The 71,075-nt window shown below is 41.2% G+C and overlaps 4 protein-coding genes and 1 non-coding gene across 9 annotated transcripts; 2 read left to right on the forward strand and 3 right to left on the reverse strand.

Annotated features, from left to right (window-relative positions):
- Positions 1–8,658: 8,658 nt before the first annotated feature.
- Positions 8,659–27,829, reverse strand: brd1a (bromodomain containing 1a). Of its 3 annotated transcripts, none has more exons than XM_038739083.1 (13): positions 27,533–27,829; positions 24,439–25,843; positions 23,883–24,051; positions 21,520–21,651; positions 21,266–21,394; positions 18,952–19,264; positions 18,490–18,810; positions 16,754–17,356; positions 16,160–16,301; positions 15,852–15,985; positions 12,190–12,299; positions 11,595–11,749; positions 8,659–10,345 (listed from the first exon to the last, which is right to left on the reverse strand). In XM_038739083.1, exons 2-13 carry the CDS (start codon positions 25,824–25,826, stop codon positions 10,162–10,164), a joined length of 3,780 nt encoding a protein of 1,259 aa, XP_038595011.1. In that variant the 5' UTR covers positions 25,827–25,843; positions 27,533–27,829; the 3' UTR covers positions 8,659–10,161. The 3 variants fall into 3 exon arrangements, with proteins under 3 accessions (XP_038595011.1, XP_038595010.1, XP_038595013.1); XM_038739082.1 differs by lacking the exon at positions 27,533–27,829 and adding an exon at positions 27,047–27,449; XM_038739085.1 differs by lacking the exon at positions 27,533–27,829 and adding an exon at positions 27,047–27,443 and having other exon boundaries at positions 23,895–24,051.
- On the reverse strand, positions 20,009–20,081 carry trnak-cuu. The gene has a single exon. It is a non-coding gene; the product is annotated as a tRNA-Lys (tRNA).
- Positions 27,830–27,965: 136 nt separating the features above from the next.
- Positions 27,966–35,696, forward strand: zbed4 (zinc finger, BED-type containing 4). Of its 3 annotated transcripts, XM_038739088.1 has the most exons (3): positions 27,966–28,463; positions 30,917–31,149; positions 31,348–35,696. In XM_038739088.1, the coding sequence occupies exons 2-3, from the start codon at positions 31,108–31,110 to the stop codon at positions 34,876–34,878; spliced, it is 3,573 nt and encodes a 1,190-aa protein (XP_038595016.1). In that variant the 5' UTR covers positions 27,966–28,463; positions 30,917–31,107; the 3' UTR covers positions 34,879–35,696. The 3 variants fall into 3 exon arrangements, with proteins under 3 accessions (XP_038595016.1, XP_038595014.1, XP_038595015.1); XM_038739086.1 differs by having other exon boundaries at positions 30,917–35,696; XM_038739087.1 differs by lacking the exon at positions 27,966–28,463 and adding an exon at positions 28,483–28,523 and having other exon boundaries at positions 30,917–35,696.
- Positions 35,697–35,821: 125 nt separating this feature from the next.
- On the reverse strand, positions 35,822–39,586 carry alg12 (ALG12 alpha-1,6-mannosyltransferase). The gene is made up of 9 exons (XM_038739089.1): positions 39,405–39,586; positions 38,399–38,531; positions 38,115–38,288; positions 37,798–37,992; positions 37,602–37,705; positions 37,244–37,467; positions 36,682–36,851; positions 36,335–36,410; positions 35,822–36,237 (listed from the first exon to the last, which is right to left on the reverse strand). The coding sequence occupies exons 1-9, from the start codon at positions 39,561–39,563 to the stop codon at positions 35,994–35,996; spliced, it is 1,479 nt and encodes a 492-aa protein (XP_038595017.1). The 5' UTR covers positions 39,564–39,586; the 3' UTR covers positions 35,822–35,993.
- A 283-nt stretch (positions 39,587–39,869) lies between these two features.
- Positions 39,870–44,506, forward strand: creld2 (cysteine-rich with EGF-like domains 2). The gene is made up of 10 exons (XM_038739090.1): positions 39,870–40,235; positions 40,412–40,494; positions 40,892–41,002; positions 41,227–41,318; positions 41,489–41,665; positions 41,805–41,903; positions 42,592–42,675; positions 42,838–42,933; positions 43,732–43,872; positions 44,125–44,506. Exons 1-10 carry the CDS (start codon positions 40,095–40,097, stop codon positions 44,196–44,198), a joined length of 1,098 nt encoding a protein of 365 aa, XP_038595018.1. The 5' UTR covers positions 39,870–40,094; the 3' UTR covers positions 44,199–44,506.
- Positions 44,507–71,075: the final 26,569 nt, after the last annotated feature.

The following is a 71,075-nucleotide window of genomic DNA, read 5'->3' on the forward strand; positions in this document are numbered from 1 at the left end:
TTGCAGTAATGTCAGTCTTCAGCCAAATGGATAAACCTGGATGGCAAGCTTTTCTCCGGCGATAAGCATGTTACTGCCACAGATCTGTGGGAGACAAGAGTCGGCTATCTAAAAGCCGGGGAGAATAAGGCCCTGCTTGTATGCCCACAGCTTCACAACATGGGGCATGGTGAGCTGAAGCTACAGTTTTCAAAAATCTGAATGGTATCACAGAAACAACAAGCTTGAGGTATCTTTATTCTGGGTATCTTTGCAACTGATGGTAGCTTGGTATAAAAGGCAGTTTCTTTATGGAGACACTGACAGTTAATGTCACTGTTCAAATGCCTCAGACTGAAGACCAGTTTTATTTCAGACACCATGCTGCCATTTATGGATTTGATTAGGCCTTGATGCATACGGGGTGGGAAAAGTTTTGGCTCTTATGCAACCAGGAGTTTCCACGCCACCTCACCCCAGAGAGAGCAGGGTGTGGCGTTTCTGACAAGCCCGCCACAAATCATTGTTTTGTTTCATCTCATCAGTGCTTTGAAGCGTGAGGCGCCAGCAGGGGAAGTGTGATTATTCAGCTAAATTCTGCAAGGGAAATTACAGCTCTGTGGCAGCAGGTGCATCTACAATCACCCCCCTCTCATCCTCAGGCATAAGCAGGCACGCTAACGTGGACACATATGCCGCAACACACACCTGTGTGCATAAAATACATACGCACGCATCAAAACAAGCTCGCACAGTCGCACCTGCTCTTTTTCCATCTGTGTTTCACATGCACAAATCCTCCCCTACGTCCCTGCCACCGCCTGGAAAAAACACAGGCAGCACAATCACCCAGCGACATAGATCCGCACATGATCTCGCCACAATGCAGCAAGCGGGCGGCAGGAGCTGCTCCAGAAGAGGTAATTCTGTTTCTGTTTGTTCAACAGAGAAAAGGGAGGGGAAGATAGGAGTAAGGAGGGTGAAATTGTAAATCTAACATAGGGGCCCCGTGGCAGAGCCCACAGGATCAAATCCAATTCTGGCAAGATACACATTAAGCCCCGTCAATCACAAGTGTCCTTGGAATGCGGCAGAATGGTGATGAGAACGGCGGGGGAGTCTCTTTTTCCACGAGAGCCGGGATAAAGCCACTTAAACACACATCTGTGCAGGCACATACAAAAGCTTACATCACCCCGAGGGGTCCCTTATACAGTACTTAAACCCATCCAGACACACACACACACATATGCAACAGTAGGACATGATCCACATTTCTAGATTTTAACTCATGTATGTTTACTCTCAATGTGTGTGTTATACCTTCAGGTCAAAAAATGAAGAAGTAAGTCAAGGATTTAGTATTTCCTAAGGGTGGGATGCATTGGAGGGACTTAGACCTCAGTATTCCTAAAATCCTGGCTACAGCCCTGTTGGTGGCTATTATAGCTGATGCTGACTGACTGATACTGATTTTTTAGGGCAATACTAATATTGATATTGGGAGTTTTAAAAATCTAACAAACACATGATATAAACAAACAATCTTGATATGGATCACATAGATTTTCTTAAAGGGGCCGTGTGTAATTTTCAGTGGCCTCTAGAGGGAAGGATTCAGATTGCAACCACTATTTTTCCAAGCGTGTGCTCCAGCGCATGCTTGAACTAATGAGCGACCAAAAAAACAGAGGCCACATCACACAGAATGCTGGAACAACTACACTAACTTTTTTTATCCTTCCGTGGAGTTTGTGTTGGAGTCTGTGTCGTTTTTTGGGGTTACCGGACTCCATTTTTTATTTTGTTGTGTAAAAATCGTATAAATCGTATTTTTTGAATGTTCTGCCTCAGATTGGTGAAATGATCCGCTGTTTGGCAAGTGTTTGTCAAGTTCTGACCATAAAGAAAAGCTTAAAACCACAATTAACCATATGGTTTCTTCAACTTTCATTCAGCAGCAAAACTCAGCCCTTAAACTTGAAAGAATGTGTGCTATGCAAGTAGCGGCTAATGTAGTCTCGAGCCGCTGGCCTCAAACACAGATGAGGGCTACAGAAGTCTGGTAAGCTCACTTCTTTCCAACTCCACAACCCTAGAAGATTTTTCATTTTCAAACTTGTAATCTTCAGGCCCCACCAACTACCAAATACTCTGCCTTAAGTGATGTCACTTGAGGCAACATATCAGATTTCATGCAGCTCGCTCTGGAGACACAAATGCAGTAGTACTCCCCAACACCTTCAAACAGACTTTTGATGTGCAAAATAGGTGGAGTTCTCCTTTAACTTTACCAAAACATGGAAAATATAACACTATGAAGAAACATATACTAAGGTAACTCTCGGCAAAGAGGAAAACCGCACGCTGTTTGGCTCACAGCTTGGGGTCATTCAGGCTACAGTGGAAGCGACAGTTAGCCTATTTACTTTTATTCTGGACTTTTGCTAATTATCTTAACCACACAAGTAATTATCTTTCACATCAAAAGGAACTCGTTCTGAGCCCTGCTGGTGCCCCCCAACCAACCAACCAACCCCATTCCCCCCCCCCGACACACACACACACACACACACCCCCATCACCACGCTTCCGGAGCCAGCCGAATCATGACATTAAGAGATAATTAGACGATCACCCTGGCTGTGTTTGATGGGGGTACATGTGACGAGCAGCCGTCTACGGGCCGAGTTACGGAGTCCAGAGAGATATTATGCACAGATTTAACTGTAGCTATTAGATCAGGTGTTAAGCTGCAGACTGGGTGGAGGCCTAAATAGTTTGTTACGGATTAGCAGTAAATAAATGACACCCCAGGGGACCATAGATTAATTATTATTTTTTGCATCATCAGTGCAGGGCAGCTCTTTCATCTATTAGCGGTATGTCTTTCTGATCACAGTCCACTCTGATCAATCAACGATGTAGCTGCTGGTTTGATTGCTGCCCAAAAGCTAAGGCTTGATGGCAGGACCTCACGACTGTGAATATACAGCACACATTTGTGTGTGCATGCTTTAATTCACCAGTGCCTCTGGGCTCCTGTTTCTGCAAACAGACAATAATCAGGTCATCTGGCATCAGGCGTGAATCCTTCATTAGCTATCTAACGATAATCTCTGCAGATACATGTGACTGTAGGAGAAAATTTACATGAAATGCATTTAAATTCCTTTGAAGTTGTTTGTTTTGCTCACCTTGGAAACACACTATTTCTACTTCTCCTCTGTGGTAAGAAGTAAACGCACCCCATAAATATGTATCTACCTAGGGCCTGTGCTATTCTGGCCCAGTGTTTTGAACATAGCCACTGGAGATTGGGCCTATCAGGGACCCGCAGACAGAGAGAGGGGGAGTGTGCGATTGGGGGGGAGCTGGAAGGGAGCGGTGGAGGATAATATTTTTGTGGTGTTCAAAAATGGAAAGTGGACGGTTTATGTTATGTTTAATGCAGGAGGATCAGGGCAGGGTTCAGAGTGTGTTTCCTTTACGAGTCACCTCACACACCTCCAAAGTTTCAGTCACAAATAAGGTGAGTCTCAGCTGCATTTTTAAGAGTTTTCGTGCTTGTTGAGAATTATTTTCCTGTCTTTATTTTCTACGTTTGACCTCTTCAACCCCACTGATTCACAGGTACAGGTCCCTCAAACAAACTCAGTCTTTGTTTAAAACCCACAGGACTTATTTTATATAATATATTCTAGTGGAGATCCCAAAGTCTCACAAGACACCAAACCTGCCAGGCTGAATTTAGAGCCAATGTGTCCAAAATAATACAGAATATAGAAAAAACATGGAGTCTTGGGTTTGAATATTTTACATGTAACATGTAGCATCAACAAAGAGATGGAAAAAGCTGATATTCGATACCTGTATGTGCCAGATAGACAAAATAAAATTATTTTTTCCAACCTTCAACCTAACTAATGATACAACTATATTCATTATCAAATAATCTTTCAGTTAATCGACGGTTAGTCTATAAAATGTACCCATTGCAGCTTCCCAAATCCCAAGGTGACATCTTCAAATCTCTAAAAAAAAAACACTCCTTTTCTAATGATGTATAACAAAGAAAAACAGCAAATTCTCCCATTTGAGGATTTGAAACTAGAGATTGTGTAGCCTTTTTTTCAACAGTCTTTCCATCTCTGCTTTGGGTTTGTTGTCAGAAAGCCAACAATGGCTCAGGTGCAAAATAAAAAATAAAAGAAGCCTCACAGCTTGAATTAATCTGATGAGAAAGGTCAAAAATGCCAAGAAAATCTAAGAAAAGGCCCAATTTCCACCCCCCCTTCTTATCGCCGAAATCTTAGAGGTGGAGGAAGCGTTATCAGGAATTAGTTGCCAGGTCTGACAGTAGTGTACAAGCCAGCCAATTCCTGCTGTCACCTCCTGACGTGGGAGCCAAAGAACTGCTGCTGGCGCAAGTTCATAATAATCAGATGCATGAATATGGTACGTGCGCGCGCACATTTACATTTATTTAGCTATGAACTTGTGCGGGTCTGTGTGCCTGCCTGCCTGCCTGCCTGCCTGCTCGTGAATACATGCAGAGGAGTGTATCTGTGTGGGAACCTGACATTTCCTCCCTGAACCCTGGTGACACATCCGTGCAAGGGGGTTGGATTATACATCCCTGTCGTGCACACACGCTCACCTGTTAACTGGTGAGCTCTGCAGGCTTCCATAACTTCAGAGCCCTCCACCTGGATGTTATTGCCGCCCCTGGCACTCTCAATCTAATGAGCCCGCCTCAACTCAGTCAAAGTCATCTGATGACACTGATGTGGGGAGATTGATATTCACGCTTGACTCGCCGTCCTCTCCACTTGACTGCTGTGTTTACCTCCCCACACAATTAGTATCTGGTGAAGACAGACAGACAAAGAGGAGAGAGAGGGTTGGAGTCAGACTCTGCTGTGTGTTTGCGTGCGACTACATTAGCTCCAATTGTTTATAAAGATGGGAGATGTCTTTCAACGTGGCTTGAAGGTGGCTTTCTATATCACAGCCCCATTACTAGCTCATTTAGTCCCCATACCTCTACTTTACCTGTCTGAATGTGAGTAGCTTGAAATAACAGACAGATGGATTGGCTTAAGTAAAATGCATATTTCTGCCATTTTCGTCCAAATTTGCATCTGAGACGTGCCTCGCTTTGGCACCTTGTGAATGAACCCAGGGAGATAACTCAAAACAAAGTGTGACAGCGCAGGTTCAACTAGTGCCCACACAGCTAACTTTCAGCATATAAACAAATAAAAACTCTTAAGAGGAGACTCCTTGTCCGATCACTCTCTCTGTGTGTGTGTGTGGGGGGCGGGGGGGGGGGATAGCGGGGGCCGCCAATGATTGGCATTAGCAGACTTTTAGCTGAGGGGGAGGAGAGGGGGAGAGAGAGGCACCAAAACCAGCAGCCATGCCTTCAAACTGATTTAGCATTAATTGACATTCTCTCTAATCGTCGCATTCTCCATTTGAAAACGGTTATATGCTGAATACTGATGCATACCTGAGCGGGAGAATGGGAGCTGAGCAGGTGGACGCTCAGGTACGGCCGGGTCTGTAAACGACTTCTTGGCAAAATGGAGGGAGGTTTTGTGTGGAGCCACAGCGCCTCTCCGTGGACGGACGGAGAATGACCGCCTCTGAGCTGAATACCAAACCAGTCACCAAGCAGGAGGGATTCTGGTTGTAAATTTCACTTTATACTTTTATACTTGCTAAGTTTAAGATTTTACACATTTCTGGTGCACTGTGTAACATTTCAGATGTGAGTTGTTAGCTGTTCCACCTGAGACATTTCCCATCAGTTTAACTTAAATAAAGATCAAAAGAGGTAAACATATCTACTATTTCACTAAAAGAAAAAAGACTAGAGAGCTGCTCAAAATTTCCTACTCCACTATTATCTCAGGACCACTCACATTTACCTTGTGAGATCAAGGGGGCCCACACTGGATTAATCAATCAATATGTATATAATATACGGTAGTTCAAAACTTGCTCCACTTTGACCAGCTAAAACCAGTGGTGGAAAAAGTATTCAGATCCTTTATTTAAGTAAAAAAAAATTGAAAATACTCCATTACAAGTAAAAGTACTGCATTGAAAATGTTACTTAAGGGATTATTTCCTGATTATATGTAAGTATAATCAGGAAAATATACTTAAAGGATTAAAAGTTAAAGTACTCAATGCAGAAAAATGTCCTCTGTGCTACATATTATATATTATATCATGAGATTATTACTCATGCTTTAATGTAAAGCAGGATTTTACTGCTGTAGTTGTCGAACTGGAGCTCATTTTGAAATATTTTGGATCAGACTGCAAGTAATAATTAATTTCATTACGAATTAATCTTCTTTTTCTCCAATAATCAACTGATCGACTGTAAAAGAGATCAAAGTAGTTGCAAATTAATTTTCTGTCAACTGGCTTATTGTTTCAGCTGTACTTGTAAAACCTGTTGGGTAGTATAAAAACATTTTATGAACTCTCCATATGTTCTGCATGTTAAATGAAGAAGTAACTACTGAAGCTGTTAGATAAATGTAGTGTAGTAAACAGTACAATATTTCCCTCAGAGACATAGTGGAGTAGAAGTAGAAAGTGGCATGAAAAGAAAATACTCAAGTAAAATACACCTCAAATTTGTACTGAAGTATAGTACTTGAATAAATGTACTTAGTTACTGTCCACCACTGGCTAAAATAGTAAAATGCTGCTACATGTTGCTGCATCAGTAGCCTAAAAGTCACTGAATTTATGGGCCAAATGGTCTTGAGAAAGCAGGAAATTGAGTGAAATCAACCAACTTCAATTACCAGAACGCAGTTGTAAGGCTTATCTGTGTCAACTAAGTTTAAGTTGCCTGCAGTGGGGCTCAAACTCAGAACCTAAGACAACACTGCTAAACACTGAGCTAATGTGGCTCCCACGGGACATCTTTGTCAAGATCAAATATTAATATAGAGGCTTTTAAGTGCACAAAAACTAAGGCTTGTAGTTCTCATGTTTTAACAATACCAAAGGCAGCAGAAGTAGCTGAGCATGATGATATACAATAAGTAAACACGGCGTATACAAGAATGGAGAATCTGTAAGTTTAAGAAAAAGGGGAAGATAAAGAAGGAGTCTGTCTGCCTGCAGCTTATACAGGAGCGAATCAATGCCTGACAGTGCTTTACCTATTAATTAGGGTTTAGATCTCAAAAACTCTTGTGGGAATTTTGTCTAATCAACCAACCTAAATGATCAGAACAGTGTTGTAAGGAGCACTGCCCTCTCCAAACCTCATGACCTGGCACAGAGCCCCGATGGGGAGAACCACTGAGCCGACAGGTATCCCAAGAAAAAACCCGCACAAGTTCACGTTTTCTTGAGATGTTTGTTTACAAAAAAACTAACGCTTGTGGCTCTAAGATTTAGAATATGGAAACCTTTTGCAAACCTACTGCATGCTTACACATTATTAAAATTAAGGGAGCGGATTTCATTTTAAGAAAGGGGAAGGTGAGGAAGTAATCCTCCTGCAATATGTGAATGAGAGCTTGACAGTGTTCTGCATTACCTATCAATTAAGGTATAGAGCTCAACAACTAAAACTCCCACGGATTAGATGTTTTTGGCTACACATTAAGGAATCATGTGTGCGTGTACAGTTAAAACTCTGGGACTGAGAGCAGTTTAGAATTTCTTTTCTGGTCTAGAAAAAACACTGCTACCACACTCACGACATGCAGGAGTCTCCAAACTTTTTGGGTCCAGTCATCAAAACACAGATCACAATTTACAAACCTCAAAAGTCTCAGGAGCATTTTAAAGTTTGAACGGATTCTGTAGCTGCACTTATGTCACAGCAGTTTACCGTCAAAGTGGAGTAGGTCTGAATCAAGTCGAATCATTCCTCTCATAGACTTCCATTATAAAATCATGATCTTCAAAAATTCATATAAAAATCGCTGTAATACGCTTGACATACCAAAAGCCCACATCCGCTCAATGAGCTGCACAATTTGATACTGATTTTATTTATTTATTTGCACAAATAGTCTAGGAGCAATTTGATTCCAAAAAAGTGAGGGAATAAAAATAATAATGAGCGAAAATGGCGGGTAAGGTTAACGGCCTTCTGCCAGCACTCGTTTGGAAATGTTATGCTAGACTTTTGCTGTACTGCCCTCACCGTTAACTAGCTGATGCAAAGTGCACAACAGCCCAGCAAGATCTTGTCTGGTGCATGCAATATAGCAACATGTTCTGTCACAGGTCATAAGCCGACCCTTCGTTGCATCGCTGGCAAATTATAGGACACAGTTTGCAATTTAAGTGAGTAGGGTAGAGGGCCATATGGCAAGTAGGAGGTTGAAAAACGGTCTGCCCTCTGCCAGCCACGAAGGAAGTCCAGTACTTTAAGTGACATTGAGGAGAATGTGAGTCCCTCTTGTGCATCAGATATGGCTCAAAATGTTTTAACTAATTATATATGATGTTTTTGGTCATTTACACCTCAATTTTTACATGCCTGAAACATTATTTGAACAATAAAGAGGAACGTGACAAATTAATCACATTTTGAATACTGCACTATGCCACTGAAAGACATTTAAAAAACCCAACTTCATAAAAAACAAAATTACTAAAAAAAAAAAAAAGAAAAAGAGGCTCATGTTCATATTTGTATCTTTTATTTTTTGCTTTGCTACAAGCAATATTTTAAATGATCTGATTAAAAAAACTACTACAGTTAAGTACAAAATGAAAAAACCAAAAACTACCCTATGCTACCCAGAAATAAAATAGGCAATAGTATAAAATGAAATGTCTTGAAGTCTACAACTACAAAAAAAAGTTAGAAAAGGTTACTTAAAAAAAGAGGGAAGTATCCAGCACAAAATGTGCCACTTTGCCACAATCAGTTTGCACGTCTTTCCTTGACTATAAAGTAATGCAAATACTTTACAATAAGTTAATGCAGGCACATCTCTCTACATCTACAGCAAAACCAAGTAACAGTCAAATGTATCATGTAAAAAATACAATTTACTTTTTTGTCTTTTTTTTTGGCAACACTTTCACACATCACACAGAAAAATTAATCAGTAACACACTTCTGGGTAGCAACATTTTTGGTTTCTTGAGAACAATATATACGTTCTGTGTCCGCGACATCAGACTGCTCATATGAGCTTCAGAGACTTACAGACTGTGTATTCAAATCATATAAATATATATGAACAAAAATATACGAAAACTTTGTTTAATACAAAAGGGATTAATGCCAAATGGAAGCTTACGATTATAAACTTCAATAACTTATAAATGAAAAAAGGGAATTATTTCATACATGACATCTTAGCCCTAATCTCCTCAATACTAAGGCTTTTGCACTTTTTTTTTTTATTCTTCTTTATCACACAGCACTGTCAAAATAGCACTCACTCTTAAGTGGCAAGAATGCATCAAGTATAAATACTAAGAAAACTCCTGTAGAGTACTCATTTATGTCAAAACTACAAAATAAGTTAGTGTCAGGCAACTGTACAGATTATTTACAGTTTAAATACAAAGGAAGGTATTTGTAAATGGAGATGACCAGTACTTAAATGTGATCTTGACATAAACGTAGGCTTTGGCTACAATTGCAAAGCCCTCATGTAGGCAAAAAAGATGAATGGCTACCTGCCAAAATAAAGGACCGAGTTGAAAAATGTATCAGCTGCAGCCAAGATTTAACGGTGGGCGTAAAGTTCTTTTGTCTTACCACAAAGTCCTGACACCACAGACAAATTTGGTAAGGCCAATCGCTAAAGTTTGGGGTTTTTTGCCTTCAAATAATGACCGAAAATGATATGTCTTGACTGGCGCAGTTGAGGGAAGCGGGTGGACCAAAAGAGCAGACTCTAAGCACAGTTACAAGCCTGGGAGGTGGAGAGGACACATTCAGACACATTCATATCAGCAGCAGCCGTATCCCATCGGCACATGGGAGGTGTGTGTGCGAGTAGGAATGGATGAGGAAGAGACACCACCTGTTACAGCAGGTGCCCAGTAAACATTTGAGTCTCCTGCAGAGACCGAGAGGGGGGTGGGGGGGGATTTGGTACAGGCGAGGTACAAGTTTGTGTTTGTGTGTGTGTGTGTGTGTGTGGGGGGGGGAGTCAGCGAATGGCATCAGTCCACGTCACTGAGGTCGCTGACTGGCTCGTCCTGCACTATGCTCAGGTGGTTCATGGCGCGGCTGAAGGCGATCTGGACAGCCTTGCGGATGCTGGATGTGCGTCCTTCCATCATTTTGATTTTGTCTATGGTCTTATCCATTCCCAGAGGAACCATCTTGGATCTAGGAAGCCACTGCCTGAGGGAGGAGGAAAAAACACCATCTGTATTACAACACCTGAACAGTAAGCTAGGGTTGAATGTTTGTTTTTTCCACGATTTCTTGGAATAAATTAGGTTTCATTTTAAACAAAGAACTACAGATAATCTGTCATAAAATGGTAATTATTCTCATATTTGAGGTGAAAAAACAATGAAAAATAATCTATCTTGGTGACAGAGGTTTTGTTTTTGCCACACAACAACCATTTGAGCATGAAACTTAACTGGAAAAAAACACTGCAGCTGCAAAACTTGATCCAATTATAATACAATAATAACAGTATTGTAAGGTCTGACTTTTGTTTCCACAGTTGTGTGGAAGTGTTGACATCTGAAGATGAACAATTATCTTCATTATAGATTAATCTGTAAAAAATTTTCAAATAACAATTTTCTCCACAAAATATTAAAAAAGGCATCACATGTTTTGAAATGGTCTTCCAATAGTTTTTTCACTTGTTTTGTTCAACCAACAGTCCAAATATTGTGAATGTACAATAATATACAACAAATCCTCACGTTTGAAAAGCTGGGATCAGCAAACAATGTCATTACTCAATTTTCTTTCAGTTCCTCGGGTTAATTGTTCCAGCACTCATTTGGAGTTGTTGTACCGGTTTTCCTCAGGTATGTTTCCAGGGAAAAGGGAGCAAATTGTGGCAAAACACAGAGTAAATGCCGCAACCTCAGTTCCTGGTATTCAACTACAATAGTAGCAGGAACAGCAAACGTAACAACAGTCCTAAAATACTACTAATGCTCCTGTGACACTGCAGATGACTCAAATGTCTACAATAGCACTAAGGAGTATGTAATCAACTAATTGGTGGTAAAGGATAAAAAAAAAATGGATTGGAAGATAAAGAAAAATGAAAAGGCCTTTTTACACTTCACTTTTTTATTTAACAACACTATTATTTACTGGTGTATTCTGTTATATTTTTACTTTCCTTCTAGTAAATTTTGTTAGTTTCAGTTCCACAGTGGTCACTCCAAGATGTGGAATACTCTTTGCTAGCAGCAGATAAAAAGCCAGTTTCCCGTGGGACACAAGGGCAGTACCATCATCACCAGTAAAGACTGAGGCAGGGGCCATTTGTTTTCTCTTGACAATTAATGTCACGCAGCCGCAAGAGAATAATGATCAGCTGACGGACAGGTTGACAGGTTTACCCTTGCAGGAACCCGCCTCAGCTTAAATCATCCCTCCACATAGCGGCACTCACCAGCTGCGCTTGTTGTCGAAGAAGAGGACGAGGTAGAGTTTCTCTTCGGCCTTGTACTGCATCTGTTCTCCGATGCGGAGCACGTCCATGGGGGGCATGGGGATGGACACCCCGTTGTGCTGGCAGCCCACACGCGGCATGTGGGGGTCGATGATCTACACACAGAGGCAAGAGGGGAGGGAGTTATACACACACGCAAACGTATGGCAAACCCACAGAGGTACAGAGGTCTATACTGTACAAACACTATCTAACACACACATATGCATGCACACTACCAACTTGTGGCAGTAAGATTCCTTTCATCATTTGTCCTTTCATGCTAAGGTCAAATTAAACTGGTTAACAGTGAAAGGCTGCCACCTAGAGGAAAACAGAGGAAATGTTGAGTGGGCAATCTGTCTACCCCTCCAACAGTCCACTGGACACCTAAAAACACAGCTGTGGTAAAACTATTGCTTCATCCTGTGGGACAAGAGTGTCATAATCAGGTTACAATATGTCCCAACGTGAAGAGAGGACAAGGAAACTTCAGAGTATAAAAAAAAAGACTTAAGTCAGTGATTGTCATGCTTTCTCTCCCACAAACACTCACCAAGGCAGGGTAGGAAGGGTATCCACTACATTTGGCCCAAACTAGCTTTAGGGGTTCCAAGGCAACTGTTGCAGCACTAGCGGGCATCCAAATATTGCTGTTGCCAACCTCTATGGAAGCAGGAACAACACCAAACAAGTTACGTGTGGGTTTAAACACAGGCAGAAACACATTTCCAAAGCCATGCTGTAAGTGCAGGAGCACACAGCAAATCAGGGTGGGAAATGAACTTTTTTTCCCCCCTTTAACAGCCACAGTGAACTGAAAATGCACCAGCTATCAGGCATTTTATTCACCAAATGTGAGTCTCCAGATGCTGACTGGTGACATGCCATGATGGCAGGTAGAGTAGAAAGACCACTATAAGTGAAAAGAAGTTGGCGGGTAGTTGCTTTTAATTTCCAACCCTGCTTTTTATGTGTGCACGAATAACAGGTGTCTGCAAGTTCAATCAAGTTAAACTTTAAAGACCTAACTGATGCTAAGGCTAATAGGCCAATTCAACAGGAAAAGTAAAAGAACTCTGCACTTTTTACAGTACCTGTAACATCCTGGATTATACTCAACTACATACTATACTCTATTACTTTCCACACTGATAACTGTACAAGACTAAGTGCAACAGGCTACAATAAATGTTGAATTCATTGTAGCAGCAAGCCATTATCACCTACTGACGCTGGCTTAACACACACACACCAGTGTCTTAGTATATTTTGGCTGATGTACATTAAGAAATTGCAGCACATAACTGTTCTTTAGGCTGTGCTTTAATGTATATATGTATATAACTGCATATAAGTGTATGTATATAAGTCCAAAGAGGTTTTACTGTTCTAAGTAGGGATGCACAATGTTGGATTTTGGCCGATATTCGATATGTTAAAACTCATTTTGGCCGATGCCGATATTTACACATCTATTTTTTATTTCACTGAAAAGAAAACAAAGTCTCTCGTGTACTATTTTTCAGAGGTGTGGACTCAAGTCACAAAAATGATGACTTTAGACTCGACATGACAAAATTAAAGAAGACTTGCGACTTTGATTTTAACACCAATGACTCGTGACTTCACTTGGACTTGAGCCTTTTGACTTGAGATGACTTGACACTCCCCGTGCCTGAATATAAATTAGGATATAAAAAACTGTGCAGCGCATCAACATAGCGCGGTGCTCAATTAGATGTGGCTTCCTCCAGCAAGAGGGAACAATCACCGACCATCCGAAGTGCGGCCGGCCGTACCGTGATCTCTTGTCTCTGGCCCTGTACGCCCCAGCGACCCACTCTCTCTCCGGTACCTTCAATGGGTTGTGTAGTAGGCCTACTACCAGCGCGCTGTGAGCCGTTTGTGATCGGACCCTCTGGCGGGATGAACTTTACGCATAAATCATGCACAACAGCTGGGGCCCTGACGCAGCACCACACAACTTTCTAAATTCCTCCATCTCACGGAGAACAGAAAGGTCAGGTCGAAACAGTGTAGAGAGACTGTTGCAGCTGTTGCGTGAAGCTGCTTCCACCAATTATAAAACGATAATAGCGCCGGGTGCTGTTTCAAAGCGACACTCGTTTTGTTTTATAAATCGAGCGCACCTCTTTCCTTTACAACTGAGTCCCTCCCTGACAGGTGTGTTCAGTGTTGCTTTACCTGATCGGTTCTTGTAAAATATCCACTGTGTCTGCGTCTTCTAACGTCATAGCGATTTATAGTTTTCTCACCGCTGGTTTCTGTCACTGCATCTCCTGACAAAGCACCACGGTTTTATTTCAGCGTTCTGTAAGTAACTGCGTCAACTCGAGTAATTCACCTGTCACCTGCTCTTCTCCCCTCCGTACACACACACACACACACACACACACACACAGCCCCCTCAGTGACCCATCCGTCACCCAAAGCTGAAACTGTGCTGCCTCCTTTTGCACTGTAGATGCTGCAAAGTTAATAATGTTGGATTATTGTTTCTTATTTCATGGGCCATATGAGATTTTGGAGTTATGCATATAATATTTTTTTAAAAGAAAGTATTACATTTTAGAAGTTCAATAGTTTAATGTTTAAATAATTGTGATCTCAATATTGACCTAAATAATTAGCAGCCCTACATGAACATTTAATTTAATTCATAAAATTATAGAACATCTGTTGTGTGAAACTACACCTCTACCTCCTTTCTGTACAGGCTAACGCTTCATTCAATAAATATTTTTTATTTTTAAGTTATAAAAACTTTTGAAATGGTTTTTAAATTTGGTGAAGAGTGCATTATGACTTGTTTAGGACTCGAAACTCAAAGTTTAAGACTTGGACTTGACTCGGACTTGTAAAACGATGACTAGGTCCCACCTCTGCTATTTATACCCTACTCATTTGTTGTATATATTAAACAAGAGAAATAACATTTGATTCTACAAAAAATATAATTTTACAAATGTAGACACAGACATTCACCCCTGAAAAAAAAATGAATTATTTGACTTGGGAGAGGATTATATGCCAGTGCCACATTTAATTTTTTTTTATAAAACCGTAACAAACAAGCTCCATTTATATTTGCTGAGCTGTAAACAGCACTGCAACAGTGAGCTGTCTATGGTACAAAATAAAAGCAGGTGTTGTGTCTTGACCTAAAACCTCAGCCCTTAGGATATGCTTTAAAGCACAACAAACAAGGTAAAAAAAATTTGCTGGTGAAGGGGATCACGTCTGCTGCAGTAGCTGAGCTAATATCTACGGTCAGCTGTTCACACTGCTCCAGCAAACTCTTCACCATGTAAAATGTATTCTTTTAGACGAGAGATGGCAAGTTGAGAGTGCTTAAAATGTCCTACAATCCTCCTCCTGACTGAAATGCAATGAATTAAAATAACTAATTTTATTTAGTGATGGGCAACGAAACGCAGTATTAGATGGGCCCGGGGATGTACTGTTACCAGGCTGCAGCCTCTGCTGCTGACATGCTGGTGCACACAGACATACCGTGGCCGGCAGAGATCACGGCCGCGGCGGAGACGTTGAAGTGTAGGTAATGTTGGCTCCAAACTACTCGAGTTCACGACAAGTATGTGCAATAAAACCATCGCGAGTGGCAATTGTACAACCCATCTAAATTGAAAGCTGTCTGTAGTTTAACTGTTCAGTTTAGTTTGTCATGTAGCTTAAAACTTGGCACATTGTTACCTGCAGTGGATCACTGAGAGAGGGGGAAGGAGGACGGACTGGTGCCATATTGCAATACAGCTGTCTTTTCTATCTGTTCTTAAACAGTGAAAAACATCCGAACCATCAATAGCATGTTTGTTTTATTTGGCTCTAGCTGCCGACAACAGCATCGGCGCACATTACAGCATTGTTTGAATCTCATCGGCTAAATCATCGGCCAAAATTTCATTTTCTGATAGGATTCTGATAATGAAAATATGCCCAATATCTACCGATATTATATCGGATCGATAATTATTGTGCATCCCTAGTTCTAAATGTACTGTTTTCTCATACTCTTGTTTTCTTTGATGAAATCTCGGGCCTAGGTACATATCTTTGTCACAATTCTTTTATCTATTTGATATCTACTTGAAAGGGTGAATAAAACAGGTAGTCTGTATATATGATGTCCAGACCTAACCCCACACGTGCATGCAGATTCTTTTTGACATTTACCGGCAGCGATTCGTGCAGCTTTAGCAAAGTTCCCAGTTTCAATGCAGGCGATTAATTCATTCTTATCGTCCACAGTGTTTCTCCGGACCAAGGCGGGTTTCCCCTTCCCACATTTTGGAAGACTGAGAATTGTCCTAAAACAACAACAACAACAACTTTAGAAACAACACATCAGGTGCTGTTGATGGCTTGGAAGTGTTGAATGTGCAGCTAATGGAAGAACAGACAGACCAGCTGAAACTGCTTTCGCTTCTAAGTCAAATCTAAATCAAACCACAAGATGAAACATATTATATCTGGTGTATTACCTGGTGCTTCCAGGCAGACTGCTACATGAGGAGATGGAGGACTCGGAGGCACAGCGTCTTCGTGGCTCCACAGGTCTGCTGGCTCTACTCGAGTCTTGTAGCTCTTTCTCCTCTTCCACCTCCAGTAAACCTCTCGACAGGCCTGAGGGGAGACACAACACGCTAGTTGTACAAAATACATATTTTACAAATCCAGAATCTGAACCCAGGCCACTCATGTCAAATGTTAATGCGTCTGCATTTGCTACAGGCTGCAGCAACCTCTGGTCTAATTTCAGTAAAGTGATGCAAAGGAGTAAACAAGTGTCTGTTGTTACTTACTGCTGTGCTGTTTGGAAATTGACTTGTAGGCAGTGTAACAGCTCATTGCAATGTTTGCACTGCCAGTTTCGGGGGTTGGCAGCAGAGCTAAATACTGCTGTGCTAATTTAATCAGAGCCTTGAGGAACTGTCATTCATATTCTAACATATGATAACTCAGAGAAATGTTTAGCCATGCAGAAAAATGTGAAAATGCTTGCAAAAAAAGGTTACTCTACAACAGAAAATATTGATGGCATTGAATGTCATTTTTTTTTTCTGTGCACTTCTTACCAGTGTCAAGTCGTTTCACAGGAGCCTCTCCCTCCTCTTCATGCTCTCCCTCTCCTCCCTCCTCCTCGCTGTCTCTGCTGCCGCTGTGCTTCCTCTTCTTGCTGTGAAGTAACGTCTCCAGCCTGGGTATGACCACTGATAGGAAGGATTTGGAGCCCAGCTGCGCACCGTCTTCATCCTCCTCCCCCTCCTCCTCCCCCTCCTCCTCCTCCCCCTCGCCCTCTTTAACTTCGTCAGCCCCCTGGTCCCCGACCCTCGGGGGCTTGTAGGAACTGGCTGTCTTCGATTTGCGGAAGAGCACGGCGGTCCGGCGGTTCACCATGCCCGTGGGCTCAGCGAGTGTCGACGTGGCCACCACGCTCACATCTCCGTCCAACAGAGAGCTCTGGAGGCTGTCGTGGGAGTAGCCGTTGAGGCGCGGCATAGAGGACAGCAGGTCTGGTATTTCCCCGTCAAACTTGACACGCTTGCTGTGTGTCTCGTCTTGGCAGTCCGGGGCGTCATCGATTGGTTTGAGGGTGGGGGGCCCGGGGTCTGCGTCTGAGTGGATGAGGGGAGGGATGGAGTCTGAAAGCTCCAGTTTAGGAGGAAGAGACTTGTCTCCTGTAGGGGAGAAGAAGAGACAAAGCACACAAACTGTTTACAGCTGTACTTTTGTACATTTTTACAGTTAGATTTTTATTATTTATAGTACTGTATTTTTATTTTTTCATTAGTGAAATCTTTGGCATACTCTTGTGGAAGAAAAACAACAAAAAAAGCCTTACAGAAAAGGGAGAAAATAAACAATATAACATCCCGTCACAACAAAGACAGAGAAATATGACCTACCGTGTAACACGATTACCAACAGTAATGTAATGCAACAACCACACTTTGTCCTTGTGTGTGCAGAAATGCTGACACTGCACATTATAATATGGCTTTTGGGTTTATCATAAAAGAAAAACAAGGCACTATTTAGAATAACACTGAGGCACTTTAATAAATAACACAGACCTCTTTATGACTATTCAGGGATCAGTTCCAGAGAGAGACATAAGAATGCTGTTAGGATTTACCAGTGACATTTTTTCAACCATCACATCCGTGTAATCCTCAAGTCGTTACTGTCTGGTTCTATGATTGAACAATTTTAAGTTTAATAATCAGTTACACGGAGGCTGGGCAAATTTTTATTGTTGAAATATAGTGGAACAATTCTCTCTCTGTCAAAAAGACATTATTGGTGCAATAAATATTCTTGTGCCAATGTCACTTATTAGACATTAAGAAATAATATTACCAGTGACACAATAAAGATGATTTCTCTCACTTGTTTCTAGTTTTGGGAAATAAGGGTTCACTAGATGGCAGAACGCTACTTTACAACAGCTTGATTTTCCTGCAAAAAGCCACCAGCCCTTTAAGGAAGGTGGCATTCAGGGTAACCTGAACCCTAACATGTGACATAGCAGATTTCTTGTGGAAGTGAGTTTCTTCCAGTGCCAGCACGATAACTGTAGCGACAGTGGACAGCGAGCGAAGGTCGAAATCAAAAGCTCATTTCAATCAATTTCAACACCCCAATGGGACCCAGCATGTGACTTTGCTTTGTGAGGTTGGTGTTTTGGGCTAATCTCTGACCTCTGACCTGCGCTTCAGGATATAAAGGACATGTGATTCTCTTTAAAATCACAAAGGCTGTCAACCAGAAAATTCACTTTCTTACAAAGCCAAAGAAAACCCACACATACCCTCATCGTCTGGAAAAAGTCCATTGGGCTTCTCTGTCTCTTCTTTATGTTTACCCAGCTCAGGGAGGAAGGCAGCTGATGAAGATGATGCTGATGTGGAGGGAGTTGTGGAGGAAGAACAGTTATGGTGGGAGGGCAGGACTCTCTTTAGGCTTATTTCATTGCGCACATCGTTGATGGTCTTTTTGAGCAGCTTTAGGCGCTTGCTGCGGGAGGGACTGGACTTCATGGCACAGGTCAGGTCAAACTTCTCCAGTAGCTGCTGCAGCTGCTTGTCCTGAGACAGATGTTCCCGATTGGCTGGCACTAGAAGGCGGTCCACTAAGGAGAGAATTAATTAATCAGCAGGAGACTGAAACACAGTTTTGCTCAACACATTTTGTGAATATTTCTCATTCGATTGCCCTGACTCTAATGATGCGGACACGTCACAGATGCACGTTTCAATGCTACTGCCCTTACCGTCCTCCCAAGAAAAGGATGGAGGTGCTTTAATTTCAGGAGCTTCTGGCAGATGCATGCCGCTTTCTGTATCGAAGCCGATTTTCTCCACATCTCGCTGGGCCTTTCGGAGCAGGGCCCCGCCCTGGTCTCGGAGGCGAACAGCAGCCCGGTGGAAATAGGTGTCCTTTGAGTTGTATTTCATGCAGTTATCAATAATGAGGTTGAAGTCATTCTCAAACTGCTCCAAGTTGTTGTAGCCCTGCGCATCTATGCGTTGCCGCATGGTGGAGAAGTCCATTTGGTGTTTAATGTGGTCAAGGTAGTCAGGCACCTACAGGACACAGCAAATATAATGAATTAATTTAAAATTTCTTAGACCATTTGACAATATAGCAGTATGCAAATATGAAGTAAATTTCACTTATGCTGCACAGTTACTCACATAATTACTTCCTCTTAAGTGAGTGTGCCTCCAAAATAAAAGCATGAGAACGTTTTTTGCAGCAATGCTTTATGTTGTGTTTATTGAGAGCTTTTACTTTTATAAGTTCAGAAGGACATTCAAAAGTGTCTCTGGCTGGCTTGACACGCCTCTGAAAAAGCTATCAGTAAACAAGTGATTGGATTCCCCGGAATTTCCTCAGGGAAATTAAAATAAGCGTCCGTAGATTTATGAATGCAGAACAAAGGCAGCATATGCTTTATTGTGAGAATGTACAAAAGTTTCCTTACAACCAATTTGTTTAACAAGGGAGAAAAAATATATTCGCAGTATGTGGGGATTGATCATAAAACAACGTTTTGCACACTACTGACTGAGCTAAACGTCCACACGCATAGCCAAGGATTTGAAATCATTTGACTTTGATCTGGCCCGCTATGTAACAGCTTGAAAAAAACTTTGGCACGATGCCAGACTTATTTGCCGCCCCCTGTTATACATGATGACAGCAGTATCTAAAAAGACTGTATTCAAAATCAAGACTATCCATAGTTGTACAGATTATTAGCCACACATGCTCAGCTAACCAAGAAAATGAATAATCTACTAGTTAAGTAAACAAATCAAAAGCTACGCCCAACGTGGGGCTCGAACCCACGACCCTGAGATTAAGAGTCTCATGCTCTACCGACTGAGCTAGCCGGGCTAATGTGTCAAGACACCCTTCACCTTTTCCAGACGGCAGTCAGTGGACCTTCATTTCAAGTTACACATTCCACTTACAAAGAAGTCACATTGCTCAACACTGTCTTACACAGGGAGGGGGTGGGGGGTTGATTTGTAACCTGAGTCACTATGATCAGAACATGTGACACAGAGGGAGCAGTTGTCTGCTGGCTGTTGTCTTTGTAGTGTGTTCGAGTACAACTTTTAAAAGATGTGTGGTGGTACAAGGAAAAGCAAATTATGTGATTATTCTCCCTTTACAAGGGGTAATTTCTTTCAGGTCTGTTTTGTGTGTCTGGGTTTTTAGGGATTAGGGAAACTCATATCAATTATTTGATGTCTAACAAGATCACACACTCTGTGTTGTCTTCCCCTTGATTCCCATGTACAATTAGCTTTGGTAAAACACAAAAAGATTTGATGTAGGGTGTAAATTTGTATGTTTGTATGACTACTATAGAAATGCACATCATAATTCCTGCTATTATTTCAACATTTCTGGAGCAGTTATCTGGCAATAAGGCAGAAGAACTGGTAAAACAGGCCAGCTGTGCAGTCATTAGTGGGCTTTCATCCTGACATTAGCACAATGGCAAAATGCAAAGTGCTGTGTTGACAAATGAACCAGCAAGTCCGGTTTGAAGTCTTATCAAACAGGACGTCTTCAGGATGGCTACGTAAGTCTTTGTATTTATTTAACGTCAGATTGTAAAAAGTTCATTATAGCTGCAGTTATTTTATTCTCCAACTCATTGCCAGAGAGCCAAACAACAAATCTGCACAACACTACAAGGTAGATACAGTAGTATGAGATATTAACTATGTAAACTTACACATGGTGCACAAGGTAGAAACAGAATCAGAACTATCCATGTTCCTTGGTGGAGTACCTTTCAATGAGCCCCTTGCTACAATTTCAACTTTTGAACACAATAAATAACCATACCACAGACTGACAACAAAACAAAATCATGCCGCAAGAAATGCAACACCTGTGCACAAAAAATAAAATTGTTTTGCAGCATGTTGTACTCATAGTATTCAAATTCTTCCAAAGGTTACTGGTTAGGATGGATTTATAGCATCCACAGAAAAAACAATGCAAGATTCTGTGTGGACAAACGCAACAAGAGAACTTAAAAAAAAGTGTCTCCTAAAGTTCACCTCATTGACATCAACTGGCTGGGTGAAGATCCTGGCCTGGTCTTTTGCCTGGAGCTGGTCCAATAGGGCTCTGAGCAAAATACTGAAGGGTGTCAGCTGCATCTCTAGGAGGGTTTCCTGCTGTTTAATCTATAACACAAAGCAGAAAGGAAATCATTAGATGATCAGGTTGTCTCATTTATTTAGCAGAATGTCTCTGACCACAGGTTAAATCAGATGTCTGTCCATCTACTCGCTGATTCCTCCACTCCTACCTCTTCTCTCTTGAGTTTCTCCCTCTTGCGGATTAGCTCCAGCAGCAGGCGGGCTCTCTCCAGGTCGTGTCGGAGGCGATGCCATTCTTTCAACTGCTCCTTCAGTGCCCTGCTCTCCTCCTCGTTCTGTCTCTGAAGAAGAAATTGAAAAATACTTTCATGAAAGAACAGAATGCAATCAAATTATCAACTTGCATAGCAGGTACATGTTTCGCAAGAATCAAATCTTCTATTACTTGAGGCACGCAGACTAGAGGCTGACATTTTTTGGGGAATCCTATGGGTCATGGGATTCCTGTGGGGTTCCCATGGGATGGGAATCAATTTCACTATTCATCACGGGACTGGGACGGGACAGAAAAAAAAAAATGGGAGCAGGCAGGACGAGAATCATAGATCAGTTTTTATATATAAATGTGCAGTTCTAAGTTCTCAGATTTTTATTTTATTAGGAATGGGATGGAACAGAAGTCATTCTTCCGGGTTTGGTACAGGACAGGATTATTTTTGATAGCACTGAAGTGAAAATGCGCTCCCATGTCACCCTTTAACAGAGATCCAGATTTTAAACTAGCATGTACAGTCCCCTCCAAAAGTATTGGAACGATAAGTCAAATTCCGTTATTTTTGTTGTTCACTGAAGACATTTGGGTTTAAGATCAAAAGATGAGTCTGAGACAAGAGTTCAGAATTTCAGCTCTCATTTCCTGGTATTCACATCTACATGTGTTAAACAACTCAAAACATTTCACCGTTTGTATTAGACCACAGCATTCCTAGGTGAGCAAAAGTAAAAGGAACAAATAATCTTAAAGTAAATAACATTTAATATTTGGTGGTATAACCCTTGCTTGCAATAACTGCCTCAAGCCTACGATCCATCAACATCACCAGACTGTTGCATTCTTCATTTGTGATGCTATTCCAGGCTTTTACCGCAGCTTCTTTCAGTTCTTGTTTGTTTCGGGGTGTTTCTCCCTTCAGTCTCCTCTTAAGGAGGTGAAATACATGCTCTATTGGGTTATGGTCAGGTGATTGACTTGGCCAGTCTAAAACCTTCCTCTTTTTTCCCCTGATGAAGTCCTTTGTTTTGTTGGCAGTGTGCTTTGGGTCATTGTCCTGCTACATGAGAAACTTCCTCCCTATTAGTTTCAATGCATTTCTCCGTAAATTGGCAGACAAAATGTTTCTGTACACTTCTGAATTCATTCTGCTGCTACCATCATCAGTTACATCATCAATAAATATTAATGAGCCTGTTCCAGAAGCAGCCATGCACGCCCGAGCCATGACATCACCTCCACCATGCTTCACAGATGAGCTTGTATGCTTCGGATCATAAGCAGTTCCTTTCTTTCTTTCTCCACACTTTGGCCTTTCCATCACTTTGGTAGAGATTAATCTTGGTCTCATCAGTCCATAAGACTGTGATCCAGAACTTTTCAATCTGGCCTTCTGATTCTTCCTGCTGATGAGTGGTTTGCATCTTGTGGCGTGGCCTCTATATTTCTGCTCTCTGAGTCTTCTTCTAACAGTGGATTGTGATGCCTTCACCCCTGCACTGTGGAGGTCGTTGGTGATGCCACTTACTGATGTTTTGGGGGTTTTCTTCACAGCTCTCACGATATTTCTGTCATCAACTACTGCTGTTTTCCTTGGCCGACCTGTTCGAAGTCTGTTGCTCAGTACACCAGTAGTTTTTTTTCTTTTTCAGGACTTTCCAATATTTGTCCAATGGCTCTGGTCGATTTTCCTTCTTTTCTCAGCTTGACAGTGGTTTGCTTTTCTCCCATAGACAGCTCTCTGGTCTTCATGTTGGTTTATCCTCTTTAACAGGAAATGCAGTCTTTATAGGTTTCGAACCAAGGATGAAAACTTAGACTAGTCGTGCAGAGCTATTTAATGTTTGGACTATCAACCTAAAAGGCAACACCTGGGCAACAAGAAACATCTGTCAGTCACATGTTCCAATAGTTTTGCTCACTTGAAAAATGGGTGGGTTCAAACAAAGAATGATATGTCCTGAGTTGTTTAACACATCTAGATGTGAATACCAGGAAATGAGAGCTGAAATTCTGAACTCTTCTCATCTTTTGATCTTAAACCCAAATGTCTTCAGTGAACAACCAAAAAAAGTAATTTTCCTTACCGTTCCAATACTTTTGGAAGGGACTGTATACACACAGTATTGTCAAACACCTTGTTAACAGCAGTAATTAAGTGTTGAAAAGCATATTAGGCAAAACATTTAGATGTAAAAGGCTTGTTTGTGAAATGGCTGCATGGAAAATTAAATCAAAAATCTACTGGTACTTTGGTACAAGGCAGAATGAAGACATGAAAGTCTCCTGTGGTTGACTGACAGATGAACAAACCGGCTGTGCATTCTTCTGAGACTGCAGGCTTGTCTGAAGGCGTCTGATGAGGGGAAGCCCATTCCTGGATTGCCTCTTTAGTGTCCAGTAATTTAGGACCAGCTCCACAAATGTTTTCTTCTTCTGTACTGACACCTGGTTCAAAATGGTTTGTAACCTAGGAGGAGCCAGGAAGACAGGTATTAGAAGGATGCAATCAGGTAGTAATATCGAAAACTAGCAAAAGTCTTTAGCTGCTTGCAGGATTATCCATGACTATGGGCATGAGTAACATTAACAGCCACAGACAAACGTTAACCAGCATTTACTAGCACTCAATACAGACCAAATACATGCAAGCAGATCGCTGAATCTTCAATTTGTGAAGGCAAACATTGACATCACATGCTCAAATCTTGCAGCTAATATTCTTATCTCAAACAAAAAAGCTCTCCCTATATCACCACTCACTCACCAAGCATTAATGTCATAAATGTAACTGAACATGCCATCCCAACTAACCAAATACAACATCTCCCATCATTAATACATCTCTTAAGTATACCTGTGAGCAGGAAAAGTAGGCACAGTAGCTGGGGTTGCAGCTTCACTTTCAGAATCAGGCTCAGGCTTCTTACTCTTACTCTTCTTCTTTCCTTTTGACTGTCCTTTACCAGCGCCTCGGCCTTTCTTACATAGTCCATTTTTGGGTTTGGCATCATCATAGATTGTAAGAGGCCTCCTTACACACCCGTTGGGTGTGTGTGCTCCACAGTAGGCTGTCTTTTTCACAGAGAATGTGGGCTCTCCTGTTTCTGTTACCTCTTTGATTGGCTCCATCTTCATAAAGAGGCCAGCCTTTTGGGCACAGCTGACATGGAAGGCGGTGTAACAGTTTGCTTTGTGACACTGGATACACGCCCCAACACCTTTCTCCTTGCAGATGTAGCAGGTGAGCTTCCAGCGGGCTGGAGGGATGTTGCTGACACCATCGATGGGTTCGATGAAGGTGGTGTTGGAGAAGCCGACCTCAGGAATCCAGAGGGCGCACACCACATGGCCCCAGCGGTCATCATCTGTCTTTTTCACTGCTCCACCCTTGTTCGGACAAAGTATGCAGTCTGCGGGCCGGGTGGGTAACAGGAGGCAGAGTCTGCAAAGCCACTGGCCCTCAGGAATGTAGGGCACACCGTAACATTCCTGGTGCACAGCCACGTTGCACATATCACAAAACAGGATAGCGTTGCTGTTGTGACACTCTCCATCCATGCAGATGCAGCAGACGGCATCCTCATCAACAGGAGCTTGCTTTTCACTGTCTTTATCCAGACTCTCCAGGTACAACTCTTTCTCGAAGCGGTCAACAAGGAACTCAAAGACGTTGTGAGAGACCTGACCGACCCCTTCACTTCTTCGTTTTTCATTGACCAAATCCAGCCAGGCATAATCTTCCTCATCCATGTCATACTCTGTTTCCTCATCCAGCTCTTCCTCCGTCTTCTCCGTGTATTTATAAAAGGCAGCTTGACGCTTAGGAACTGCTGGGAGATTATATTCCACTGTACGGAATTTAGGTTCTGGAAGCTTTGGACCGGCATTAACGCCGGCATGACGTCCACCTGCCTCTCCGTGACCTGTGATGCCCAGTGCAGCGTTTCTCTTTTCCTGGTTGTTTTTTAGTCTCACTGACCTCAAGAGGACCTGTTGCTGTGGTTTCTCTGCGTTCTCCTTGTTGCTAGTACACTCCATCATCTCCTGCACCATGGGGTCATCATCCGAGATCACGTCCAGCGTGTCATATATGCTTATCCGATGGATGCGGCCATCGATATCGAATTCCACCAAGCGCTGCGCCTGGGCATAAGTCAAGATCTGCTTGTTGGGGGAAGGCTTGATGGGAGATGGTGGCCTCTGCGGCACCGCAACCCGGTGCTGCCGAGCTTTCTTCTTCATCTTGACGCTCCGTGTTGCTGTGATGACACAGAGAGAACAAAATATTAGTTCTTTAATTAACTTCAATTAAAAGCCAAGTCCCAAATAGACCCCTGTCCCTTTTACTAGCCTGGTGTGGCTACACATTTTGACAAATAAAGTTCTTTGGACATATAAAACATCTTAAAGCCCACCGGGCCACCTGCTTGAGCTTGTTCTAAGATTCTTAAATTGGGCATTCAATAATAAATGTTTAAACTTTTACTAATATGGACATGCTAAACATTGTAAGATTGGTAAGATTTTCCACAGTTCAATTGTTCAGTTAATTTTTACAACAAAAAAAGTCAAAAAAAAAATTCATCCTGGTTGAAATGTACATTGATAGTAGCCTATTCCCCATTCTGTATGAAAGGAATTAAAGGCCTATCCCATATAGACACCTGTCCCCAATATAGGCAGGGTGAGTTCAGGGACTGAAGCAAATTAAAGCCTGGGCTATTAACTCAAGTATTAGGATATGCATGATTTCATTGTAATACATTCTAAGAGCGATATGATTGACAAAGCTTAAATTGTGTTCAAAAGGTAAGCACAGGAAAAGGCTATCAAAATAGCGTGTCGACATTTTCCCAAGTAATAACATCTATTATAACTGACTGTTATGATGATGTATCACACTGAAAAACAAGGTTTTCTAATTCAAATGTCCTCTGGACAAAAACACAACACATCAACATTATGATTTGATTGCATTACACTTTAATTACGTTATAGTTAGCCAAATGATTAAGAGAGCAATAAAAACGTGCAGTTTTCATTGACGTTAACGTTACAGCTTCAAACTACAGTGACAGTCGATGTTGTGAAGTGTAGACAGCTGTACGTTACAGCTTTGTCAATGAGCTGGGGCATTTAAATGCGGTGGGAGGCGGCAACACAGGGCACTTTCAAAACGACTGCGCAAGAGTTATCGCTTGCCCATTTGGTGCAGATATGCAAATGCCATTCCATTAACGACTCATAAAGTGGCCAAGTTGCTAACAATAACATTAGCTGGTCAGCTAACTAGCCACCCCAAAACGGCGCAAATGGCGTCAAACAAGAGCTCTAAAACGTGTGTTAATTCATATCCAATGTGTAACATTAAACACAAATTTTGCAGATGCACCGTATGCCTTCTCGTCGTCGCCGCATAAAGCACAGAAAAGCAAAGAAACCTGAGCACCTCAGATACGTACCTCGGATTCACCAACAGTTTTGCTAGTTGAAGACGGTAGCTAGCCAGCAGCCTTACAAAGCAATGGCGATACGGCCTGCTAAGTGGCTCTAATTCCGAACACAGTGTTCTCATCCAACGGGCGGTACTGGGGTCTTTTCAGATACTGATAAAAAGAGAAAGATGCCTGCTTGGTGTCTGTGGAGTTTCGATATTAAATGCTACGGAGAACACACAATTATTTGCTTTGTGGGCCATTCATAGGCTAGCTAGAGTTACTGGTTAGCCACAGTCGACCAGATAGCAAATAGCACTAACAGCAGCAGCACTACGAACGGCTCATCCCCCAACACAACAATGCGTTTCACCAGACAACTCCCACCCGTAACGTTACGCACCAACGTTACTCTACGTGTGACGCTGGAGGTCATGTTGGTGGTGAGTCGTAGATTTCACACAAAAGCCCATCTGTCACAAACTCAATGTACTGCGTTTTGTCAGTCCTTACCAGCCGTACAAAAAGCCCCAACAAAGCGCGAATCAGGGCAGTCGCACTGTCTCGGTAGAGCTGAGACCTCTCTCTGTTTTGGCTGCACTCATCGTGTTAGATTTGTACGTCTGTCATGGTCTGGGCTATTGATTCAGCATTTCTCCTCTACCGTTAGTCACAGAGGACAGTCAGGACACGGACATAATAACAACAACAGCAAACCGTGTAACGTTACTATATGCCAGGTCGCCCCAGACGAGATCCTCGAGGTCGAGAAACCCCGTCGGGTTTAAAGCAGTAATAACGTAAACGTGTTGTGGTGCTGAAACCACATATTATGTTTCATCCTGCTTGACATCCAAGCTGTTGCCCCAGGCCGTGAATGCAACACACAGCAGAAGTCCTAGAATTGAGCGCAAATTATGTCGCAGTAACAAGCTCGTTAATTACATGAACATTATTCTTCAGTTCTCATGAAGCCAAAGACAATTTTGTTTGGCTATTATGCGAACAGAATCCATCACTACAACTTTGCAACTGTTAATATTACGAATTACTTAAATGCTTCCATAACTGTCACAGTTAAAATATATTTTCGCTTTTTATGTGCACCGCAACAAAGCCAATCAGACCCTCAATCTGTCATTTTATTAATTAGTCAAGCATATCTGATTTAAAAGTATGGAAAGTCAAAGTAAAGCCGGGTGTAAAGTGACTTATTGCTTAAACATATTATCCCCTTCGCCACACTGAAGACCCTGCGCCCGGTGACATCATTAAAACATGTTCCTTCCGTCCGTCGCTGTGTGGAGCTGCTTCGGCCGAACGTGAACTGCTAGCAAACCAGGAGACAAAAGCAACAAAGTGAACCCCCCTCCGGATCAATCAAATGTGTCATATTTAACTGTTTAGGAGCCGAAACCCAGTGATCAAACCGTCACACCTCACAGTAAGTATCCTGAGCACATGTACACGTCTGGGGAGGCTTTAATGTGGCCAGGACGTCGTGGTGAGTGTCGGTCTGATTCCGATCCCGTGTGGTTCGTGTGTTGCCACGGCTGGGTTCTGCCTCGCCAGGTTAGCTAGTATGTCCTGTGTGTGGCCTAGCTGGCAGCTAACCAGCTAGCAGTCGTGGTGTGGTCCGAAATTTACTAAACGGCTTTCCCAGGCCATTACAATGTTAATGGGACAGTCTTTGAAGTTACATTGTCTTGAATATTTTTGCTAAAAATCCACGTGACACAAGTGTTGTGCTTAGGTTGTTTTTGTGTGTTTATTAGCCTTGCGGCTAACCAAGTTAGCACCAGGATAGCAACCGTGGTGTTTATTGATGATGTAGCCTAACTGCCAGCAGTGTTTCATTGTAATGTTAAATATTCATTGGTGTGAGGGTCACAGAAGTTTCAGGATTTGAGTTGGCTGTTGTTCGACGAGTGTAAGCCGAAAGCCGGGTATGTAGAGCCCATTTACAAGTTGGTGTGTTGTGTGAAGATGAAAGCTAGTCAGCGTTGGCAATTTTCTGCTGCCCTCTCGCATCTTCCTGACTAGCACTTAAACCAAACCCGGAAAAACTGGCTGTCACTGTTCATTTAGGAAATGGCTTGACGCTTCTTGTTTTTTTGGATGCGTACTTACACGAAATCATGTATTAATAATAATTAATGATATAATTGAGTATGTTGACCACATTCACGAGGTTACATTAAGATGCAAGCACGATTATTTTTTATGACTATTTATTAGATTGCTAAAACTGCCCAACCGCATTTGTGTGATACTTGTTTACTTAGGCTAATGCTCTCAGAGCAACACTTACTGTATCTTGTGCTACGTTAACCCTCTAAAAGGTCTTGTCTGTTTTGTTTGCTCATGCATTGTAAAGGTAAAATGACAATTTTAATCATTTTATTACAACATTTTCTCTTACTACTTTTATGCTGTTTGCACAACATCGTTGATTGATCTTGATTGCATTGGTCCATAGTAACATAATACTTAACTGATATTAGGAAGATAAATGGTACATAAACTTAATTTTCAGTGCAGATAGAGGTACTGGAGGGAGTTCCATCGGGGTTCAGAATCAGAGACATTTGTTAACAAAATACACACCATCTTCGCCCAGTTATGTACACCTAGATAAAACTAATGCAATCTAATAGAACATCCCTGCAATAGAGACTGCTTTCATGAAGATTATAATGTTAATTTTGTGTTTGAACTGTTGATTCAACTCACTGGTCATTTTGGAGGCTGTAGATTGTGGTGCTGTTTAACTGTCTTGCATTATATTGAGAGGTGTCTGTAATATTGTGACCACCCCATTTATACCAGTGAGCCTAAATTAAATATGAGAAACGCCTCTGAAACAGTTTCAACAAAAAAGTGAATCTTATAATGCTCATCCAAGTAGAGTGTATCGCAAGGCTGTAGTAGACTGCATTAGTATTAGCTAGGTCGAGCAAAATTTTCATGTTTTTGGGGTGGTGATGGGGCAGCGGATAAGACGCATGCCTTTGGTGTGAGAGACCCGGGTTCGAATCCACTGTGAGACATCAGTGTGTCCCTAGGTGCTCCAGAGGCGTGCGACCTCTGACATATATAGCAATTGTAATTCGCTTTGGATAAAATGAAGAAATGTAATGAAATGTATTGATACATGACATACTTATGGCAAAAATGGACTGTAAAATGTGAGTCACTAGGTTGGTTCTTTTTCAGCCATTACCCCCTAGTTGATTTCTGTCATTTAGTTCCTCAAAATGTACTAATAGGTGCTATCAGCTGCTTAAGTGTGAACAATAATGAAATAACTTTATACAAGATCCACATTGAGTATATTAAAGATTTAAGCGCCATGTGTGTAGAGTTTTAGCACATTTCAGTTGTTCATAGATCTACTGTACCATTACACAACAAAAAAGTTACCGGAGTTACAGAGCATACAGATAAAGTCTGAAAACTGATCATTCTAAATTACCATAAATGGTACCAATAAATGTGCGCAGGCATTTATTCAGAAAGCTGACTAAATTGAGCAACAGTTCCTTGGAAGAAGTTTGGAGAGGTATTCCTGCTCTTGATGGATAATTACCATTTCCCAGGTGGCTGCTTGCATACGTAAGTGGTGGGCCATGAATATGGGTCCTCTAAGGGCTGAAACTGGACATGTAAATGAGACTGTGTAGCCTCACAGAAGCTAAAATTAATACTGCGTTAAGTTAATCAGAACTTGATTTTACAGCAGGAGTTGTAACTTTGACACACAACTTGTTGCTGCCAAACCTTGTTTCAAGAACCTGTCAATGAAATTAAAAAGTAATACCTGTATTACCCATTTGTCTTATTATTTCTTAAGAATAGGCTTTTGATCCATTTCTCTCTTTCTCTTTCTCTCTCTAGGTTGTGTGGAGAGGTGGAACTGCTTCAGTCATAAATGGAGAGAGACAAGCAGGAACCCTGTGTCCCAGACAGCCACACACTCATTAGAACACCTGCTTGAGAGCTGTAGTATCGATGACTACATCTGAAAACATTGATTACATCTGACAAAGCAGACCTGACTATTCTACAGAAACCTTTGGGCTGTTGCCATGGATGGGGAGGAAGAGGTCTCTCACATGAGTGAAGATATGGTTAGTGAACCTCATGGCTCCATAGAAAGTAAAAAAAGAGAGGCAAAAGGGACTTGCTTGAAAATTGAGGGCCAGGATGGCTACGTGTTCAAATCATACAGCATTACCCCTCATGACACTGTGGATGCAAAGTCACCTGCTTGCTCCTCAATAACACTGGATAAAGACTCTCCCCCTTCTTTTGATTTATCTTCTCAGGGCGACAAACAGTTGGAGTCAGACCAAGCAAGTGAGACTGATCCAGCCTCTCCTGCTCCTTCAAACAAATGCCTAAACAATGACACTGAGGCGAATATGGAGAATGAACAGTATGAAAATGGCAATGAAGAAAGTCAACATATCAAAGAGGAGACTGGGGATGCAAATGGAATGGAGGAGGAAACCCAGGATGACGAAAGGCTAGCATTTGGTAGCTCAATTGGCCCTTTTGTAACTAGAGATGGTGATGAGTATAGTAACTTGCTAAGTGGCTACACAAGCACCCTTTATGATGTTGCCATGGATGCTGTCACTCAGAGCCTTTTGTCATCTATGAGGAGTAACACCAACCCAAGGAAAAAATCCCCTGCATGGAATCATTTCTGCATATCTCCACGAGACAGTACCAAAGCAATCTGTTTATATTGCATGAAAGAGTTCAGTCGGGGTAAGAATGAGAAAGACCTCAGTACAAGTTGTTTAATGAGGCACGTGAGAAGGGCTCACCCCACTGTGCTTTTACAAGACGGAGCAGATGCATCCTCAAATAATCTGACTAGCTCTCCTGCCTCATCTTTGATACCTCCCTCCCCAAACTCACCAAAAAACGGAGACATGACAAATAGCGTTATTTCTTCTGCCTCAAAGAACACTTCACCGTCCACCTCCTCAGCTGACAACTCTGAATTGTCATCCAAAGAAGTGTTACCCAAAGTCGAACCAAAACTAGAACCGTATGCTGACACTGTTTGCAGCGTGCTCTCATCCTCACATTCCATTGAAAACAACCATGAAGACATGTCAGACGGAGGGCCCGAGCGCCTTCCTGGGACCCCTAAAAGCTCGAGTTCCCGTCGGAGATCAGCTGTATGGAAACACTTCTACCTGTCGCCTGCTGACAATTCCAAAGCAGTATGTATCCACTGCATGAATGAATTCAGTAGAGGTAAAAATGGGAAGGATCTAGGGACAAGCTGTCTTATTCGTCATATGTGGAGGGCCCACAAAGAGGTTGTCATTGAGGAAAATGGGCAGGGCAATCACATTCCCCCTCCCTATACAAACCCGCCCTCACTATTGTCCCGCACACAACTACAGGAACCACTGGAAGTAAAAAAAGAATCACCCCTTCTGCCATCCTCACCAGAAACCATATCAGAAGAATTACCCCAAAGCATGGAGGACAGCATGGATATAAAAGAGGAATCTGATGAGGTGATGCATCTCTCAGGGCAGGAGTCCTCTCTCAATCTCTCCTTCAAAACTCAGGGGGAGGATACACCCCTAACTTCCTCACCATGCGATGTCTCAGAGGGCCCCAGCCTCAATCAGGATCATTCAGTTTTCCAGCAAAACAAGATGATCATGAAACGGGTGAAATCTGAAGTGTGGCACCATTTCATAGTGTCGCCAGTTGACCAGTTAAAAGCACTGTGCCGTTACTGTCCATGTGTCATCAGTCGGGGGAAACGGGGCGACTTTGGTACAAGCTGCCTGATGAGGCACCTCATGAGACGCCACCCAGACGTCCTCAAAAACCAAAAAAGCACAGATGAGAAGGAATCTTCCCCTCATCCCTACACCAGTCTCGCTGCAACGGACGCAGTTTCAACCAAAGAAACTGAGAGCCCTGCCAGTGAGAAAAAGCCGCAAACCCTGCCTGTTTTCAGCAAAAAGACGTCAAAACTGTGGAACCATTTCTCCATTTCACCTGCTGACCCCACAAAAGTGATTTGTTTGCACTGTAGCCGCACAATTAGCAGAGGCAAAAAGACTACAAACCTTGGCACAAGCTGCCTCTTCAGGCACATGCAGAGGTTTCATGGACATGTTCTTGAAAGTAACAAAGCTATCTCAGGTGATGTGCCGTCTGCTGAAATTCACGTGAAACAAGAGCTCATGGACACTTCTGTTTACGAAACGGAACAGAGCCGTGAGAGGTTTGATGAACACCACCCGGTTGCCAAAAAAATCACCAAACTTATCGCAGAAATGCTCGCACTGGATCTTCAGCCATCAGCCATGGTGGAGAATGCTGGACTGAACAGGCTACTAGAGTACCTCCAGCCTCAGTATTCTTTACCAACTTCTTCTTACTTTACCAGCACTGCCATACCAGATATGTACGAAAGGGTGAAGGATGTTGTGCTGACCCACCTGAAAGAGGCTGAAGGTGGTGTTGTCCACTTCACAACTAGTATTTGGGTCAGTAGCCAGACAAGGGAATACCTAACCCTTACTGCCCACTGGGCGTCGTACGAGTCAAGTGTCCGACCCCAGGGTCAGGACTTTCACTGCTCCGCTCTCCTAAGTGTCTCACAAATAGACTGTGATCAAGATATGCATGACATCCCAAAGCAGCTCGAGTATCTGTGGGATTCCTGGATCACCTCATCAGGGCTGAAAATGGGGTTCACTGTAACCGATAACAACACCATCAGAAACACCTTGGAAGACCATGGCCATGTCACCATGCAGTGTTTTGGACACACTATAGACCTCATTGTTAGCGAAGCCATAAAGAGCCAGAGAATGGTTCAGAACCTTCTGAGTATTGCACGAAAGATCTGTGAACGTGTACACCGCTCAGCAAAGGCCAAGGAGAAGCTGGCTGAGCTCCAGAGGGCCCATCAGCTGCCAGAGAACCAACTGATTCAGGATGTTCCTTCCAAATGGAGGACCTCCTTTTTCATGCTGGAGCGGCTGGTGGAACAGAAGACAGCCATTGACGAGATGTCGATCGAGTGCAATTTCAGGGAAATGATCAGCTGCGATCAGTGGGAGGTGATGCTGTCGGTCTGCAATGCACTGAAACCTTTCGAAGTCGCCTATAGAGAGATGAGCAACCGCACTGCCACTCTGGGACAAGTGATACCGCTCATTCACATCCTCAATAGAAAGATAGACCTGCTGTTTGATGAAACTGTGGGCATAGACAATATGCTCAAATCTCTAAAGGAAGCCATGGTGAGCAGAATGTCCGCAACTCTGCACGACCCACGATACACCTGGGCGACCATGCTGGACCCCCGATACAAGACTTCGTTGTTCACAGAGGAAGAAGCTGAGCAATGCAAACAAGAACTAATCCGGGAGCTGGACTCTTCTACCTCAGCAGCAGTTAAGCCTCCGCTAGCCAACGGCTGCAGCGAGGCCCCCGTTTCATCCAACACCTCCCACTCAAACAAGGACAACCTCTGGTCCCTAATGGCTGATATCCGACAAAAGATAAAACACGAGGAGAAGCCAAAGTCCTCAGAGCTGGCAGTGCTGGAGTACCTTGAGGAAGACATACTCGATCAAAGCTGTGACCCCCTCGACTATTGGAACCTTAAAAAGTTCCTGTGGCCCGATCTTGCCAAAGTAGCTGCCCGTTACGTGGGCTGCCCTCCCAGCATCGTCCCAGCAGAGACACTGTTCAGCACAGCTAGTGTCAACTGTGCCCTAAATCAGCCCAGGCCTTTATTGGAAAACATGGAGGGTCTGCTGTTCCTCAAGGTCAACCTCCCTTTGATTTATTTTCAGTACTGATTATTGATGAGCATTAACTTGTAAACCCTTTATCAAGGACCAAGTTGCATAGCTGTGAAATGGGGGGTTTTCTGTTGGGCAAAATGTAAAATATCAATTCATATACTGATTGATTCTCAATGCAAAGGCCAGATTTGGAGGTTTTATCGTATTCTGTGTACTACTGTTAAACACTTTGGAGCTGTTGTGACGAGTCTCAGTCAAAAGTGTATCAGGGAGGGAGGGTTTTTCTAGCTGTAGGGGTTGGTGATAACGTGTTTGCTTGTAAATCAATGTTTTTGTTTTGTGTCTACTCTCTCCTTGTGCCTTATCCAAAACTACTTCAGGTCAAAATGCTGTAAATATTTTTGTTAAATTGCGCAGATCATGTCCGGATGCTTTTTGATTATTATGTATTAAAGATAGATGCAGAGTTGTTTTCTGAATCAAAACATGGCCCAAAAATAAATGCTGTGACTGAAAGATGTTTTAAGTTATTTAATTGTCATTGTGAATTTGTGGTTCATGGTACTGTCATTTAGAAATAGGCCTTTTTTTTTGTTTTTGTTTTTTTTAACTTACTGAAATGTTTTTAATAAGATCATGTATAATATTGCTGTATTTTCAATATAAGCAGTTTGTTTGGAATATACAATTTGTCTCTTAAGCACAATTTAAGTTTATGTCCAGGGGTTTAAATTATGGGTTTAAGTAAAACAATGTACTGTACATTTTTATATTAAATTACTTCTGAACCTAATTTGATAAATGTTTTAGCAATGAGACTGGAACCATGCAAATTTTGCGGTCATTTGTAAATAAAGGTTTTCCTTATGCAATATTGCCCAGGGTTTTTTTTTTGGTTATCAATTAGAAATTTGTTTTATATATTAAGACCGTGGAGTTTACAGGGTTGTCAGTCACCAGGCTTGAAACATAAAAGTCCAATATAGGAAACAGCTTCTTCCACTCAGTTTCAGCTTTATTTATATATAAATCTATCAAAAAATGCACAAATCACAACCTGAGGTAAATGATGGCAAATTGTTTGTAGAATGTGAGAGTTTTCAAGAAGACATTTAATTGTTTCCTTGCTATTCATGGGAAACGCAGCCAACACATCATTCCTGTTAAAGTCACTCTTTTTGCTGCCCAGTTGCAGTCTTTCTCTCCATCAGCACAGTTTTCCTCTCCAATCGAACACTGACAGGAGGGAAGTGAGACATGTTCAGGGCAATGTTGCTGTAACCTTCTATGAAGGCCAGAGGCTGATGAGTGTCCTGGAGTAGCTGTATCTTAGTGACGCTAGCTTCCATAAGTAGGTGAGAGTACATTTTGACGTCAGGGTTTGTGAGGCTCAGGTTCTCACGTTTGTCATATCTGTTGAAAAAATGTAAGTGATAGCGTTACAAAAGTGATAATCTGTGCACAGTTTATGGCAAATTAGAGTTCAGAACAATAAAAAAAATACACTAGCCTCCATTTTCTGTTCTGTTCCAAGAAGCGAGAAACTCCAGTTTCAGCAGCATAGGTGTCAATATGAACAAAGACATCTGAGGGAACAAAGGCACTGTGTAACAATTTCTGAAAGTTTCCAGTGGTTGATTGTTACTATACAGTATTTTGTATTGATCACAAGATTATTTTGTACAATTAGTTAATAAAATGATTTGCAAATAAATACATTTAGTTTAGTTGAGATACTTGATGATTAAATCTTATTAGCTCTTTTTAAAAGGTGGCAAGAATTAATTGTGTTCATGATTTCTTGTATGAGACTATTTCTTAAACTGCAAATACAAATGTGCTGAAAGTGATTTCAACCTGCTGTGACTGGCAACAGCCTGTGTAGTTCCTGTAGTCCTCGGCCGCCTGGGTAGTTGTAGTGAGAAACATAGAGACAAATACTGGTGTACGCTGCATTGGTCAACAGCTGGCCAACCACCACTGCAGAGCCGAGTTTATACATCCAGGATTTCTGGTAGTTGCACAAGCTAAAGCACAAAGGAAAAAGAAAGTGAGCTTTTGCTGTGTCTCGTATAAAAGAACAGCTAATATCGCACACTGTTGACACAAGTCATCTTTCTTATGATGGCCCCGATGTCTGGGAAATAGCGGCTTCGTATTTATTTTAAGAGAAATAATCAACATCCATCAGCCAAGTCCAAAATATGCAGTATGTTGCTGCTGGATATGTACTCCAAACTGCCGCTTTGGAAAATCATCTTTCTTACCTTCCAAATGATTTCAGTACTCTATAGGTCTCTATTGGCTTATAAAGCAGTGCGAGTATCTGGTATGTGTTGGTATCCATCAGACACTAGTGTTGGTTCATCTGCCTTGTATTTCTGAATGTAAGCATTTGGGGTAATATGAATTGACTTACATGAAAGAACAACCTCGGGCAGCCACCAAGCTGAGCACAGGGAACGTGTATATGATGAAGCGCATCTCCTTATGGGGCAGCAGCGAGTAGATGAGGATGAAGCCCACTGTGGGTAGCAGCAGCAGCCTCATCCGCCTGTCAAGCAGGCCGAGGGGGATGAAGAGCAGCGTGCAGCCCAGGGCACGGGGCACAGCAGAGTAGAAGTACCACAGAAAGGGAGAGGTTTAATGGGGAGAAGAGAGTCAAGGAGAACTGGGGGGGGTGGAGCTCATCCATCATGATTTTCAGTGATAGTTAATGAGCAAAACGTTCAAGTGAATGCACAAGTGACAGTGTACTTGAGTAAATGCAAGGATATTCCCCAGTTCGAACTTTTGTTGAGAATGGTGTTGTACCACAAAACCTGACCTTCAGGCCACAACAACTTCCCCCAAAAGAAGGTGTCAATGGCCACCGTCAGAGCTGTCAAAGGAAATCGAAACCAGTTGGACAGCAGGGGCAATGAATTGTTTATTGAGTGTGTACTATTCATATACTGTACATTCAGTGCTTACCCAGTGACAAGATCCCAGCAGGAACAGCATAGTAAAGCAGCTGCAGCAGTCCCAGCTTTCTGCTCAGCAGTGATATCAGCAACATGAGACCCAGGAAGATGCAGAGCTCCGACCGGAAAACAATGATGACCAAAGCAGAGAGGCTGATGAACCGGCCGTATTTCTGAGCTATCCAAGATGTAAATGCCACCAGAACTGGGAAGAAAAATGTACTGTCATCATATCACTTGTATTTTTACTCACTAATTCAGGAAAACAGAAAAGCTTAATCCAGAGTCTCTGGATTATGATGATTATTACCAATGTATCATACATACCTAGTGGCAGTGCAAATACATTAGGGAGTGTTCTGGTGCTGTAGAACATTAGGTGAAACTGAGAGGCACACGTCAGACAAAAGAGTCCCGCGACTGTGGAGCCAAACTGCCTCCTCACCTCCCTCTGCATGTGCCACAGTGCAGCGATAACACACACTCCCAGGGAAGCTCGGACTGTACAGAACACATCAACATAGCGCACTTGTTCAAACCAATGAGGCAACATTGTTTTTAACATCTAAGTGGATTGGAAAGAATCAGTTAGTGCGATATTAGTGATCTACCTGTCAGCTGTGTGTAGAATTTCGGTGCATCCAGCAGTGAGGACAGAAACACAACGGGGGAGCACAGCATGGAGAGAAACAGGGGGCCGAGGAAAGTCCGTGGCACCACACCAGGGAACTCATGATGGTCATACTGAAAGACAGGACAGGCTCTGATCTCAGCAACACTAATACAGCCCAATCTTAAATGCTTTTTTTAAATTTGACTTTCAAAGTTCATTGTTGACTTTGGAAACAGCAGTTGACAAAACATTCTCATCTCAGTCAGGTCTATTTGGTCACCAATCTGGAGCTCTTTATCATATCGCATGGTCTTCATAAGCAGATGAGGTTGCCCATTTGTCATTGAACTTATGTCCTGATGAAGATCATCATGATCGAAAGCTCTAAACCAGCTACCAAATGGATCTTGAGCTGAGATTGTTTTGCCAACTGTTTTCTCATTTCATTTGGTAATGTATGAATTTCAATAAATGCCTCCATGTATTAGAAAACATATACAACATGTAACGTTATATGATGGTTCTGTAAAACCACTGGTGTATGATTTGGGGCCATACAAATAAAAGCATCATATATAATATTTTTAGCTAATATAGTAGTGATTTAGAATACTTTTTTGATCAGTAAGAATACATTTTTCAAGTTCAGCAGGAATAAGTCAGCTGACTACACAATTCTCTCTCATATTGTTTTAATCTCACAATGTTTTTGTCTTGCATTCAGTATGAATTAACCAAAAAGCCATTCAATGTAACCTTTCTGGGACTGAATTTTACAATTAAACACATTCCCCCTTCTACAAATGACAAAGCTAAAACGATGAACCTCTAAAAAAAACCGTACCGACTGTCTTAAAGTAAATGTTGTCTGTATGGTTTATGTGACGTATTCACAAATGTTTGATTTAAAAATGTCAATGACTTCATTCACTGATGCTGTGGATAGTTAGCATAGCTTGTTAGCACATCTAGTTCCAGTACCTGCATCTATAACACCTGCTTACCTTGTCAAAGTTAAGTCTGTGATACAGAATGTCGTGCGCCGCTTGTAAATTAAAGCTTTCCTCAACTTTAGTAAATGGACAAATGAATAAATGCAGGACAGCCACAGCTATTAATAAAAACAGCAGTGGCAGCCCCAAAACAATCCCCTTTTCAGCCATGACAGCTGAAATGTGTGTATCACTTCCGGTCAAGACAGGAAGCGAATCGACGCTACATGTTTTCAAATTGCTAAAAATGTTAATATGCTATTTCTAGCAATGGGATTAAGATGGCGTTTAGACATTTTATCGAAGATTTCATCCAAAATGAAAAACACATTTTGTTTTAATATACTACAACTAGAATTCTTGAATTTTCCACGTGGGGAAGGCGCTTTTTGTCCCGCGCGTGGCGGCTTGTGATTGGTTTTACATTTGATTGACAGGTGACCCGAGCAAATCAGCGTAAGCCACAATTCGAACAAGAGGCTGACGCGGAAATCTAAAACCGCATCGTTTTTTCTACACCGGCATGTAAATAATACTTTGCTGCTTTGAGTAGATAACGCTAACTTAGATTTAATGTTAAGAACAGCTCATTTACGTGTGTCCGAACCGTGTGGTGAAGGACTTTAATATTAGTTGAAAGCTTGCTTGCGAGTGGCTTAAGTGTGTGTCCTGATATGAAAGTGTCTGAATTGGTCGGCTGAGATGCTGTCCACCGGTCCAGAGCTGCGGCTACTGCGGCTATTGTCTTGTGTAACTCTTGTTTTACTTTTTCAAGTCACTGACACCAAGAGAGATTTAAATGCCTGTTCCACCTGTCGGCAAATTACTGATAACTTCAACAAGGTAGGAGAACATTTCTAAACCTCTCTTTTCTGTTGTTTTTAATTGTATTCATATCATGCTCTAATATTGTGAATGTTTTCATGCTGTAACGTTACTTTAAATGTTGCCAAATGCCTGAAATGTCCTAAAGTCATTCTTTCTGCGCAAGCAATGACACTATTTGTTTTGTATTTTAGGGCTTTGACAGAACAGCAAAGCAGAATTTCGGCGGTGGCAACACAGCATGGGAGGAGAGAAAACTGTCTAAATATGAGACCAGGTGAGACAGTGCATCATGTTCTGCCTAAACTACAGGTCACCCTGCCACAGGGACCAGCCATCAGAGCTGTGTTTGCTTTGCACAAGAAGCATATCAAAGTTTAAGATAAGCAATATGCATTTGAATTAATTGCAGACTGTGTGCCCAAGTGTAGCAGGTAACATAGGCAAACTTTTAAACTGCAGCATTTTGGCAGATATAGGCCGTTGATTTCCCACTCATGGTCTACATGATGTAACATTTCCACAAACGTGTGCAATTGTCAACTTTAATGCAACACTTCCTTTTTTATCGCAAAAGTTTATCTGGTGGGATATTCTTATTTCTGCCGCTACCTCTTCAAACGTCTATCCATTCATCTCGTTGGATGTTTTGCATCCCATGTTTCCTTTTACAGCGAGATTCGTCTGATGGAGATTGTGGAGGGGCTGTGTGACAGCAGCAGCTTTGAGTGCAACCGCATGCTGGAGGAGCACGAAGACCATTTTGAGACTTGGTGGTTCAAGAGGTGGGTGTGTGTTAATGCAAATATTGTGAACCTATAACGCCGGCATTGTCAGCCCCAGTGGCAAATTTAGTTGGATTCAAACAGTAAAAGGCAGACAGATTGATGCCAAGCCAGCATGACTAGGCACATTGATGGAGGTATTGCCCGCGGAGTTATTTGTGTGTTTCACTCTGTAAAATGTAGGAAACCTCATCTCTTCCTGTTTGTTTCCTGTTGCAATGCAGGAAAACGAAACATCCTGATCTGCATAAGTGGTTCTGCATTGAAACCATCAAAGTGTGTTGCCCAAAGGGAACATTTGGACCGGACTGCAATGGTGAGGAAAATAGTGTGTAGTGTATACATTGGTTCTGTTTTTGGCAGGCTACATATAATGTAGCTAAAAGGTAATGTATTTTAAACAAATAACCTGTGTCAAGAGCACAGACGTTAAAAGCTTTAAATATTTCTGTGTTTGTGCTGTGTTTCTGATTTTACTTTCTGAAGCCTGTGTGGGGGGCTCTGACAGACCTTGTCATGGAAACGGGATGTGTGATGGCGACGGGACTCGTGGAGGGAACGGAAAGTGCAGCTGTGACCACGGTTATAAAGGGGATTTTTGCCTGGACTGCATTGATGGCTACTTCAACGAAGTGAGGAACAACACCTTTTCTCTGTGCACAGGTACTCTTCAACAAGCGGCTGCTGTAGCCCCACCAGCTGTTTTTTTTTCTGTGATGCATCACTTACCTTCCTAGACACACAAGGAAAAAAAGGAGTGAGTGGCATGATTCTAATTTCAGGCTTCCCTTTTGTCCTACAGAGTGCCACTCCTCCTGCAAAACCTGCACCGGAGCAACCAATCAGGACTGTGATGAGTGCAAAGAAGGCTGGGAGGAGGATGACCAGGAGGCTTGCATTGGTAAAGGACCAGTAAAATGTCTCTGTGTTGTAGTTAGAGTGTAGAACTGAATTCAACACAGTAAGGATGTGTCCTTGCATCAAATGCAGAGCTGCAATGATTAGTAATCGATTAGTTGTCAACAGCTAAATTAATAGGCAACTGTTTTGATGATTGATTCTTAGCTTTGAATATACTGAATATATTTGGGTTGTGGACAAAAGAAGGCTTTGGGAAACACTGATCGACATTTCAACATGATCGAGACTAATCGATAATGAAAATAATCGTTAGTTGCGGCCCTAATAGAAAGAATCTGTAATTCTACAATACATTATTTTTGCAGGTTGTCTGTGTGATGAAATACTCTGTGCCTGCTGCTGCAGCTGTATTTGGGAAGCAGAGTTCAGTTAATCAAACAAACCCCTGTGATTTGTCATTTTACTTCTAAATAGGAAACACTTAAATTTGATGCAGCGCTCTAACCATAAAAGGAACATCTGAGTCACATCCATAAATCTGCCCGCTTTTCTACATATTTGACACATGTCAGTATCAAAGAACTGAAATACTGCGTGATCCCTGACTGCCACTTTTGACACTGGGTATTTTTCATTCTGATGTGATCAAAGACATGATGAATGTAAAGGACATTATGCTCTGTGCACACACGGTTACCCTCACTGCAGCCCATCTTATATGTTTGCAGATATAAACGAGTGCTCTAAAGACTCCTCTCCGTGTGAAGAAGATGAGTACTGCCTCAACACAGAAGGCTCTTTCTCCTGCAAGGGTAAGAGGACATATGCCATTGAGGTGTCCACTTTGTACATCAGCATCATGATATTTCACTGATGTACAGCTGTCAAACAGGAAAGTCATTTCCTCTTCATTTAAATATTATTTTAGTGATATTTGTCTAATAGAAACTTGTTTATGTGTTTGTCCTTGACAGCCTGTGACAAAGCGTGCTCCGGCTGCACGGGAGCCGGTCCTGATAAGTGCCAGGCTTGTGCCAGCGGGTACCAAGACACCGAGGGCACTTGCACAGGTACGATGTACATGATTAACTGTTTGAAAGGTTTCACTTCTTTATGCTGTACATCAATTCAAGAAGAATTGTTGAGCTGGACAAGGATGGAATCGCGGAATCAACTGTTAAACATTTATAAATATCAGGGTTCGACAGCACTTGAACAAAAAAACTATACTGCTATGTTTTGGTGTAATTTACAGGCACTCTGCTTCTTTTCTCTCCCCTCTGTGTTTGTGTTTTACCATGGGTGGGGCTCAGCGCCTCCTCCACACGCGCACACACCCACACCCAAAGTCATATCCAAGAGCTCATCACTTTAACAAACACTCTAAAAGCAAGACGCGAGCTTGTTGAAGACTTTGTGCCGGAACCAGATTTTCGGTTGGAAAAATTTTAAAAGCTACGCCTGGTCAAGCTTTGTAAACAAGGAGAAGCAAGAGAGTGTGAGAGTAGCCTCCATCAAACCCACTTATTACTGTTCAAGCAGCATGTGGTGGCTGTCCTGCAGAAGATCTGTGGGAAGAAATTGTCAGTAGTCAAGTAATAACCTATTTAATAGTGGAAAATTCACAATACATGTATTGCTATTGCAACTAACAGAAAACACGGAATTTGGGAAAAAGATTTAATGTATTTCATTGGGCCCTACTGTATTAATTTAACTTGTATTTTGGAGTCCATTTTTGCTTTTACTACATTGAATTTATCACACTAGTATGTTACCACTTACTAGTGATGACAGCTTTCTGCCAGGTGTGAAGACAAAACTTTATTTCAGTCAGGTGGGTGTTTCAGTGTTTCTGTGTTTTCCAGATATCGATGAGTGTTCCCAGCCAGAGTCGGTATGCACTCTGGAGCACCAGGAGTGTGTCAACAATAAAGGCAGCTATGTTTGCATCTGCTCGAGTGGATATGAGGAGCAAGATGGCGAGTGTGTCCAAACACTACAGCCAGGTGAGATTCTATAAAATGATCAAGCACAGTAGTGAAAATATATTGTAGTTGAATAAATATTTTTATTTTTCTTGAACAGACCGTTCACATGGTCCACTATAAAGTTGAATGAAACTACAGCAGATGAAACAAATTGAAAGTAAATTGTATAATTTCAAAAAGGTCACAGTTCAGCTGACATGAAATTTTGCTCACTACTGTTCATTTTTCACAATAATATCATCAATATTAAAAGTTTTCTATTCTCATCAGAAAAAGAGGAAGAGTCAGAAGAGGTAGAGTCAGAAGCATCCGAGACGACCGCGAGTCCACATGGAGAGCTTTGATGCAAAAAAACAGGAAGAATGGTTGGAATTTCTGCACATCTGAAGCCGCTAATGTTTTTAATTATCGACTACATGCACTTAATGTACCAGCTGCACTTAGAACCAACAAAAGCTGCCAAGACAGTGTTTTCCAGCAGTGGATCGTGGATTAAAGGACAAAAAAAGAGACATTTTATGCTCTCAATATGCTGGTCATTGTTGCTTTTCTCTTCTGTGCTCCCCACTTGTTGTCTTTATTTGTTGTATGGTTTTAAAATCAAAGGTGTTTCAATAAAGGTTAATTATGTTGAATTGAGTTAAACCTAAAATGTGTATATATCTTTTTGCACAATTTTTGTTTTTATTATTCTTGAGCTGCAAATGTAGTGCAGTGGATTAAATTAAGAAGTCAGAACACTTGTTTACATTGTCTTGCAGTCATCATAGATGGCCACACGGTGTCAGTCTAGCCATATAAAATATGGATGCTCACTGCTGTGTAAAGACAAGTGCCTTACTAATATGCATCTGTAAAGGACTAGAAAGGGGCTCACTGTTTTTACTCATCTTTTATTCACATCTTTCATTTGAGTGTGTTATACCATAGGGAATCATTGTATATCACTGTATATTCTATATCTTCATATCTATAAGTTGTATATCTATCCATCCATCCATCCATCCATCCATCCATCCATCCATTGTCAACCGCTTATCCTGCGTACAGGGTTGTGGGGAAGTTGTATATCCTCAGTCTTTATCCTCAGAAAGACCTTCCTCTGGCCCCATTTGGATCAAAGCATATTTTTCTAACCAGGGTCTCACCTAGCACTAAGGCTTCCTGCGGGATGATGTCAGCTGTTTTGACTTCACTGGCTTGCCAAGCTGAGGAGCAGCCAGCAGAGACCTGTCTGAACTGGTCGCCAGGCAGCAGAGATGCAATCACACAGACTCCCCCCAAGCCACCCCTCCACTTTTCACTCAGGGATGTTAACTCCCAGCATACGGGAAGGTCTTTTCAGGGAGGATGGCAAAAGGTTCCTGTGTATGTGTACACATACTTGGCCAAGAAGTGTAATTCTGAGGTTCTTTACCAAATGTGTATTGTAAAATGTAAAACCCAGGATTAGTAATCCTGACATAATCTAGGCCCAATAAATCACATTTGTGTCAAGAATACAAATGTGTAATTTTTTCAACACATGCATCAAACCATCCAGTTAAAACATGCCCAGAATGATTTAATAAAAGCACAGAAGCAGAATAAGTTTTCACTATTTACACACATTAATTCTTGTGAAGAGTTAAATTAGAAGACCATATACTTTAATGACTGCACAGTAGCTACCACCTGCAGACAGTTAGCTTAGCTTAAAACAAAAATGGACCAAACACCTAGCCTGGCTCTTTCCAAGGGTAACAAAATCCACCTACCAGTACCTCTAAAGCCAACTAATTGTACAACTTTGGTGTTTTTTGTACAGATTAAACAAATGTTAGAGATACCTGTCAATTAGTGAGCTTCAGAGGGGCGGTGTGTGAGATTTTTATTACCTTTACACAGAGCCAAGCTACCTTTTTCCATTTTTTATGCTAAGTTAAGCTAACCGTATGTCTAATGGACAGAGTGGTGTCAATCTTCAGATCTAAGTGTCAGCAAGATAGCAAATAACCATGTTTCCCCAAATATCAAGCTATTCCTTTAAAATATCTATATTACCATAAGTAAAGCAGCAATGTAATACGGGCAAGACACAGCACAACAGTGCCAAAGCGGCTAAATAAAGCTCTTGGGTCATCTGTAAAATTAACTTATCATCAATATAGCTTTGTTTGTCTTTATGAGAGGGGCTAGTAAGATGAGAACCCAAACAGCCCAGATAGCAAGGGTGAGCATTAGCATGAGTCAGCATACTGACTAATATGTGAGTCAATTTCCCTTACCTACTATTGATGCTACAACACCTATCTAGGTGATCTGAGCCTTTATTAGAGCAATGACAGAGTGGAGAAATATTTGATATGATGCTGCATCGGTTGGAAACAAAACAGACTCTCCACTTTCACCACCTCAGTAATAGCACAACTCCACCAGGACAGTTTGGGATCATGTCACAGCAAGCTGATGCTGAGTGACTGGGTACCATGAGTAATCACAGATTCACCTGGCCTTTTCTTATGTGCTACACCCATACCCAAGCAGAGCAGCAACATGAGTGTAAAGTTAGCATGACCTAGCTTTGAATATAAGAAATACATTGCAATGTAATAACATAGAAGTTCCTTTTAAGCTGGTTAGGGTTAGGACTGGTCATTTGCTTACAATTTTCAGTATTTTGAACTTGTGACCTTTCTGGGACAGCTCTAACCACTGGGTTTGCCTGCTGTTGAAATTAGAGTATTGTTTATTCAACATGCTTTCCTCCCATGATCGGGTTCCATAAAACATGCACCAAGAAGTGGATGGTGTTAGGGTTATCCTCTTTGTTCCGCACATGCACAGCATTGCTCATGCATGTGTTTACACACACTAGAGCAGCACGTGCACAAATACTCTGTGGTTGGAGGGGCACCCTGCTCTTTTCTCTTGACTTTGTGGTGGTTTTCATCTGCCAGTAAACCTCAGCTGCAGAGCACATGGTCCAGCTGTAGCAGGGTGACTATGAGGACACTGACAGGGTCACAGAGGAAACCCAGGAGCATGCAGAGCAAGAAAATGCACTGACACTGAGCTGATAGCACTGTAATCTCCTCCATTCAGACATGCTTTCTATTTTAGCACCACCCTGCCCTCTTCTCCCTGGCATCAAATTGTGACTCCGATTCTCCCCCTCATCCTCATTCATCAGCAGTTAAATCTCAGGACTGCTGTTTCCCAAAGCTATCCTTAGACAACAATCCTCTTTGTTCCATTGTAAGGCAGTGGGACAGAGATAATCATAGAGCTGAGGTACACTGAGGAAAACTGTATGCTAAACTAGAAGGCAGATGTGGCACCATTTGCTTTTGTTCAGCTGTCATTGGCTTGCACCACCTCTGATGTTAGGCACTCCTTAAACTTGCTGTCTTCTCTGATGCGGTTGTGTCTGCCTTCCTTTCACCCAGCTGGACGTTCAACCACCAATGATTAAGCCAGACAAATTGGAAACTCTGCAGAGCAGTCCCAAGTGGAACTCAAATATAGATCCTCAAGGTGCTGTTTGGGAATTGTTCCTTTCAGGGCACTGAAAAAGAGGTGCAGGGAGCCTCAGTAAATGAGCGGACACCAGCACTCCATCTCCAAGATGCTTTGTAAAATGCAGACTTTGGCAGGAAGTAAAAGCATTAGATGGAGGACAGAGGAGCAGCTGGGGCTGCATGTGTAGCTACAGCTGACTGCCTGAGGTTAAGGAGGGGAAATTGGAAATTTGTGTTGTGTGCGAAAGAGATATAGCACACTGACTTGAAGTATGTGTGACCCCTAAAACACAGATGAACTCAAATGCTGGTTATCACCAGAGAAGCGTTTTATTTTCTTATCTAGTTTGTATCTGAGGGTACAAAGCAGAGCACATATGCACTATATTTGAAGCAGATAAATTGAAGTCCAGGCCTTTATCCACACAAGTGTGGAATCATGGATCTGTATCTCCATTTTCTAGTTTTCACCTGGTTATTTCTCAGTGATTGTATTGGAGCACTTGACTAACACTCACTAAAACTGAATTGTGAGTATCTATATCTATAAAATGCCATACAAGTGTAATGTTAAAACACGCATGTGAAATGATACAATATTCATTGATTTATTTATTTGTTTGTCCACTGCCATCACAGCGGAATAACCTGTAAACACAACACCAACATATTATCACCGTGTAAAGCATTTTAAATTGTGGCACAAATGTTTGCTTCATAGGTACCAAATTTAACTTATATTTAAGCCCATTTAATCAAAGGGCAATTTAGTATTGATTCTTTGCTAAACAATAGTTTTGTATAACAGGAAAAATCAAGAATCAAGCAGCTCTGCAGAGTCTGCATTCACTGAGCATGTTTTTGGATTGATGAACATGTCTGTCTACAAGATTTTCAATTGACTTTTGATAGGAGCAGACAGGGAAACATCACGTGAATCTGAATTGTTCACGGCATGGGATCATGATACTTTTTTTCCCAACACGGTGGTCAGGGGGCGCCTGGGTCTGAAGCAGCAGAGAAATAATACATCAGCAAAACATTCAATAACACGAGTGTTTTCCTCTCATGTGTAATGTGTCTACCTGGGGGTATTCTGTTCAATAAGAGTATAAATCCAATACAAACATTTTTAATTATTCAGCCTGTTATGTGGCCCCTGTTGGTTCATCATGCTGGAAATAAAGATCAGAGAGAAAATACTGCTTTCTGCTTCTGTTTTCATTGTAACAGTGTCCTTTTTTCTTGTGAGTAGATGTCGCCATGACAGGCTCAGATGGTGTGTACTTTTCCTGTATAAACACAAAATCGCTGGGAGCGAATAAGACACTGTTTGTTTCTCTTAAAATGTCCTACATAACATATCTGCTATTTTATTTCATTAAAAGGGGGCAGGGAGTGGCGAGGTGCTAGCTGGCGTGCTCTCTTCTGCACAGAAATTTCGCAGACAGGTAGGATGGATTGATGTTACCCACCTTTGTTTGATCTTACAGCCAGCGTCCATGTCTGCATGTGGGTCTGTCTGCACATGAAGGCATCTGTGTGTATGTAGGTGCCTGCATGACAGTGTGCTGAGATTTAACTTGTGTGTGTGTGCACAGCTCTACAGTGTGACTGCATCGTCTGGCCTCTGGTCTTTTATACCCATGAGGAATGAGAGGAGACAGGAAGGGTGACTTTCATCTCCCTCTAAAGAGATGCAGCAGTCTTCCTTTCTGAAATCTTTGGTATTTCAGACATGCTCTAATCCAGTTCAACTAACAGCTAGAGGGTTTAACTTTTTTTTAGGTTAACTCACTCAGTGAATGTCCATGTACTTAAGTAACCAGGTTACAGTCTCTTTCTTGAGTAACTGGGTTACTTGAACATTATATGAACGCAAAGCAAGGGTTCTGTAATTGGGTCAGGGGATTAAATAAACCTGATTTCCCTATAAATTATGTACATTGGAAAATGTTTGATGCAAGTACCGCAAAAGAAAAATGGTCACAGCACAGGAGGCAGAAAGGTTAAGTCTGAAAATTAAATGTAAAATGCTGTTAGAAAATGGTTAGAAAATTTCATTTTAATTGAAATTGACCCCAAAAGAGCATGCTGACATGTAAATGTCAATGAAATAGTAAAATAACAAAAAAAATAACAAAATATTGAATATTATTACTGTATACTGTACAGCCGGTTTAAGTCTTTGAAAATGAAGTGTCAAACCCAGTTTTTATTTTCATTTTCAAATTGAAATGCATTTTCATTTTGACTTAAATATTGCTTGCATAAATGGAAAATCAGGTTACATTGTTCATTTTGCATTTTCATTTTCAAATTTGAATTACTATTTGAATATTGTCCACTGTACAGCAGGGTAGGACTTTGAACATTAAATGTCAAAAAGCTTTTCCATTTTCATTTTAATATAGTCGAATAACGAAAATGCAAATTGAATTATTGCGTTTCATTTAAATTTTCACTCAAAATGCATACATATGTGGATATTTATAATGCTATTGTGGAATTACATTTTCATTTCCAAGTTTACATTATGATTTTAATATAGTCCCCTATACGCTTCCATACCAGGCCATCAAACCCAAGACATGCTAAGATGCTAGAATCCTGCATTTAGCTCAAAGCACCACTGTGGCTAAGGAGCCTGTAGTAAGTTTCTTACATTCTGTAAGTAATGTTCACATGGACCTTAATATGAGTTTATAATGTTTTTGCAGGCTGTTTGTTAAATGATGTCCCTGCGGCATGAAGGAGCCACAATGAAATGAATAAAAGCATACACTTGGTGCCAGTTCCTCAAAACATGTACTTATAAACAGATTTATACAAAACATTTACACTTTGCACATTTCTATGAATTTTAAAAACAAATACACAGCGAGCACCCTGCCTCGTGCCACTGATGAACAGTTGCAGCAGCTGCAGTTGTAGCTGGCCAGCTTCAGTATGTTTGGTTACCATAAATTCATCAGATTTTCTCTGTGAATGTGCCAAATTCAAATTCATTTGGAGTATACTTTATGCAGGTATATAAAGGTTTGCTGTGCAGATCAAGCCAGCAGTTTTTCAGTTACAGGACAATCTCCACCCCGTCACTTCGTAACTAACCAACCAGATGTTGATGTGCAACAGATTGTGAGATTGCAGGCAATAAACTTTGAAATGTAGATTCCAAGACCCAAAAGATTTGTCTTTGAATATCTCCAGAGCCTTACAAAAACCTCACCTGAGTAAATTCATACACATAACCTTGCCAGGCAGATGTCCAACCTCTGGTTAGATAAACCCTGATGTCAGGACCTATGCCATGTTCAAACCATGGCAACAACCTTTTCATGGTCCTATTTCTATTTTTAAGGTCTAAGTTAGGAGTTTAACCCTAAACAAGGTGTATCAGCGATAGTGTATGTGACAGTACAACCTACTTCACACTGTGGTTGTAAAACTGGAATTTGTGGCATGAATAGGCAGTTTTTGTTTTGTAACCTGTTTTAACACCTGCAGTAATGTAAAACGCCAGCTGGCTCCCTACATCAAAGAGATATTTCTCTCTCACTGTCGGGCGCAACTTCAAATTATTTCCCGAACCTTTTCTCTAAAAGCAGTTGTAAAACCCTGGTGGAAGCAGAGGCCCCTGTTTTTGCCTGTACTTGTAGCTGTGTGCGTTGCCTTGGCGCTCAGGCAGTGTTGACACTGGAGGGCGTAAACAGACATGGAGGAGAGGGAACAAGGTGTCGGTGTGTAGGGGATAGAGGAGGTCACACAGGCTCAGAATGACAACATAGTCTCTGCGGCAGGGGAGGATAAGTGTTCAGTGAGACTGGAAGGTCACAGTTTTGATTCTGTGTGTACCTTTACTGTAAGGTGTGCAGCAACTCAGATACTAAAACATCTTTAAGAAACAGACTTAAATTTGTCTGATGCACTTTTCTTCCTGCTTCACATTAAAAGCTTTATTAATTAAGCTTTATGAAAAAGCAACATGTTTTAAGCGCAGTGTTTACAGTTTTTACTTTACTTTTACTTACCTTTTTACACATCCAATAGACACAGAGCAACATTAGCATTCATTTGGAATCATGTTTCTGGCTACCTGACAAATGTAAGCCCAATATTCACTTTCCTATTAGCTGTTTTTGGTCTCTACCAACACCCCAAAATGGAAGGCAGTGTACATAAAGAATAGTTGATTTAAAGGCATGGCAAGTTTATCTACATAGCACATTTCATACACAAAGGTAATTCAAGTCATTCATTCAGTGCTTCAGATAAAGCATAAAAAGCATAAATATATGAAAAAAATTCTAAAAGAAAGAATAAATAAGGACATCTGAAATACAGCAGATTTATGAAGTGCAAAAGTCTAAACATCTTCCCCAGGAAATGCAGTGGCAAAGAATAATGATTTAAGCCTCAATTAAAAAGAACACAGGGTTGGTGTAGACCTCATGTCTTCTGGGAGTTCCAGATCCGTGGTGCATAGAAACGGAAAGCTGCTTCTGCATGTTTTGTTCTGACCCGGGGGACATTGAGCAAACCTGTTCCAGATTATCTAAGAGCTCTGGATGGGTCGAAACAGAGCAGCATATCAGAGATGTATTTTGGCCCCAAACCAATCAGCGCTTTGTAAGTCAATAATAGTATTTTGAAATCAATTATTTTATGTATATGAAGCCAGCGCAGAGCTCTGAAAACATAGGGGGATTGTGTTCCACTTTCTTATTTTTAGTGAGGACTCGTGTAGCAGTGTACTGAATAAGCTGCAGCAATCTGATTGATTCTTTACTATTACAATGATCAAGCCTACTGAAAACAAAAGCATGAACAAGACAAAAGTCTTGTTAAGATGTGAGTCCTTTCAATCTTGCTACATTTTTAAGGAATTAATAAATAATTCTTTTGATGTGGGTATTGAAATTTCCAGAACAACACAAAGATTTCTGACATGGTTTGAAGTCTTAAACATTTAGGTTTCGGGATGTGCACTGACATCTGATCGTTCTTTTTTGGAGCCAAAAATAATTGTTTCAGTTTTATTCTTATTTAATTGGAGAACATTCTGGCACATACAACCATTGATTTGTTCAGTGCACCTATTCAGTAACTGTACTGCTTTATAATCAACTGTATTTTATTGTTATTGTTATGTCAATCAGCATGTCATCCACATTAGGGTTGTGGACCAAGAATGGACCCATGGGGAACTCCAAATCAGTGATTTTTATCTGCTTTTGTCTCTATCCTGCAGATAGGATTTAAACCAGTTACAGGCTGTGCCATGGAGCCCCACGCACTTTTCCAGTCTGTCCAGTAATATCTTGTGGTCAGCTGCAGCACTGAGATCCAGCAGTACTAAGACAGAGACTTTACCATTGTCTGTATTTTAATAGGTGCCCTTTAAGACTTTCATGAGAGCAGTGTGGGTGCTGTGGTGTGGTTAAACTCGAAAATTTGAGAACATCAAAACAATTGTGTAGTGCCAGGAAGGTATTTTCAATGATTTTACCCAGAAATTGGAGGTTTGATATGGGTCTATAATTCTACGTCACTGAGGTGTCTAAATTGTTCTTTTTAAAAGAAGCTTGAAAGTGTGAAAGAGGCTGGATGTATGTGAGACTGAAACCCTGTCTTCTTGTTGGAAGCTGTGACAGACTCGCATGCTGTTCTGGGAGCTGAAGTGGAAGACTGACTCTTGGCTGACGAGTGGGTTGCAAATGACTATATATGTATATATAGCTTCACTCTACAATTGTAATTTGTGGTATTTATTTTTGTTGTTTCAAATGGGCTCAATTTGCAACACAGTCTAGTCTTAAATGGCGGTCATTTTTTTTCAATTTCTTTCAGCTGCTCAGTCAAAATACAGCCTGCTACTGCTGGGTCATCAAAACATTCTCACATCTTGGTTCAGCTTCCTAAACCTGACTCGGTCTAATCCGCGTTTTATTGGACAATTTAGTGGATGTGTTTCATTGCAACTTAATAAGAAAGGACATGAGTCTCTTATGAACCTTCAAAGCCACACAGCCACATGAAAGCAAAGAGCAGCCTATCACAACAAAAACAACAGGCATCAATTCTTTTTTCCGTTATTATAATCGCCTGGATATGAAACAGGCCCGGGCTTCTGTGTCATTCTCTGTGGAACTCATTTCCTGGCTGTTATCAGTTCATATGGCTTTGTTTTTTCTGGATCAGAACCCTAGAAAAGAGAGAGCCGCGATCACAGGAGGGCTCTGCAGCTTAGCCACGTTGACCACCCCACTGATGGCAGTTATGCAACTGACAAGGCTACTTTCGGTCAGAGCAAGGGGTGGTCACGTTCAGTTCAACAACCTCGGGGTAAAAACAAAACCCTTCGTTCGCGATGGCAGCGAGTGTGGATTGGATAGTCAGGTATCCGGGGAAGAGGGTGCATTTCGCATTAAATGCCATGCTGATGAGTCAGACAGAGTGAGGCGGGGGGCAGCACTGCTGGGTCAGCTAAGCCTTGCCTGTCACCTCTCTGTCCGCTCAGCACTTTTGGTCATATATCTGCCATGTACAGCTGCTGGACCAGTGACATGCCACTCGTTCCCCACTGTAGCTTGCTCTGCTAAAGCTTCTCACTTCCTACATCCCCTCAGTCACAAAACACTACATACTCAAAAATGTGTCCAATTAAACAAGCTCTGTATTGTTTTATTGTAGGTATTACACCACCTTAACTGACTACAACAAATTCTATAATATAATGTAGGATTGGCAGAATTGCAGCAATGAACCACTGAACTGGTTAAAACCCACTCAACTTTCTCTTCAGAATGTCAAGTTAACAATGGACCCAATTTTGGAGTTGGTGAGCCTGACTTACAGAATCAGAATCAACAATCAAATTATCAGATACAATGGAGTAAATTATGTGTTTTTGAGGCCCAAAATAATATATTATAGAAGGGTGTGCTATTAGACTTGGGAATGTCACTAGGGTACAGCTTTGAGAAGTAATAGATGGATGTTTAACTGATGGACTAAATGATTTACAGGGTTAATCAATCACAAGTTGGTCATTCCATTGAGTGTGTTTACTTTCATACAGCTGAAGAATTGACTTTAATTAATGAATTTATTATTATTAAAAATATGATTACTTTTGGTCCTCGACTTTTGAATTGTCCCTTGTTAGCCATTTACATACAATATAACGAGCTAACTTTACCAAGGCCATTTGTGTAGTGCCAGGAATGTTTAGCATTATTTTTGTTTCCCCAACATTTCATTTAAGTTTTTATAATGCATTTGCAGTCTGGGCACAAATGATTAGGCCTGTTTGGAGCTTGAAAACTCTCATATCAAATGTGTACTGACTGATGGACTAGAGTGATAGATTAAAGGTGCCATAATGCAAGTTCATAGCGTCTTTCATTAGACCTTCATTGCCTCTTTAAAACTCCATTCCCCTGGTTTTTAACACAGACGTTCTGTTAAGTATCAAGCCCAATCCAAGATGACATCATCAGGGGTAATTTTCTCAGACTTTGGAAAACTCCCTCCATAGCCACAGGCAACAGGCCTGCAACAGGAGTATTACTCCTAATGAACATCACATCGCTGCAGTAGAAGTAAGAAGTACAATATTTCCCTCTACTTCAAATGTGTACTTAGGTTCAGTACCTGAGTAAAAGTATCTAGTTACTTTTCATCACTGACACTATCAATGGCACACTTTAGGTAGCACTGGCAGGGGTTGTCTGACCGACTCTCCTCCTGTCATCCCACCTTTGGCCACTAGATGACGACCTTGTTGCAAGAGGCAATCAGTCAGTCCCACTGTGGCCCTCACATGTATTGAGTTAATAGCCAGAAACATCTGGACACATGGGCAATTCAAAGGCTGGACACAGCTGTAGACAGAAATCATCCAGCAGAGCGTTTTCCTCCAGGCAGCCTGTCTTTGTTTTACTGTTCTGAGTCTGTGCCTGCATGAGCCTTGTCGCCCCAGGACCTGAATCTTTTAGTTTACAACAGGCCAGTAAAAGACATTGCTCCTCACGGTAGTTACGTAAACACCACCATGCCTCCCTATTATGTTCTTCACTGGTGGAATATACCCTCAGGTGATGATCTTGAGTCAGATCAGTCTTGTTTGTATCAAATAGCACACTCTGTAGGAGACTGAGCCACAAAATGTTTTAAGGTTGCCGGTGTGTTCTTACTGCAGGCCAGTAAAGCAGGCATTATAGGTGCCTGGTACACATGAATACATGTAGAGGGGTTGTTCAGTTACTTGGTCCGATTATATTCCACCTTCCCAACAATGCTCTCTGGTCTCTACTTCTTTCCTTTCCCCCTGGATGTTAGAAGGGCATTGTGGTAGGTTATACTGGCCTGAAAGCTGACCAGTAAGAGGTGAAATGATGGTGACATAACACACCCTCTGTTTTTGATCTGCAGGCTTTTTCAGGTATTTCCCCTTTTTTTCCAACATGCTATAGTTGAAAAGAGAAGAGAAGAGAAGAAAAGAAGGGCTTACGGTGTTTCATTCCACCACTGAAAATGTAAATTAACCGTGTGACCAAATGACTACACAGCTTGATCTGGCAGGCTTACATAATGCTGGAACTGAGTTGGTTTCCTGTGGCCAAGCAATAGCAGCTCCAGCTTGGCCTACATCCTGTTTCTGGGACTCTTTAGTGGTAGCTGTGAATGGCTCTGGTAGAAAACGGTGTGGAAGTGTATCTGATTGCAGAGAGAACTGAAGGCAGTGTGTAGCCCACTCACCAGCCTGCTGCTGCCCCCGCACACAGACGTGCACATGCACACAAATACTCTTGCATATTCAGGGACGCCTGCTTATTGGCAACAAGGATGGCTTTGGTGCACTGTCATTCTATTCAAATTATCAGGTGGAAAAAATAGAAATGACACAATGAAATTCTGCCATGAATTTGATTGAATCGATTGCAATAATTGCGGAAAAAGCCGGCACACACACACACCCACAACGCTCACTCACACACATGAACACTCACTCACTTGACTCTTTCCATCTTGCTCTCGCCCACACACTGACACACTCTCACATGTTTGTATGTGCCAATAGAGTACTCCCAGATGGACTACTACCAGAGCAGGAATTGCGTAACAAAGGCCTGTTTCAAACTCCAAACTTTAAACTTAAACAGCGAGACACTCTGAGATTTTGCTCCATATAAATGCATATTTGCCATCTTTTGATAGTAAGCCTACTCGCCATAGCTGAAAATAACCACTATTGTAATGATATTATTGCAGTTTATTACAACTTGGACCATATATTTTGGCCACCGTGTGATGATCATTATCATGTTCTACTAACAAAAGTAATTTCTGAGATCTGGGAACTTTGACATTGCTAAAACACAATCAGTAAGACAGTCTAGCCAAGTTGGAACAAGCTAACAGTTTCACTACATTATCTAAACTTCCGCTAACTTGGCTAGCTCAAAGTACCCGAAGCTAGCTCTAACACTATAGCCAGCAAATCTGTTAGCATGTTTACTGCTGGCTGATATTATTATTACAGCGTTATCTTACAAGAATGTGGGTTTGATGTTGTTGTTGTCTATGTAAAAAACATAGTCTATATTTCAGAAGGAATCGAAATATAAAACATTTGATTAATTTCTTTTATTTATTTATTTTTTATAAAAACGGTTGCATTAAGCTGTGCCCTCTACATTATTAATTTTCTCACTGTTTGCAGATAATAGGTACTGTTTGTCAATTTTTCAAGGACTATTGTTAGGCATATATGGTTCTTTACCCATTCTCACAACGCAAGCTAGACAAGGTAGTTGTTAGCCTACTGAAGTAAGGTAACCAGATTTCTGAAATGAAAACCGGGGACATTTTTGGCTTGGTGGTCAGTACGTCATTGAAAAAATAACGTTATTAAATATGAAATTATGATCTGTCAAACATAACTCTTCTGAAAGAAATCAAGTCATTTTGAGGCAGAAAGCTTTCAGTCAATAAGCAGAGGCTGCAGTCACTTTCTGGCAGGTGGTACCATGTCCATGTTGTCACATGTGTAAAATCACATGTGACAACATGGGTTACTTAGCAACAGAAAGGACCGCGAATCAGAGCCAGTCAGATTTTCAAATCATAATAAGATATATCCATTTTAGTGATTCAAACTGTTTGGTGTTTTTTCATTGTGTTTGTGAAACGTGTGCCACAGACTGAAAATTCTTTTCTTCCTAGCTTCTTTGGAAAATGTAGAGTCCAACCAACATTACTTTCAATGTATATTGTACTGCTATTTTAAATTATTTACACTTTTTTGCAACTACTATAGGCAAGCTTTCATGAACCTTTGTGCACATGTTGTTGAGTGATGTCCAAGTTGATCCATGCAATTTGGTAATTATTATTTTCAGATCCACTGCTTCAGGACCATGTACCCATTTTGTTTAAATGAAGTATTTGATTTAACACGTTTCCTATATATGGGTGGCAAAATGTTTACTTTTAATTGTTTTATTATGCTATTTGATCACTTTAGGGCACATATGCCATTATGAGAGTCTACTAAACTTCTTATGGAATTGTGTAATAGAGGATTGTTTCTTGAGCTAATATTAGTTTGTGCCATAATATGTGATGTTGCAATCCTGTGAGTAATTCTTTTTCAATACACACTGCATTGCTTTAAAGACTCTGCATCTGGTGTCATTTCTTCATACTTTGCTAGTCCGGCCTCACTAGCACATTCTCTCAAAATAAGAGACTTTTAAAAACCTATACCCAATCAATAAAAAGTTAATGGAAAAAGCCTATACACACCTTTGTGGTGCGCGTACCTTTAAACAGATTCCATATGTATTTATCATTTATCAAAGATTGTCATACCCTTGTGTCGTCAGTACTCAAATTAGTTCAGTTGTTGAAATTGTAATGCTGAAACTTTGAAAATGTACCAGTATTTGTTACATGTTGTGGTAACATGTTTTTCACGTGTGCTCCACATGTTATTCCATATTACAACGTGTGGAAACATTTTCCACATGTTTTTGACATGGTATGTCCTGTGGTTTCATGTTTTCCACGTGTGATCCACATGTTATTCCATATTACAACATGTGGAAACATTTTCCACATGTGATCACATGTAACAAACATTGGAAAATCATGTGGTTTTTCACATATATGTGTTGTTTTGGCCATTTAAAGGTATTTTAAGAGGTAAAAAGTACTAGTGAGTTATAATCTGTCAAATATAACCCTTATGAATATAATCAAGTAATTTCAGGGCAGAAATAACCTTTCAGTCAATAAGTAGAGGCTTCAATCACTTTCTGGCAAGTAGAATACTGCATTTTATGATACATATTTTATGTATTGGCCATTTAAAGGTATTTTAACAGGTAAAAAGTACTGGATTGGTTGGTACACAGCAAGTTAAATAATGTAGAGTAATAAGGACAATTGCAAAAGAGATTATGTCTTTATTTTATATATAGCTCAGCAGTAAGTCATGTTAATTATAAGCTACAGTCTGTTTTCTAAATGTAAACAAGGGTATTATACGTAGGCCTACCAAACCCATATTCCAACGGCAACAACAGGCTTCTGTTATTGCCTATAATCATGAAGGTCAGGCACAACACTTGTTTGGCCACAATTGTGATTATCCCGTTAAAAGAAACGTTAAAGTATCACAAAGACATAACTTTGCAACATAAAGTGATGTTTATTTTTTTATTTTATTGTCTGTTTGAACCAGATAAAGGCAGCTGTAGACATAAAGAGACTGGGTGATAATGTTAAATTCAGGTCTGTTAACACCTTATACAGTCTATGATTAACACACACTTAAAAACTGGGAAATTTCCAGGGACAGCTTCAGATGGGGACAGGCCACCCAAACCGGGGACTGTCCCAGAAAACAGAGATGTCTGGTCACCCTATACTGAAGTTAGCTTACTTGCGCCTTGAATAGTGTCCATTGTTTGTAGGTCAGACTTTTTTTTAAATTGAATTTCTTTTCGAAATAAATTAAACTAACCAAGGGATTTGTTTAAAAGCTATACGATCCTCTGGCCACTCATGTTTCCTGCCACATTGTTTTTTAGCTGTGCTCCCAGATCTCACCAGTTAAGTTGATGAGTAGGCCTACAATGTTATTATTACAGATACAAATAATGTCCAAAACTACAAAAATAAGACTCAAATGGTAATAAATATCATTTAATCAATCATGTAAGCCCTAAAACAGATCATGATAGTAACAGTCATAATGCTAATAAAACTGTAACCTCTCCTTTTCATTCTACCAACAAACTACTACCATTGCTTTAGAACTCTTCTCAACAAGGGCCCAAAGTGCATCCAGAATACAGAGAAGTCTCCCTCAGCTGACTTTACAGAAACCCATGACTCATTAAAACCTCCTTAGCAAATGTTTAACTCTGTGCTGGTCTCCACTTTGACTGCAATGAGCAGGATTTATAATGATTTAGAACTTTCACCCTGTCAAGGAGGTGGTTACACAACTAGAGTTTGTGAGAGAACAAGATTTGACTGTTAATTGAGTGCATCTTGCCTCATCTCCCGTCAAACAGCGAAACCCCTGCTTCTCACAGCCCCACATGGCTGGCAGAATGCTACCATTTATAAGCTGGGGATGAAAAGGGGGTTGGAGGTGAGGGGGGTAACTAGGAACAGATGTAACTTATGCCACGTACACACACACACGCCTCTTAATCCTGCTCTCCCTATCTCTCTTGAACATCTGTCCTCCCCTCAGACCGTGTTTTCAGTATTGCCTACCTCCTTTCCCCTTTTTACTTCTTTATTCCCCATCTCCCTTACATTTCTCCCCAAACACCACATCTTACACCCCAGCCCCTCTTCTTACCCCCTACCCCCAACTCTTAACATGTAGGTTTCAACAACAGGCTCAGTGTGGCCCACTGGCGTCACTTTGCTCCTCCACCGGACATAGGCCACTCTGTGTGGGCGCAGCAGGGCTTACTGAGGGTGGGTGGACGGGGGTGACTCTCCACTCACGACACAGGCAAAGAATGTGGGATTATCTGTGGGAAGGAGAGACTCTCAAGGGCAACTGGACTTGGTTGAAGAAACTTGAAGACGTTTCGCCTCTCATCCAAGAGGCTTCATCAGTTCTGACAGATTGGCAGGGAGTCTCAGCTCTCTAACCTCTGTCGTGTTGTTATCAAGGTGATGGGTACCACTTGGTTTGTTAGTGCTCCTGGTTGCTGTAACAGCAGTTGTTATGGTTGTTGGAGTCACCTGAGGCCAAGTCTGAATGACTGTCATTGGTAATGTCATAGGAGGGAAAGTGTGAGTGGTGTTCAGTCTCCTGGGAAGGGATGAAAGGACAGCATTGTAGGTGGGGGGAAAGTGGTGTAGCAGACCTCCCACGGTGAGAGATGGTTTCTCTACTCTGGTGTAAATGGCTTCTTTCTCTCCCCTTTCAAACCACCTCTCCTCCCTATCCAGAATATGAACATTGTTGTCATCAAGAGTGTCCCTTATCCTTCAAACGAAGTGAGTTTTGACCTGAGGAGTTGGTCCCTCTGTGTTGAGCCATGCGTTTGTGTAGTGGTTGTTTTGTTTCCCCATTATACAAGTCTGCACATTCCTCGCTGCATTGGACAGCATACACTAGATTGCTTTTCTTGTGTTTGGGTGTGTGGTCTTTTAGGTGGACCAGTATCTATCTTAGAATGTTTTTCGGTTTGAAAAATACAGAAATGTGGTGTTTGCCGAAAATCCCCGAGTTTCCCTGATACTCCAGATACATATGGAATCAGATTGTTGTTGAGTTTACTCTTCTTTTCCTCATCACCCATACTGTTGGTGTTCTTCTTGGATCTTGTGGCTGTTTTCACAAAGGTCCAGCTTGGATATCCAAAAGCACCTACTTCAGGTGTTTATGCTCCTTTTCTTGGCCTTGGGCATTTATTGTTATTTTATCAGCTCAGTGGTGCAGCGTCCTGATAACTCGTAGATTGTGAGTCAGAAAACACAGTCTTGATTAAAAAGACACAGCCCTTACTTGCTAAAAGAGGTTTCACTGGTAAGCAGTCAGGTAGCAGGCAAACAATTCGACAGGTAAAAGGCAAAGGCAGGGTCAGAAAACACACATTCCAAAAAAACCTAAAAGCTAAACACTTGGAGATAATGAACGCTAAACAATACAAGTACTAAGGTGACTGGCAAAGATTGAGGGGAGCACACAAACTAAATACACGAGAGGGAAGAGGATTATGAGAGACAGAAGAAATTTATCTGGGTGGGGGAAGACAATCTCAAAGGCGGGAATCACACAAGAGCAGGAAGAGAAGTGGTCTGAAATGAGAGGAAAGGTGGGTAACAAAATAAAATGGGAAACACTGAATTGATGAATGAAAAACATATACACATAACTTAGACGACATGACAAATATGACAAATACAAGGTTCAAGCCCTGCCGCCGTTCTTGTCTCTGCATTTCACCTGAAAGACATTGTTTAGAGACACTGGTTGAATTTAAGTAAGTAACTAGATTTGCATTAGTACAAATTTGAGGTACTTGTACTTTATAACTTTAGTTACTAGTTAAGGTTTTTGCATTCAAAACATATGAAGTGCTTATAACAGATGATGATTTGTTAGAAAACTGTGTAGACAAACAGAGCTGAAATAATCAGTTGATTGATTTGAATCAATTTGCTTCTTTTCCTTTTAATTATTTTAATAATATTAATTTACTTTGAATAGTTTTGAGCTTTGGACTACTAGTCAACACGTCCGATTGTCAGTTGTCCCAAAAAAAAAAATACAACCATTGAAAAGTACAAAGACATTCATGACCGGTTCTCAAAACAACATATAGGTCCGTTGGAAAGTACCAGTCCAGCAACACAACGTTACGTAAGTGACGTTAAACACGTGGTTAACATTGTGAAACAGTTGTAGTTTGGTTTAAGTAGCAAGACGACTTGGTTAGATTTAGGAAAATTGAGTATATTACGCAAGTCACTTGATGGAAGTCACAAATAATTGATTGATTGTTTAAGAAAATAATCAGCACATTAATCCATAATGAAAAAAAATATTAGCTGCTAATTACTGCTGCAGCAATAGTTCAAATTAGCTCCACCTCATCCAACTGTAAAATGCTGTTTACACACTGATGCCTGAGTAATAATAATAATCCCAAAATATAGTAGATAATAATATATCAGTGACAGGAGCTTTATTTTCATCTTTTACTTTTAATAAAAGTTGGAGTGGGGAACTTTTAAATGTAAATGAACGTCGTTAGATTCATGCCCTTGCCAAACAAGTTCACACAATGCCATGCTTAACAGCCTATAACTGCCAAGTAAATCTCTCTGTATTCATATACCAAAGTTATAAAATCGGGTGTCTGTGGCGACATTCCCACGCTGGTGCAACGGTAATTATGCGTTTTTACATTCCCAAGGGCAATCCAGAGCCATGTAGAGAGCTCCACGATCTGCCATTGCCGTAAAAAGAAAAATAAAGGTCCTATAGTTTGTGTTGTATAGTATGCTTTGGCAATGTTGTGTTGTGTGCAATCATGCCAATAAAGCCATTTGAATTGAACTTGGACTTTCATTGGTTTGTTTGGTCGTGAGGACATTTTGTCACTCTGATGATTTTCACATGAGTGCCATCTGACCCTAAGGATTCAGATCTGACCTCAATGACTCTCATGTGACATCAAAGTGTTGTTGGCCAACAGATGGTAAAATGTCCGGGAATCCCCTGTAGACAGCAGAGGAAACAAGTCCAGTTGTTTTGACCTGTCATTATCCCTTATTGATTTCCATTAAATGTATGTTAATCCCAAATAAGAAGATGCAAATGAAGAGAGGTAGATTAGGAGGATTTGGAAGAAAATACCGGCAGTGCATGTAGAGGCAGCAGCCTACATAAAAAAAACAACAATATTTTATTACACATTTAATTACCTGTTCCGTTCTGTGTGTGTAGCATGAAGGGACTACAAACTTTCATTTTGTTATACAGCCTTCTGAACTTGCTATCTTCAAACCTGTCTGAGAGGCAAGCTGTAAACATTACAGCGTCAGCATGAGTGTATCAGCCGAGTAATAGTAAGAAGAGTCAAGTTAAAATGGCCGTGCTGTACACCTTCATGAATATGACTGGACATTACTAGTCAGCTGGTTGCCACACAGCCGTGAATGAGCCAGTGATTGTGATGCATGAATGAAAAAGGCTGATGTCAGTCAGCTAATTTAAAAGCTAATAAAAGTGTGACTCCGGTGCTCCATATAAACTAACGCTATCCTTCGTATGCCAGTTTTAAAAACATTTGCTTGTTGTTGCCCAACTGCAACAAAATAGCTGTCAAACCCACATTTTTCTTTTTACAAAGGTAATGGTCTTTACTGTTTTACTGTTTACCAACAAAATGTTCTATGAATGTAGTGCTTTTTGACAGCCAATACTGAAATCTTAAATTTCAGAGTTTACTTGAATACACCAATGAGTTTTCGTTAACTGCGTAGCTAAATTACTATGCAATGACAATCAAATTTTTTTACAGACATAAATTAATAATAAATGCACAAATCTAGATTAAACTTGAGGTCTCTTTAAACGGATTTTCCAGAGTGAAGCGAGTGAAGTGGCAGCCTGGAAGGCAGGAAATCAATCTGAAGACCTTAAAAATAGTTAATATAAATTAACATTAATGTAAAAAGCAGCAAACATGATCTTACAGTATAAGATTTTTATAATGATTAAATAACATTCTTTTGAAGTGAAATGCCAGATATTAATGGTGTAATGTCCTAGTTGGCGCTTGTTCACCCACCAATCTATAAACTGTGAATATTATTTACTTGGAAATGTGTTGTATGTTGCTTGTTGTTATATGTGATATGATCCCCATTATCTTTTCTCATGTCCTTGGAAAACTGAATTTCCATTTTTACCTTAAAAGGGAAATTTACTCCTTTTCAGGTCTGTGCAGGAGAGAGAAGCTGACAGTGACAGATGAGGGCTCTCTCCTCCTTCTCCTCCCTTTTCTCTGGTATTATATGAGATGACAATGCTGCCATGTTTCAGGAATGCATCGTGTATTCCCTGCTGAAAGCAGGATGTTGCTGATGCTCATAGGTTCTTTCAGCCAGCAGGCCCCGCCCTGTGCCCCAGCCAATAACAAAAGACCCCGCTGCCTGCTCAGACTGATTAACCAAACAAATGCCACCGGTGGCACAAAACATGTCTGTAAATGCACGTGGGCATTCCTAACATGCCTGCCTGTTTATATGGCAGGGGGTTCAAGGGGGTTCATGCATTTGTGTGTGTGTGCTTGTGACTGAGGTATGGACAGTGCCAGTGAATGGACTGAGTGAACTCAATGACTGCTTTTCACACAAGTTACTGCACTACCCACTATACAGTATCTCACAAAAATGAGTACACCACTCACATTTGTGTAAATAATAATATGATTATATATTTTCATGTGACAACACTGAAGAAATGACACTTTGCTACAATGTAAAGTAGTGAGTGTACAGCTTGTATAAGTGTAAATTTGCTGTCCACTTAAAATAAAACATCACACAGCCATCGATGTCTAAACCGCTGGCAACAAAAGTGAGTACACCCCTAAGTGAAAATGTCCAAATTGGGCCCAATTAACCATTTTCCCTCCCCAGTGTCATGTGACTCGTTAGTGTTACAAGGTCTCAGGTGTGAATTGGGAGCAGTTTTGTTAAATTTGGTGTTATCACTCTCACACTACCTCATACTGGTCAGTGGAAGTTCAACATGGCACCTCATGACCCTGAAAGTGAGCTACAGCACGGTAGCCAAGACCATACAGCAGTTCAACAGGACAGGTTCCACTCAGAACAGGCCTTGCCATGGTCAGCCAAAGAAGTTGAGTGCACGAGCTCAGTGTCATCGGGGTGGGGGGTCAGGCTGTCAATGCTCAGACCATACTGCATCAAATTGATCTGCATGGCTGTCTCTAGCAAATGACTTACATCTTTTTCTAAGCTAAACTAATTTAGTGACCCCTCGTACCCTGTATGGAAGCATCTGCATTTTTTATATTATGCAATTTAGTAACCTAGTAAAACCATCTACAGTGCAAACCTCACAGATATTCTGACAATGAACCTTTTAAAATTGCTGAAATATGAATTTGCATTTACAAAATCGTTTTGTACCACTGTAAAATGACAAAACATTTCTTACCACCCGATCAAGTGTTGTCGGTATGCATCAAACAAAGTGCTTGTTGGATAATCTAACAGCTTCTTAAACCGCCTTTCTTGGGGGACTGCGGATTATGCCAATGGCCCATTATTCCGACACCACAACACTCGACAAACCAAAACCCCATTTGTGTAACAGCCCTTTATCCAGAAAAAAAACATCCATTGCTCCGAAGACCCATTCCTCCAAAACTAAACACTCTCCTTGCAGTTGTGAGTCCAGTGACTGCTGGCCCTGTCCATGGTGCTTGTGAGCACCCACCTCTCTCTCTCTCTCTCTGACAAAACAGAAAAGGCTTTCTTGGACTCAACAAATGAACAAGCTATGGAATGGAAATTTGTCTGTGACAGTAAAATTGCTTTAAATTTTGTATCGTGTAAGGCTAAAGATAAGGGTCTATTAAGGGCAAAACCCTCACTGATTCAGCACCATGGAGAGGGGCAGCAGTCACTGAACTAACAACTGCAGGAAGAGTGTGTGTTTTCGGAGCTTTGGATATTTGTTTTTCGGGGTAACAGGTTGGACAAATGGGCTTTCAGAACAACGGGCCGTCGGAACAATGGCACGGCACCCTTTCTGATGGCGGAATTCAGGAGACTATTTTTGTAACTTTTCGAAATAGTCTCTGTTTTTATCATTCACACAACTACTACTGTCCCCCATTGGGTGTACAACCAAACACAACATCATCAAAGTCATATTAAATGTGCTTTCCCCATTCATATAGATTTTGGTGTCAAGACAAAAACGACACACATGAGTCAAAAGGAGATTAAGGAAGCAGCCTGATGCAGTTGGCCATGATGACCGGTTTTAATGGTGCCTTTGATTGTGGCCATTTGGATTAGGTATAAAAATGTTTTCCTTAAGACATGGTCAAACAACACACCAGACGAACTAGTTTTTTTAACAAGCAACCATGTAGCTTCAGTCACACAAACTGACAGTCATACACACTCCTAGCTGGCCACAAAAACAAAATGTCATAGGTGGAAAATAGAGCTGAAGTACAAAGAATATGTAAAAATATGAAATGAAGCTGAAGATGTGGTTTTCAGTTGTGTTTTTAATATAATAATTTTCTGAAAGAATTATATTAATCTGTACTTTCTTTTGTACTGCGGAAATAATTCTAATGATGAAAAGGAGACATACTACATACTTATAAAATGGTAAAGACTGATGTCAAATTGGGCTGGACTCTGGATGAAAGAGAGGACAAGAGAGGGAAACAAGGACACCAAGAAAGCGCGAGTGTGTAGTGATGGAGGAAGTGTTTGACTTACAGGAGGTGACAGCCAGGGAACAGAAGGTGTTATGGAGTGGGTGGACGTGACGTGCAGGTGCACACACAAACAGAAACACACACAATCGTCACCCCAGACAGCGACCTCTAACCTTAGTGCCTGCCGAAGATGAAGAGGGAAGGCTAGTGACATCGAGCTCCGTCATTCAGGGGCCATTCGATATTCTCCTTGTGTATTGATGTATATGAACTGCATGACATTGTTTCTTTGGTCAGCAAATCCAATAAAAAGACCAAAACTAACATGTTCTCAAACTCTCAATCATTTCTGAATTCCCTGACTTGTCTGTGAAAAACAGACTTCAGATTTGTTGCTAACATTGCTGTACAGAAATTCAACAACGTTTCCATGCACAGTGTTGAATCCAAAATTCTTTCACAAAGTGCTGGTGGTGTCATGATTACACTTTCACCACGGCTCGAGAGTCTCCTCCATGTTGCATTAACAGAGAGGAACAAATGCCTTGTTTACTGACAGGGTCAAATAAGTTAGATTTTGTATAAATGTGTCATAACGTGAGATTGACTCAAATTAAACTACAGTTCAGTGTCCTTTGTAATGAAGGAACATGTCACCACGTGCTAATATGTGGCTAATTTATGTATTAGCCACATATTTGGAGCACATATTTAGTGTGGAGCTTTTGGCTACACATGCAAATTGGTAATTGGTAAATACATGGGATTTGTTGATAATAACTAAAATCTTGAATATTGTCAGCCTAACATTTTATTTGAAAATCAGGTACAGTAAACAAGACAACTGTCCTTACTGGAAACTCCAAAAATTAAATTGCAGCCCAATTACAAAATGCCAGTGATGGAGGGCATCTACCAGTAAGATATTTTGTTGTAGCTTTTTTTACTACTAGACCTCCAGATAGAATCAGAAATATGATTAAATGAATGCTTTTAAAAGAACAAAAGTCAGGCATTTAATAGTGTATCATAATAGTGTGTCAATTTTAGGAATAACAGAAGTAAACAAGGCGTGTGTGTGTGTGTGCGTGTGTGTGTGTGAGAGAGAAAGAGAGAAAGGGATAGAGAGAGAGAGAGTTCCTGTGAATGAGCATGTCACTGTACACCTCCTACTCCTATGACGTTGGATGTTGTTCACGAACAGCGTGGACGTGGATGCACACTCGCACACAGCATGATGAGGGGAAAAGCCTTGAAGATATTATTATCATCCAGCGGCGAGTGAATGACACAGTGACACGCACTCAGCAGTGACGGAGGGGCTTTCATCAGTCTTCAACTTCATGTCCTGGAAACGAAATGCAGCAGAGGAGGAAGAGAGAGGGAGAAAATAGCGGTCCTCAGCCTTTTCCAGGTTTTGAATAATTAAGCAGTTCTGAGCAGTTCACTGAGCAGATCACTAAAGCTCTAATTTTAGTCAGCATGAGCAACGCTGGCTGGTCATGACTCATCAAAACATCAGAGGCGGAGCTCACGCAAGCACACAGACAAGCATGCATACGTATGGATACTTGCATTCAAGCATATACCCTTACACATGGAAATCTAATCTTGTTTTCCGGTCACACACACTGATTCTCTCCCCTGCATCATATCTGCGTGCATAGAGCCACACACGCCAAAGCCTAACATCAAACATAACAAGAACAAGTCATAAATCTTCCTGGATGAGTTTATCAAATATCCCTTTGTTCTGAAATAAGCTTCACCAAATCAATAAATACCAGGCTGAACAAAAGATTGATGATCCTAGAGTAAAGGGTTGGTTCACTTACATTGTATTTGCCCAGGTTTGGCATGTGGGCCGAAATTTCTGCCCCCACCCCAATGCAATGACAGTTAATGTAATTTTGTTTATGGTGTTCATTTAAAGAATTCATCTGCAACATGCATGTTACCAACTCGACTTCTCTCCTCGTTTTGTACTCTCTCTCCTCCTTATGTTACGGTGGCCCTGAGAGGCCAACGCACTGCAATTTAAGAAAAAACATTCAAATTCATCACAACCCAACACATTTAGACAACACAACACATTAAGACAACACAACACATTTAGACAACACAACACATTAAGACAACACAACACATTTAGACAACACAACACATTAAGACAATACAACACATTTAGACAACGCAACACATTTGTACACATACAGGTTCAACCAAAACACCATGCTGTGTGCATCACTTAAAAGGGTCCCCTGGAAACACTTCTGTTGTGTTGTCTAAATGTGTTGTGTTGTCTAAATTTGTTGTGTTGTGTTGTCTTAATGTGTTGTGTTGTCTTAATATTTTGTGTTGTCTAAATGTGTTATGTTGTCTAAATGTGTTGTGTTGTGATGAATTTGAATGTTTTTTCTTAAATTGCAGTGCATTGGCCTCTCAGGGCCACCGTATTCTGTCACTTTATGCAAGTATTTCTGCCTCTGGAGCTGTAGAGTCTGGATCTGTGGTTGCGGGCTTCCTGCTGCCCCAATGTGCTTGCAATTATGATAGTCCTATTATTATTCTTATTCTTATCATCATTATTACTATTATTCATTTTATTGATATTTGTTTTATTAACAATACTTCTATTATTTACATCTCAGTGTGTAACTTGCATTGGGCGACTGTGTGTTCTCTTAACCCCTTCCCCACCCAGCTGTCAACAGGGACGGGGTAATGAGAAGAGAGGTCGCACTTCAACAGTTGGAGCCCACACTCAGCAAGCTAATACCCGATCCAGGAAATCCCAGTAAGCCGTGACAGTGTGACAGGGAGCCAGCAAGCACAATACTAGCAGCCTGAAACTGAAGCCACTACATGGAATTCAGCCGACATTAAAGGAGTAGTAGGGAAACACTGTAATTCGCTTTCTTGCCGAGAGTCTCGTGAGAAGATCGATACCATATCTGGATGGTAAACATGAACCTGCAGCTAGCAGCTAGTTTAACCTAGCATAAAGACTGGAAACAACTAGCCTTGCTCTGTCCAAAGGTAACAAAACAGCAAATGATCATTTTTAAATTTTGTTTTTTGTACATATTACGAGATATGTGACGGTTAGGCAGATTAATAGAGCTTCGTGAGAGTCGTATTGATCTTCGCATCTAACTGCGTCAAAACAAAATATCTTTCTTGAAAAAGGCACATTATAAAAAGGCTCATTTACTTGCAAGTCCATTTGCTAATGTAATCACGTGTTGTTTTTTGTACGAATGCAGAATGTTTTACATTTGCAAGACAATGCCTACTTTTAAAGGCCTAAGACACAATTTCCAGTTAATACAATGCAACATAGAACATATGAAACATACCTTGATATAAAAGACGACTGCGACACAGCTTTTGATGAAGGCCACAACATGGTCACAGCCTTTTCCCTATGCAGTGAATTCCTCCATACACATTAACCGAAGTATGCACTTTAAATATTCTTTCCGCTGAAGAACACTGCACAATGTCATGGGGATTAATTCATTGTTGAATGCACAATGTTCAAAGAAATACATTTAACCATAACAGGCTGGAAATCACTTTATCATAAAGATAATGTTGCATGTACTGTGAACTATAGGACTGTGCATAATATACGGTCAAAGTAGATACTCTTATCCCTCAAGCTTCTTGTGACCTGCATTTGTACTCTGGCCTACTAGTGAACCCCCAAAGCCTGCTGGGTAAGCATCCTTCCCAGCAGCCAGGCAGGCTGGGATTGGCTGACTTCACAGGATGGATACATATATATATGTATAAATAGGTTTTAAAAATATATAGATTTCTTAGCAAGTCCTGGCTCAGTGTAAACCCCCACCACCCCACCCAACCTTGCCTTGCGTTTGTCCTCTCCGCTTCAGTAACCAGCACAATCTATGTCGTATCATGTCTTATCATCCTGCTGTGGAGGTTTCAGTTCATGTGGAATATCACATTCAGGAGAGTCTCAGGATAAAAGAGAGAGACACAGAGACAGAGGGAGTGCGTATGCGGTCGTGCATGCATGTTGCGTGGGCGGTTAAAAGTGCATGTGTGTGCGTATGTGTGTGCGTGTGTGTGTGTGTGTGTGTGTGTGCTTTAGGTAGACATGGGAATGTAAGAAAATGTGACAGGGAATGTTGACACACTCAAACGTCTTAAATACACACACAACCATAAAATTTGCCTCTCCGTGACGTCATCAGTATGCTCCGTG

Source organism: Micropterus salmoides, unplaced genomic scaffold (assembly GCF_014851395.1).
Source record: "Micropterus salmoides isolate LMB-PRFRI ecotype aquatic unplaced genomic scaffold, ASM1485139v1 Ms_hic_scaffold_23, whole genome shotgun sequence".
In the NCBI taxonomy this organism is placed as follows: Eukaryota; Metazoa; Chordata; class Actinopteri; order Centrarchiformes; family Centrarchidae; genus Micropterus; species Micropterus salmoides.

What these genes read in the sequence shown, in the direction of transcription:
- brd1a (XM_038739083.1), bottom strand. Translation starts at nt 25,826, where the DNA reads ATGAAGAAGAAAGCTCGGCAGCACCGGGTTGCGGTGCCGCAGAGGCCA. An exon ending in AGAAACTCAAGAGAGAAGAG is followed by an intron (nt 21,395 to 21,519) that starts GTAGGAGTGGAG and finishes TTTGTGTTATAG; the next exon opens with ATTAAACAGCAGGAAACCCT. An exon ending in ACTTTTTCCAGACGATGAGG is followed by an intron (nt 17,357 to 18,489) that starts GTATGTGTGGGT and finishes TCTCCCCTACAG; the next exon opens with GAGACAAGTCTCTTCCTCCT.
- zbed4 (XM_038739086.1), top strand. Translation starts at nt 31,108, where the DNA reads ATGGATGGGGAGGAAGAGGTCTCTCACATGAGTGAAGATATGGTTAGT.
- alg12 (XM_038739089.1), bottom strand. Translation starts at nt 39,563, where the DNA reads ATGGCTGAAAAGGGGATTGTTTTGGGGCTGCCACTGCTGTTTTTATTA. An exon ending in TGCTGGGATCTTGTCACTGG is followed by an intron (nt 37,706 to 37,797) that starts GTAAGCACTGAA and finishes TTCCTTTGACAG; the next exon opens with CTCTGACGGTGGCCATTGAC. An exon ending in GCCCGAGGTTGTTCTTTCAT is followed by an intron (nt 36,852 to 37,243) that starts GTAAGTCAATTC and finishes TTTGTGCTTTAG; the next exon opens with CTTGTGCAACTACCAGAAAT.
- creld2 (XM_038739090.1), top strand. Translation starts at nt 40,095, where the DNA reads ATGCTGTCCACCGGTCCAGAGCTGCGGCTACTGCGGCTATTGTCTTGT. An exon ending in GAGACTTGGTGGTTCAAGAG is followed by an intron (nt 41,003 to 41,226) that starts GTGGGTGTGTGT and finishes GTTGCAATGCAG; the next exon opens with GAAAACGAAACATCCTGATC. An exon ending in ATTTGGACCGGACTGCAATG is followed by an intron (nt 41,319 to 41,488) that starts GTGAGGAAAATA and finishes TACTTTCTGAAG; the next exon opens with CCTGTGTGGGGGGCTCTGAC.